This window comes from Chiloscyllium punctatum, chromosome 14 (assembly GCF_047496795.1).
Source record: "Chiloscyllium punctatum isolate Juve2018m chromosome 14, sChiPun1.3, whole genome shotgun sequence".
Classification (NCBI taxonomy): domain Eukaryota; kingdom Metazoa; phylum Chordata; class Chondrichthyes; order Orectolobiformes; family Hemiscylliidae; genus Chiloscyllium; species Chiloscyllium punctatum.
Window position 1 is genome coordinate 37,227,981 of NC_092752.1, and position 72,089 is coordinate 37,300,069.

At 41.4% G+C, this 72,089-nt stretch overlaps 1 long non-coding RNA gene across 2 annotated transcripts; it reads right to left on the reverse strand.

The window, feature by feature from the left end:
* Nucleotides 1-33,058: 33,058 nt before the first annotated feature.
* On the reverse strand, nucleotides 33,059-55,216 carry LOC140485479 (uncharacterized). 2 transcript variants are annotated; one of them, XR_011962346.1, is made up of 3 exons: nucleotides 55,110-55,216; nucleotides 54,274-54,409; nucleotides 33,059-33,878 (listed from the first exon to the last, which is right to left on the reverse strand). It is a non-coding gene; the product is annotated as an uncharacterized lncRNA (long non-coding RNA). The 2 variants fall into 2 exon arrangements; XR_011962345.1 differs by having other exon boundaries at nucleotides 54,274-54,490; nucleotides 55,110-55,212.
* Between the last annotated feature and the right edge of the window lie 16,873 nt (nucleotides 55,217-72,089).

Here is a 72,089-nt window from a genome sequence, read left to right on the forward strand (position 1 = left end):
TATTTGTGTGAGTGTGTCTGAGAGAGTATGTTTGTGCATGCGCGTGTGTGAGATTGTGTGTGTGAGACAATGAATGTGTGTGAGTGTGTCAGTGTGAGAGTGTGTGAGTGTATGTGTGTGTATCTGAGTGTGTGTGTGTATGAATGCATGTGTGTGTAACTGTGTGAGACAGTGTGACCGCGTGAGTTTGTGTGTGTTTGTTGGCGTGTATGTGAGTGTCTGTGTGTTTGTGTGTGTGCTTGTGTGAGGTTTTGTGTGTGAGTGTGTGTGTCAGAGAGTGTAAGTATATGTATGTGTGAGTTTGTGTATGTGTTTGAGTGTGGATGTATGAGAGCGTGTGTGTATGTGTGTGTGACAGAGTGTGTGCTTGTATGAAAGTGTGTGTGTGAGTGTGGGACAATGCATGTGTGAGAGTGGGTGTGTGTTTGTGGGTGAGTGTGTAAGAGTGTGCGTGTGTATGAGAATGTGAGGCAGTTTGTGTGTTTGTGTTTGTGTGAGTGTGTGACAATGTGTGTGTTTGTGTGTGTGAATGTTTGTGTGTGAGAGTGCATTGTGTGTGAGGGTGTGTGTGTGTGAGCATGTGTATGTGTGTGTGAGAGAGTGTGTGAGTGTATGTGTGCATGTGTATGTATATGTATATATGTGTGTGTGTGTGAGACAGAGTGTGTGAATGTATGTGAGTACGTGTATTAGTGTGTGAGTGTGTGTGAGTTTATGTGTATTTGTGTGTGTTTGTGTGTGAGCGTGTGAGACTATGTGTGTATGTGTGTGTGAGAGAGAGAGGGTGTATGTGTGTATGTGTGAAAGTGTGAGACAGCATGTGTGTGAGCGTATGTTTGAGAGTTTGTGAGAGAGAATGTGTGTGTGTGTAAGAGAGAGTGAGTGTACGTGTGTGAGTGTGTGAGAGTGTTGTGAATGTGAGTGAGTATGAGAGTGTGTATGCGTGAGTGTTTATGTGTGAGAGTGTGTGTGTGTGAGTGTGTATGTGTATGATTGTGTGTGTGTATGTGAGTGTGTGCGAGTGTGCATGTGTGAGACATTGTTTTTGTGTGCGTGTGAGCATTTGTGTGAGAGTGTGAGACAATGCGTGCATGTGAGTGTATGCATATGAAAGTGTGTATGTGTTTGTGTGAGATTGTGAGACAGTGTGTGTGCGTATGTGAGTGATAGTGTGGGAGGGTGTGTGAGCTTGTGTGTGTGTGTGTGTCTGTTTGTGAGTGTGTGAAAGTGTGTGTGTGAGTGTGTGTGTGTGAGAGAGTGTGTGACAGTGTATATTTGTGTTTAATTGCGCGTGCATGTGTGAGAGTGTGTAAGTATGTGGGTGCCTGAGAGAGTGTGTGTGCGCACGTGTGTATACATGTGTGTACATGTGAGAGTTTAAGACAGTATGTGTATGTGATTGTGAGTGTGTGTGAGTCTGTGTGTGTGTGTGAGTCTGTGAGAGAGTGTGTGAGTGGGTGTGTGTATGACAGACTGTCCAAGTGTGTATGTGTCTGAGAGAGAGTGTGAGTACATGTGTGTGACTGTGTGTGTATGTGTGAGTATGTGAGAGTTTGTGTGCATGTATTTGAGTGTGTGAGTGTGTGTGTATGTGAGTGCTTTTGTGTGTGTATTTGAGTTTGAGTGTATGTGCATGAGTGTTTGTGTGTATGTGAGTGTGTGATTGTGTGTGTGAGTGAGTATTTGTGTGTATGTATGTGATTGTGAGTTTGTGTGTGTATGGCTGTTGTGAGAGTGTGAGTGTTTGTGTTTGAGTGTGTGTGTATATGTGAGTTTGTGTTTGTGTGAGTGTGTCTATGTGTGTGTGAGTTTGTGTGTGTGTATGTGTGTATCTATGTGCATGTGAGACTGTGTGCGTGAGTGCGTGTGAGAAAGGGTGTGTGTGAGAGTATAAGATAGCATGTATATGTGAGTGTGTGTGAGTGTATCTGTATGTGAGTGTGTGTGAGCGAGTGTGTCTGTGTGTGAGTCAGTGTGTGAGAGTTTGTGTGTGAGAATGTGTATGATTGTGTGTGTGTGAGAGAGAGAAAGGGCATGAGTGTGGGTGTGTGGGTGTGTGAGTGTGCGTGTTTGTCTGAGTGTGAGACAGTGTGTGTTTGTGTGAGTGTGCATGTGAGTGTGTGAGAGTTTCTGTGAGAGTGTTGGACAATGTGTGTATGAGATTGTGTGTGAGTGCGTATGTGTGTGCATATGTGTTTGTGACAGTGTGTGTGTGCATTTGAGTGCGTGTTTGTGTGAGTGTGAGTGTGGGAGAGTGTGTATGTGAGAATGTGTATGTATCTATGTGTGAGTGTATGTGTGATTGTGTGTGTTTATGTGATTTTGTGTGTATTTGTATGTGAGTGCGGGTGTGTAAGTGTGTGTGAGTGAGTGTGTATGTGACAGTGTGTTTGTGTGTTTGTGCGTGTGAGAAAGGGTGTGTGTGAGTGTGTGAGAGTATAAGAAAGCATGTATGTGTGAGTGTGTGTGAGTGTATCTGTATGTGTGTGTGAGCGAGTGTCTCTGTGTGTGGGCCAGTGTGTGAGAGTTTGTATTATTGTGTGTAAGTGTGAGAGAGATAGAGAAAGAGTGTGAGTATGGGTATGTGAGTGTGTGTGTGTTTGTCTGAGTGTGAGACAGTGTGTGTTTGTCTGAGTGTGTGTGTGAGAGAGAGTGTGTGTGTAAGTGTGTGAGAGTTTGTGTGAGTGTTGGACAATGTGTGTGTGAGAGTGTGTGCGAGTGTGTATGTGTTTGCATGTGTGTGTGTGACAGTGTGTGTGCATGTGAGCGTGTGTTTGTGAGTGTGGGAGAGTGTGTGTGAGAGAGTGTGTGTGTCTATGTGTGAGTGTATGTGTGATTGCGTGTTTGTGTGAATTTGTGTGAGAGTGTGTGTGTATGAGACAGTGAGTGTGGGTGAGTGTATCAGTATGTGTGTGAGAGAGAGTATGTGTGTGAGTGTATGTGTGTGTGACTGTGTGAGAAAGTGTGAGTATGTGTCTGTGTGTTTGTGTGTGTTTAAACGTGTGTGTGAGAGACAGTGAGTTTGTGCGTATATGTCAGTGTTTGTGTGTGAGTGTATGTAAGTGTGTTAGTGTGTGTGTATGTGTGTGTGAGACTGTGTGAGACGGTGAGTGTTTTTTGTGTATGTGAGTATCTGTTTGTGTGTCAAAGAATGTGAGTATATAGAATCATAGAGTAATAGAGATGTACAGCATGGTGAGCGTGTGTGTGCTTGAGTGAGAGTATGTGTGAGAGAGTGTGTGTCCTTGTGTGAAACTGTGCGTGAGAGTGGGTGTGTGTTTGTGGATGAGCATGTAAGAGTGTGTGTGTGTGAGAATGTGAGACAGTGTGTGTGTCTGTGTTTGTGTGAGTGTGTGAGAATGTGTATGTGAGTGTGAGACAGTGTGCCTGTGCGAGAGTGTGTGTGTGTGTTTTTGTGAGTGTATGTGAGTATGTGTGTGAGGGTGTATGTGTGTGTAAGTGAATGTATGCGACTGTGTGCAAGTGTTTGTGTGTGAGAGAGTGTGTGAGAGTGTGTGAGTGTTTGTGTGTATATGTGTGAGTGTATGTGTGTGAATATGTGCGTGTGTGAGAGAGAGAATGTGTGAGTGTATGTGTATGTGAGAATATGTGTAAGAGAGAGAGTGTGTGTGAGTGTATGTGAGTGTGTGAGTGTATGTGTTGAAGTGTGTATATGTGAAAATGTGCGTGATTTTGTGTGTGTGTGTTGCGTGTGAGTGAGAGTGTGTGTGCGTGTGAGTGAGAGGGTGTGTGTGAGTGTGCGAGAGTATGCGACTGTATGTGTGTGTGTGTTTGAGAGTATGTGTTTGTATGTGAATGTGAGTGTGTGTGTTTGAGACTGGGTGTATGTTAATGTGAGTGTGTGTGTGAGTGAGTGTATGTATGTGAGTGTTTGTGCATGAGAGTGTATATGTGAGAATGTGTGCGAGTGTGTGTATGTGTGTGACAGTGTGCGTGTTAATGAGCATGTCTCAGAGTGTGAGTGTGTGCGTGTGAGTGTGACAGAATGAGACAGTGTGTGTGTGTTAGTTTGTGTGTATGAATGTGAGTGCGTTTAACTGTGTATGTGCGTATGTGAGTGTGTGAGAGTAAGTGTGTGTGTGTTTGAGAGTGCATGTGAGTGTGTGAAAATGCGTGTGTGTGTGAGAGTGTGTATGTGACTGTGAGTGTGACTCTGTGTATGTGTATGTGTCTGTGCTTGTTTTTATTTGTGTATGTGAGTGTGTGTGTGTGTATAGTGTGACTGTGTGTGTCTGTGAGAGAGTGTGTGTGAGTGCTTGTATATGTGAGACTGTGTGTGTGTGTATTTGAGTTTGTGAGTGTGTGAGCATGAGTGTTTGTGTGTATGTGAGTTTATGATTGTGCGTGTGTGATTGTGAGTTTGTCTGTGAGAGTGCAAGCGTTTGTATGTGTTTATGTGAGTGTGTGTTTGTGTGTGAATGTGTGTGTGTGTATGTCTGTGTGTGAGTGAGTGTGTGTGTATATGTCTGTGTGTGTCTGTGAGTGAGTTTGTGAGTGTGTGTGTGTATAAGTGTTGTGAGAAATAGTTTGTGTGTGTGTGTGTGTGTGTGTGTGTCTGTCTGCGTGTGTGTGTGTGTGTGTGTGTGTGTGTTAGTCCCTCAGAGCAAAGACCTTACTTGCTCACACAAACAGCTTGCATGGTGATATGACCTGGCAGTTGCACATCAGCTAGGTTGATGAGGCCGCTCTCCCACCCTTACTGACTGCAGTGGGCATTTCAGCAGGTTTTCTAGATTGATAATTAACCAGTTTACTAAGATTGAGGTGGTGTAGGGCTCCTGATTCCAGGGCACGCTCACTTTGTCCACTTTTCTCTTAGTTTATTTCCTTATTTATTCCCTTTATCTCACTTTTTTTGCTTTCTTTTCCAGTACTTAATTCTTTGGAAGAGTTTGATTGTGGTGACTAAGTGAGCCAAGCATGGACTCGAGTGTGCCCAGCAATGCAGACCAGTGGTGGTAATGTCAGAGGTGAGTTTGGGTTCCTGGTTGGCTTCAGGCATGGTGATCCTCGCTCTGACTCATGGCTACTGCGACAGAGGTGAGTTTGGGTTCCAGCAGTGTCTGCATCCAATGCAGACACACACTGAGCCAGTGGCGTAAGTGAGTTTGGGCCCAGTCTGAGACCCAGCGGCTGCTGCAGTAAGGTGGGCCCGAGGCAGACTCGTGGAGTTAACTTTGGGCTGGTGCATTACCTTCTGACTGGCCACCAGGCCTGAGACCCTTGGCTGAGCTCTTACCAAGAAATATGGTAAAGTTGAGTAATATTTCCCATTTCTTTATTTTTCTTCCTTTGTATGCTATATTTTGGTTTATTTTTGTGTTTTAAGATGGCACTGGAAAATGGCGACACTGTGCAATACTTTTTCACTGCATTTTGTAACAAAACACGCATGACAACAAATAAACCAATCAATCATTTTGTCACATTGTGATACATCTTCCTGAGCCTTCAAGTCCTGAAGTGGGACTTGAACCCAGAGTTGCTAGCCCACGATGAGGGGATGATAAGACTATGCCTTCATCACTATTATTTACATTTGCAGAGAGATTAATGACTACCTCATGCATTGGGAAAGGATATCTCTTGTGTGCCCTTACATTGTGTGGTTGGGAACAGATATTCTGCCCGCTATTTAGAATGTTAATATGTCTTAGGGATAGATATTCATTTTGTTACTGCTACAAAAACATAAAATATAACATTGTGGACTAGCCGCCATTTGACTTTCATTATCCATAGCAACAGTTTTACACCAGGACACCAAGTTGAAGATTTATCGTAGACAAGTCTGCAGTGGGTGAAATATGAAGATGTATTTTTGCAACATTTAGCAGGAAGGTCTGCAGCACATTTAGAAAGTAGGATGACAATGGCTCCATTGCAGCAAAGTTAAAGAATCTCCCATTCTCCAGCACTGCCTGCCCCACCTTGGCTTACATCCATAAACAAAGTAATTAAATGGAGAAAAGAAAATGAAATTAGCGATTTTTAATTACTCATTCAATCACAGCTGCTCTATCCTCTTAAAAAATGCAGGCTTTACATGTAAACATGAGACAATCTAAACAGAATGGTTCCATTTGTAGGAAGTCTGGTGATTGGTTGTGGTGGATCAGTGTAGTACTAACAGCTGGAAGCTGCCCCAGTGGAACATGCCTTTCCAATGACAAAGATCTATGGAACTAGACTAACATGTGTCCATCTGCCATACAAAGCTGCATTGCAGAAAAATCAATGGCAGATTGGTTGCTTAGATTTTCAGAGAACCACAAAAGGCCTTCATGACCTTTTGAAGACACATGAGACAATAAATCTGTGACCCAGAGTTCCGGAATGCTTTGGGCAAGGTCAAGATGGCAAGTTTCCCACTTCCACAATATCAGATGTTACGGTAATTCCTTTTAGCTGATGTGTAAGGACAAAGGAATTTCTTAAAACCTCATCTAGGCACTGTGGAATCTGTTGAAAATACTTGACAGCTGTGGGTTTTGGCTGCGCTGCATCTGTGAATGGATGAGACTTGGAGGTTGTTGTGATGGAATGGCTCTAAGCACGTTCCTCTCACACATTTACAAAACCCAAATCTGAATAAGAGTTATCCCTGAAACATGTCAGCTCTGTCCATGATGCTGACTGATCGGCTAAAGGTTTTCAATATTTCTGTTTTATTTCATTTACAGTTCCAAACCCTTCAGGAGTGCAACGTTTTATGTTTGCCAAAGAGCCATTGACACAGAAAAGGCTGTCTTAAATTAAATGGAATTTGAATTAAAATGGAATTTTGCGATGTGCCTTGACAATGCAGTTTCTCAGTATTAGTTTATTTATAGAATGTCATTAATTTTATTCCAATCTTCCCTTTTATCATAGTTTAACTTCCTTATATGCCTTCACTTTAAACCAAGAGAACCTGGCTTTTATGGCCCAGAATCCTGTACACTAGTTCATAGAATTTCAACAGCGTGCAAAGCAACTATTTGACCCAGCCAGTCCACACCAAGTCTCTGAGGGGTAACCCACCCAAACCTATTCCTCTACATTTAGCCCTGACTAATGCACCTAACCTACACATCCCTGAACACTCTGGACATTTTAGCATGGCCAATGCACCTGACCTGCACATCTTTGGACTGTGGGAGGAAACCGGAGCACCCGGAGGAAACCCACACAGACACGGGGAGAATGTGCAAACTCCACACAAGCAGTCGCTCAAGGCTGGGATCAAACCTGTGAGGCAGCAGTGCTAACCACTGAGCCACCCTGCCACCCCTTATCGTGACCACAGACCTGACCAGTATGGAGATCGAACCCATGACCTTGACGTTATTAGCAACACGCTATATCCATCTGAGCTAGCCGACCAACAACTTAAATTCCACATTCAGTGGTATAAGCAAAAAATTAAGGTCAAGTTCACATCACATCGTTCATGTTCAATAAGTGCTGCTGGATGTTGATATTTTTATGTCAAAATTTTTCAATAAGTTTCTGAAAAATCCAGCTGCATAGATCGTACCTAATTCAATCTTTGACAACGTCGACGAGTCAGAAAATGTACTCACAGGATATCACTATCTAGAATGCCATGAAGATGTTGAGTTAGACATTCCTTTAATTGCCAGAGCTTTAAGAATTGTCATTAAGGTAACGTAAGAAGGAAAATCTCACAAGGAAGTTTGCAGAACTCATTGAATGAATGCAATGACCTTTTAGTGGTTTATGTAAATGGCAGGTAATTCTTCCCATCTGCAATCTACCTCAGATGATATTTAATGTTCAGTTGGTAAAAATAGAAATTATATTCCCCTGAATTGTTACACTTTTCTTAAATGTTTAAAATGGAGATAATGGTTCACTCTGTGAACACTGTTCCCTTCGTTAATGCCTGAGTTCTTGTTGGTGAGCTTTATACTTTTAATGTTCTTCGGAGACAGACCTTTAATACACTCATTCTTCATTCTTCCCACTCCAACTATGACATTGCAAGATTGCACAACTGACCTCGGGGATGCTACATGTAGTCACAACCAGAGGAGATTCTGTGCAAATTTCTGCTTCCAATTGCTTTTACATATCAAAAGCCATATATTGACGGATAGGTTTACAATATGCAGTGAAATACTTCGAAAGGAACTTGCTTTATTTTTCAGAGAATTTGACATAGTTATTAATTCTCTGACTAAATACTTAATATTTACTAAAACTTCTTCCTGTAAAACCTATTAATGAAGTAAAAATGATTGAAATATGGCTATTTGTTAGTTTTTAACATTGGACTCAGGATGCTCCTCATCCAAAACTGGGCCATCTACCATTATATATCATTGAGGGTTGGATGTCAGCTTTGCTCAATAATAGCAATGTGTTCGAAGACCCCTTGTACAGAAAATGCATTCTATTTATGTAATTTCATTTTATGGCAACAAAGCACTTCTCGCTGTATCTTTCTAGTTCTATGTGACAATAAATAAACAACACATAACTTATAAAAAGGTTATGTGTTGAGGTCCCAATCCAAGAATGAGCCATATTAGCCTGGAAATCTGACAAGAATTCTGCTGATTTCTCACTGGGATATTAGTATGCAACTGGCATAATTAGCCAAATCACTAAACCAAATTATTCAGCCAGCGGTCTCATTTATGTTAAAGGGTTTTTATTGGATAGAAAGTGTGACAGTGTGACAATGCACCCCATCTAGCTATGAAGCTCTTTAGAATATCTTTTGTAAGTACAAACCCTTTCCAGCTTCAAAAATGTTATGCCTCACATGAATTTGCCTAAATTTATTAAAGATCAGCAAATCAATTTCAGAACAGTGTCATAGAGTTGACTCACAGGCAGAGGTTATGTGATGACAATTAACAGGAACTGGTAATTGAGAAGCTTCAGGTCATCAAGGAGGCTATAACTGAGGAGTCCCATCAAGAATAGAAAGACCTGTCAGAATAGGCAACTATCTGCACACAATCATGAATAGCATTTAATGTTGCTGGCAGCCTCAATCTTTACGGGCTTGCCGAGTTGGAGGGTTCGATCTGGGATGGGGGAAGGGGAGATTTGGAAAGTATTGAAGTTGACGTTGATGTTGTGTGGTTAGAGGGTCCCAAGGCAGAAGATGAGGCGTTCTTCTTCCAGTTGTCAGGTGGCTTGATAGTGGAGGAGGCCAGGACTTGCATGTCCTGAGGGAAGTGGGAAGGGGAGTGAAGTGGTTTAGTGTGTGTCCCAGAGATGTTCTCTGAAATGCTTCGTGAGTTGGCTCTCTACTTCCATCTCAAGTGACCAATTCTCATTGGACATCTTTTTCAAACCCATTGACTCCCACAACTACCTTGACTACACCTCCTCCTACCCCACCTCCTATAAAAACGTGATCCCTTACTCCCAATGATTCCACCCTATCTGGTCCCAGGAGAAACATCTCAGATGACCTCCTATTTCAAGGAAGGCAATTTCCCCTCCAACATGATCAACAATGCCTGCCAGCACATTTCTTTCACTTCCTGCACCACCACTTCTACTACAACAAGGGTAGAACCACCCTGTTCCTTCCACCCCAATAATCTCCAGATACAGCAAATCGTCCTCTGCCACCTACTGACAGACTCCACCACCAAGGATATATTTCCCTCCCCACCCCTACCAGCATTCTGTAGAGACCATTCCCTCCATGACTCCCTCATTGAGTCCACGCCCACCACCATCAACCCACTCTCCACACCCAGCATCTTCCTTTGCCACTTCTCCATCCAAGGCCCCAAAGGATCCTTCCACATCCGGCAGAGGTTTGTTTGCACATCCACCCACCTCATCTATCACATTCTTTGCTCTCAATGTGGTCTCCTACACACTGGGGAGACAGGTCGCCAACTTGCAGACCGTTCAGGGAACATCTCTGGGACACAAGCACTAAACAATCCCACCGCCCTGTGGCCAACCATTCCAACTCCCCCCCCACCCCCATTCCCTAAAGGACATACAAGTCCTGGGCCTCCTCCACTGCCAAATCCTAGCCACCGACCCCTGGAGGAAGAACACCTCAGCTTCTGCCTTAGGACCTTCCAACCATACGGCATCAATGTCGATTTCAACAGTTTTCTCATCTCCCCTCCCCGCACCTCATCCCAGATCTAACCCTCCAACACAACATCACCCTCTTGACCTGTCCTACCTGTACTTCCCACCTATCTGATCCAACATCCTCACCAACCTATCACTATTACCCCCTCTTGTATCCACTATCACTGTCCCAGCTACCTTCCCCCAGCACCACCTCCACCCCCAATTTATCTCTCAGGTCCCTTCCCCCACCATATTCCTGATGAAGGGCTTTTGCCCGAAACGTCAACTCTCCTGCTCCTTGGATGCTGACTGACCTGCTGTGTTTTTCCAGCACCACATTCTTGACTCTGATTGCCAGCATCTGCAGTCCTCACTTCTTCTAGTTGCAGAACGCCTAGTTCTGTGAAAACAAGGCATGTCCTGTCTTCCACTGACTCTCCTCTGATGGATCTTGAAACCGTGCTGTGCATTTTTGTGAAACCTGGGATTGGAAGTTCTTGAAAGAAATGTGAAACGTTTGGTCAGGAAAAGTTATGATCCAGAGACACTTCTGATTGCTGCAGTTTAGAAGATTTAGGACAATGTCAAGAAGAAATAGTGGCAATGAGAACTGAAACAAAGTTGGGACAAACCATTTCTTGCAGCAATGTTGAGTCTAGAAGGCTGTAATCAAAAGATTGGTATACTATTCCTCAAGTGAGCATTAAACATGGTTGAAATCGTGTACCACAGCAGGGTGGGAAGCTCTTCAGAGGGTTGATGGGCTGATGGCCTGCTTTCACATAGTGGGGATTCTATGATTCATGCAAACCCCTACCCCACTGACTTGACACCCACTCTTCAGCTGGTTGGTGCAAAAAGGTTTAAACCAGGTGCTGCTGCTAAATTTGGTGAGACCTCCTGGTTTCCCCCCCACCAAAGCTCCCTACCCTCCTTGCTTCTAACTCTTTCCTGGATTTGAATCATTAACAAGCCCAATGAGTTGCTCTTTGTTTACTACATGGGAATGGAACTGAACAACAACAGTGTTCTCACAGCGCCAGAGACCCGGGTTCATTTCCCGCCTCAGGCGACTGACTGTGTGGAGTTTGCACGTTCTTCCCGTGTCTGCGTGGGTTTCCTCCGGGTGCTCTGGTTTCCTCCCACAGTCCAAAGATGTGCAGGTCAGGTGAATTGGCCATGCTAAATTGCCCGTAGTGTTAGGTAAGGGGTAGATGTAGGGGTATGGGTGGGTTGCGCTTTGGCGGGGCGGTGTGGACTTGTTGGGCCGAAGGGCCTGTTTCCACACTGTAAGTAATCTAATCTAATCTAATCTAATATTACACCCCCCCCCCCCCCCCCCCCCCCGCCAACTGTATTCTTACTTCCTGCTACTGGAAGAGCTGGGATCCCCAGATGTTTCTGACTCCCAGAGTTGTGAGTGTAACGACATTCAAAACCTTTGCAGCTGGGGTGAGAAGTCATTTGAGGCAATTAAAAAGCATTTTATACTCGTCTTTCTAAATGTTACAAGGTCACATGCTATGCTGACACCTCAGTGGGCACTGCAGAACTCATTGAAACCCAGAACTGACATATATCAGTTATATACCAGAAGAAACAGATAGAATGATTATCACAGAAAGTACCCAGGAAACTAACAGGGGGATAAACTGCTATGTCTCCTTGATGCATTCTTGGATATTAAAAAAGGTTGTTACAGAGATAATAGATGCAGTAGTCATGGCAATCTTCAAGAAACCTTATATTCTGGAAAAGTGCTGCAAGGTTGGATAACTGCTTCGAATATAGCTTACACCTTTATTCAAAATGTTAAAGAGACAAAAATTGGGTAACTAGAGGCCAGCTAGCTTAACATCTATTCTTGGGAACATATTGGAGTCTTTACAAAGGATGCAATAACAGATCATTTGGAGACACATTACATAATCAGGCTGAGTCAGCATGACTTCATAAAGGTGAGATCATGCCCAACAAATTGATTAGGATTCTTTCAGTAGGTAACAAACAGGATAGATAAAAGGGAGTCAATGGATGTAACATATTTGGATTTCATGAAGGCATTTCAGAAGGTAGCCACATATTTTGCTATTTAATAAGGTAAGAGCTAATCGTGTTGAGGATAGTATTGTCGAATGGATAGAGAATTGGCTAATTAATAGAAGACAGTGAGTTGGAAGATAGTGGTCCTTTTCAAAATGGCAACCTGTAGCTCATGGAGTGCCATTGTGATCAGTATTGGATCATAATTGGATGGGGAAAGTGAATGTAACATAGCCAGTTTGCGGATGATATAAATTAGGTGAAAAATGTGGAAAATGAGTGGAAAAACATGGAAAACGACACAAATGTATGCAAAGGACATAGACAGGTTAAGTGAATGAGCAAAAAATTGCCAGATGGAATGTAATATGGGAAAATGTAAAGTTATGCATTCTGCTAGGAAGACTGGAAGCGAATCGAGTTTCTGGATATAGGGTTGCTCGCTGAGCTGGAAGGTTCTTCTCAAAACTCGCTAACGAATAGAGTTTAACTGGCAATAGACTTCAGAGGGATTTATAAATCCTCATGCATAAATTACTAGAAATCTAGCATTTAAGAATAACGGAAGACAAATGGAATATTCAACTTTCTTTTAAAGAGAATGGGATATAAGAGTAAGGAAGCCTTGTTAAAACTATACAGAGAACTAGTCAGACAAATCTGCAATGCTAAGAACACCTTTGGTCAGCTAAACAAAGGGAAGATATACTGGCACTGGAGGCAGTCCAGAGCTGTTCACTGGGTTAATTCCAGGTCTTGAGGGACTCTCTTATGAAGAGGGGATGAGCAGGCTGACCTCTACAAATTGGAATTTATAAGACTGAGAACTGACCTTATTGAAATACTAAGATATGTCGGGGATTTGACAGGGTAGATGCGAAGAGGTTGTTTCTCCTTGCGGGAAGATCTAGGACTAGAGGGTGAAAATCTCAACGTAAGGGGTCGCCCGGGTAAGACCGAGATGAAGACAATTTCTGCTCTCGGTAGGTGCTGAATCTGGAGAACTCTTTACTACGAGGGCTGCTTTTGCCAAACCAAGGTACAGATAGACATTTTTAATCAGCAAGGGAATGAAGAGTTAGAGAGAAAAGGCAGGAAAGTGGAATGGAGGATTATTGTATCTGTCAAGATTCATTAAATTGCAGACTCAATGGACTGAATGGACAACTCTTGCTCCTTTGACTTTTAATCTTGTGGACTGTGATTTCATGACAATAATTAAACTTGTATTGCTCAAATTTTAGAAACCATTTGAATTCTGAGTCAGGCAGGCAACTAGCGTCACAGGAAAACTGAGGTGAGGGTAATTGATCCAGTAGCTAAGGGACTGGCAGTGATCCTCCATAAACTGAAGCAAACTATCTGCTACAATTAGCTCACCTACTCCTACACAATCTCTCCTGATCCTCCTGCATTCTATTCTGACCCACACTGCCCCTTCCCCCACCACAATGTTTCACAGTTCCAAAATCCCCATGTTACCAGGTTCACTGGTTACAAATACATGGCCGCATTGACTTACACCTTTTCGTTTTATCTTGCAAGTCCAATTTACATAACCACAACTCTGGCGCATTGCACTGAGTTTCCCGGTTATTTGACATAAGTACCATGGGGTGAAATGAAGCCAATACACATATCACGCTGGCTGTGTGTGCATTAAGCTCGAGTTATGGCTTCATTCTGGAAAGAACTCACTGCAGTCTGGTCTCAATAAGCAAAGCCAAGTTGGCTGTGTATTATATGTGCCTTGAATGTTTCTGCGTGGCAAAGTTAGAGGAATTGTCTTTTGGTATTTTTAGTTGAAAAAGGTGATCGCCATCTGTTCAGTTCATGTTTACTTCAGCAATGGGCTTTGTCCCTACCCATCAAAAGAAAAAAAATGAAGGTCTTTCACAACACAAAATTTTTGGAAATACAGTTAACTTGGCATGTTTTTTTTAAGAATATTTAGGTATCCTGAGGACAACATCTACATTTCCTACAGTTTCCAATATGAAATGGCTGCCAAGATGCAACTAAAGCTTTCCTCTTGATTTAACTACAATAGATTAAATATGGCAGACTGCAATTGATGAGAATGTCGTGTTTTTCCTTTTTGTTTGCATCAAGAATTTATCTGGTACCATTCCAACACAAAAATTAATCACCATCAATCTAACTTAGTCCTATTTCTTTTGATTGTATTTTAAGTGCTGTGCATAGATCTCTGAAGTCTACCTTATTGGCTATCCTTCCTTTGCACAAATGGAAATGAATGGAACTCCCTTTCTAACAGCACTATGGATGTACTTACCTCCTATAAATTGCAACAGTCCAACCAACTAGCTCCCCATCATACTCTCAAGTGGAAATATGAAATGACAATGTTTGCTAGCCTAGCAAGCAAACACCCACATTCCATGAAAGAATAAAAAAACTGAAAAGGCATAGGATTTGGAAAGCTATTTATACCCACATAACTTCTACATGGAATCATAGAGTCAGAGTCATACACCATGGAAACAGACCCTTCAGTCCAACTAGTCTATGTCATACCATAATCCCAAACTAAACTAGTCCCACCTGCCTGCACTTGGCCCATAGTCCCCCCAAAATAGTTTCTTATTCATGCACTTATCGAAATGTCTTTTAAATGTTGTAACTGTATCCACCACTTTCCCTGGAAGTTCATTCCCACATGAACCACTCTGTGCAAAAAGGTTGCCCCTCATATATTTTATACATCCTTCTCCTCTCACCCTAAAATTGTGTTTTATAATCTTGAAATCCCCAACCCTAGGGAAATGTTCCAAAGAAAACACAGACAGAATTACTGTGGACCATCTTTGACTGCTCCTGCCTGCAGCTACTTTCCAAACATGTTTTGTTCTTCAGCTGAATGTGATTTTTTTGTCTTGCATCATGTTGGTAAGTGCAGCAATGGAAAAGTTTTGATTTCCGCTAATTGATGTTTCTCCAAGCGTTACAGGGAAATAATCCACAGGAGCCACAGAGATGTTCGGACGGCAAACTCAAATGAACTATCAAAGTTTAGGGTGGATTATTGTGAGCACATATCCAGCTGAATCTGATTTGGTGTTTTTATCCCACACAAAGATACTAAAAATAAAGCAAAAAATGTTTGTTATGATAATCCTTTCTATTATGTGGTCTTGTATTCTGTGTCACGCAAATAACAGATAATCTATGAGTGTGAGCTAGAGCAGGGAAAGGCATGCTTCGATGAAATGTCACTCAGGCAGTTGATGTCAATTTAACAGGCACAGAGATGCATGACATTGCTTAATCTCTCTTTCAATCGATGGTTTACTAGCCTTTAAAGAAGAATAGAGAGAAGAATTGGCATTGTTCATGTAAACTATTGGATCCAACATGATTCTCCACATTCAGTTTTTAACACATTGCGCATACAAACAGCGAAAAGTAATAAGGAATCTTTTGTCCGATTGGTAGCTCAAATATCAAATGATGGTTCATTTTGTTTACTGACCTCTCACTCTTATTTTGTTTTTTCTGTATTTAACTTCAAGACACCAGCATTGAAAACAAATGGATGATGTTTCTGCATTTGTTGATGTGATGTGGCCAAAGCCAAAGCCAGCATTTGTTGTCCATTACTCCTTGTCCTTGGGAACAATCAACCATATTGTTGTGAGTCTGGATATTGCAGATCAAGTAAAAGTGATAGATTTCCCTCTCGAGAAAACATCCGTTCTGTTTTTATCTAACAATCAATGCTATTGGTTTGACACTGTTAAAACCCTGCAGCTAGCATCTTTACTGAGGGGAATACTAATGTCCGTGTCATCCTATTTGTATCAATGCTTACGATGAGGTTGAATAATTTAGTTTGTCTACAAGTCCTGTAAAATATATTATTACTTCAAGAGTGATGGATCATCTTACAGCACATTGCATTCCACGATTCTCAGGATGCAGAGCACAGAATTGCACATTCCATGTATCTAAAGATCCAGAGCACAGAACTACACATTCCATGGATCTAAGGATTACACATTACCAATTTTCTGTGGCTTAAAGCAGAAAGGCTCCGAGTGCGTTTGGGTATCTATATATGGCTTCTGGCATTTAGCTGTCATATGGTCATAGAATCACAGAGTCATACAGCATGGAATCAGACCCTTCAGTCCAACTTGTCCATGCTGTCCACACATTCCAAACTAAACTAGTCCTCTTTGCTTGTGTTTGGCCTACATTCCTCTAAACCTTGTCTATTCATGCACCTACCCAGATGTCTTTTAAATGTTGTGATTGTTGTCTCCTCCATCACTTCCTCTGGCAGTTCATTCCAGATACCAACCACCCTCTGTGTGAAAAGGTTCCTCCAAAAGCCCCTTTCAAATCTTTCTCCTCTCACTGGAAAATTATGCCCTTAAGTTTGAACTCCTTTATTCTTGGGAAAAGATCTTTTTTATTCACCTTATCTATGCCCCTTATGATTTTATCAACTTCTATAAGGTCAACCCTCAACCTCCTATGCTCCACTGAAAAGTCTTCCAGTCAACCAGACTTTTGTTATAACTCTAACCCTCCAGTCCTGGCAACATCCTGATAAATCTTTGCTGAACTCTGTCCAATTTAATATTATTCTTCTTATAACAGGGTGACCAGAACTGTACACAATACTCCAAATGTGGCTTCACCAGCACCAGAGAACTCTGTTACCTGTTGTCTGTTTCACTTACATATATAATAACAAATGCATTCATATAGCAGCAAGATCATCTTCAGGGCATGCCAAAATATCTCACAGCTCGTGTATTACCTGGGAAATGCAGTCTACTGTTCATTGGTTAGGAAACAGAGCAGTAAGCAGCCAAGCCCATGAACAAAAAATGAGGCAAATTATCCTGATAGACTGTTCTGACACTAATGGTTGAGGAATAGAATCCTTACAGTGTGGAAACAGCCCTTCAGCCAACACCAATCCTCTGAAGAGTAACCCACTCAGACCCATTCCCCTACATTTACTTGTGACTAATGCACCTAACCTACACATATCTGTACATTATGGACAATTTAGAATGGACATCTTTGTACTGTGGGAGGAGTACCCAGGGGAAACCCACAGGGAGAATGTGCAAACTCCACACAGACAGTCACCTGAGGCTGGATTCAAAACCGGGTCGCTGCCGCTGTGAGGCAGCAGTGCTAACCACTGAGCCACCATGCCACCTCTTTAACTAACCCAGCTGAGATTCGAGACTGGGGTCTGGGAGCAGTCCCTGCAACAGACACAAGAACATGCAGCAGCAAGAAAAAATCTGCATGAGAGTCTCTGGAGAGAGAGAGCAAGAGAGAGAGAGAGAGAGACAGAGACAGTGCAAGTTCCAGCTCATTGGGCTGTGGTCTTCAATAATTAGCTGCCTCTCAGTCCAGGAGAGACAAATGTTTCTCTTGGTTTGAGTTTGCTGTGTGTAAATCCTTTCACTGTAACTCCATGTAAAAGGAATGTCCTGAGCTCGGTACAAACATTGCTCCAGGAGTTTCTAATCTGGATGTGGACAAGCTTGACCAGGTACCAGTACGCCCTCCATCCCCACCCAAAACAATTTTTATTTACACCACTTGGATAATGCTATTTAGCAACTCGATATCTCTCGGAACTTATCTCCTCTAACAGTCCCACACTGTAAACTATTTCGTTGGATTCATGGTGAAAACCAGCAACTTTTCCTCCATCCCCACCTCAAACTGATACAATTTAATACAAATCTGATGATCCACTTCTGTTTGGTTTCCAATGGCTCACCAACACAACAATTCCCTCACCATGTGCCCCCAGGGAATACAAATGTGCTGACCGTTCTGTCTTTAAAAAACCACGAAGTAAAAGGACACTGCAGTGATAAAATCAATGAAACAAGCAACTTCAGATTTGGAAGTAACTTTTAATTTCACTGACCAGAACCCCTAAAATCTATCGAACTGCCCATCGTCCTGTTAGGCTGTATCATGCACTCAATCAGGCCATGTGTTTGTGACATTAATTTACAAGTAAATGAACATGTTGTATACTGCAACTTCAAGTTAAACCAAAATGAATAATATTTATGATTCCGGCTCCAATTTTTGGTAAACTGTGCATTTTGCCTGGCTTAAACTGTGTGGATTTCTCCACAACTGTGTTTCATTCTTTCAATTTATTTTTATCTTTGTAAATATTATTGTAAGATGCTGGTTCAGATTAAATTTTGCAAGTTGTGCATTATATGTGATGGAATTATATATCAAATGTGACACTTGCTCTTTAAAAAGGACTTTTGCAATGTGAAGAAGCACAATTTGAATGTAGCTATTTTGTACACAAGCACAACGTGTTTTGAATGCATTTTAAACCATGGCAACTCAGAGACACAGAATCTTGTAAGTGCACCACGTTACACTTGGGTTGAATAGGAATTGAGTTTGCATGTAATCCTCCAGTTTTGACATCTGACAGTGGTACCAAGCAGAAAAATAGATACTATTCCACAAGGAACAACCATCATGTAGGAGCTCAATAAGGTGAAGTGTGACATTGAGCCTTAAACCAACCTACTCTGCCAGCTAGACGTTGTGCACAAAGATTATGAAAAATGAAAGAGGGGATTTCTCTTCTGAAAACTAGAATAAACTAGTCCCTTCAGGGCTTTACCCACATGGGTGTTCTTAAATTCAAAACTCTTCAGCAGATATCAGGTATCAATGAAAATATCAATGGCTGAGTTTCTTCTGCCTTTTCGTAATGGTTAAGGAAATCAAACGTGCTGTCCTCAACCCGAGTTCTAACTGAGATTTGTCAGTAACACAAGGACCAGACATTGGAGCTGTGCTGGCCGACAGGAATCGAGTCCGTTTTTTTCAAATGTGCCACGGGCAGGCTGTGCAAAAATATTTTCAAGAATCTTAACTTTAGTTAATATTGAAGCACTAAGTTAATGGGCCCAGGATGTTAGCAGGAGCCTCATTCACCAAATTGTCTTTGAGAAATTGAGATCCTATGCAGCTAGTAGTCCATGACAAGTCCCCCAACTGATAAGTGGGCCTGACCTGTATGAGGCAGATTGGTTAGATTATCCGTCATGCTTTAACTTCAGGAAGTGAACATAAACTCTTCGCCCAAATTCAATCCATTTCCAACAGATGTGATAACAAGCCATTCACAATGGCCATACCACGAATGATTGCCTGAACAAGAAGATCAGAATGGAGGTGAACTGAAAGAAACTCGTGAACAGTTTCTCAGCTCAATCACATTAAAGCTGGTGCACTTGTGTTACTCATGACTGATTAACTTAATCATTTTTCTGGCTGCGATTCTTTTCAGAAAGAAGGGGATCAACAAATGAAGGCCAGCCCCTTTCAAAACAAGCCTAACACCAAAGTAGTATTAATGAAATAAAACAAAAGTTTGGTATAAAGCAGTCTTCTGTTGCTATGTTGACCTTGCCCTGTCCTTGCTGTTTGGTCTGATTCAGTGAATTTTGCAATCAGCAACAAACATCTTGCAGTGGAAATGATTCTCATTTTTTGTGCTGAATGGATGGGCAGCTGTATACATCTGGACTTCAATGAAGACAACTGTATCTGTGCACATCTTAGACAGCATCTGTTACTTTTTAAACTTGAAAACGTAATGCGAATAATCACAATAAGAACAACAGTGTGTTCTGCCAGACTTGAATTAGTACTTTTATCATGGTAATACATTACACCAAGTGTGATGTTAGCTGAGAAATAATACGGCTGTCACAGGATGAACTCTATGTTTGGATTTAAGCAGAATTAATATTTCTACTGCCAATCATTTTTTTAAATAACAAATATGTGTGAACACAAAGTAAGATTTGCAATTCTATTGCTAAAATATACTCTTCGGTTCTCCTGCAAAGGAATCAGATCCTAGCAAATGCCAGATCAGACACTGACACTATGCATAGACTAGGTTAGAAGAGGGAATTTTCCTGTCATATGCTCCCAGGTAAAAGCATGCATGAGCTGGGTCGGGGAATCAGAAGCCATGGGTTCTAGTTCCCTCAAGAGTGAGATCAGAGACTAGAACCACTGCAGAGGATTCTAATGCAGACTTCAAGGCCAGCAAGTGACTACCAAAACTAAAAGCGGATCGACATAAACCAGGTAAGATTAGGCCAACTCAGGTCCCGTTAGCGAACGCACGTGCATTTTCCTCAGAGTATTCCTCAAGCTTTAGTTTGTGTCTGAGATTCACAGAGACCATTGCAATATGTAACAAAAAACAGTCTTGATTATAAAGTTTCTCACAAACAGGCCTGAAACTGGAAACATTGATAGTGCATAGGTGCAGGATGAATGGACAATAATCATCAGAAAATTAGGCACAGATCTGCTTGATGTGCCCATGGCAACAAATAAATAGCCATGAAGGGATTGGAACTTTTTCTCCTTAGAGAGATATCAATATAGTAGTGGGGAGCGTGCAGGTCAATGGAAGTGCAGTCTGTGGCACCTGGAATTGTGGGGTAAGGTATAATGCAGGGCTGCTTTGTATTCACTTGTCCTGGTTCACTCACAATTGTCATCCTTTGCTTGGAAGTGAGATTGTTAATCAAACAGAATTAAAAGTAACTTTTTACGATGGCTGCTTGCCATGGGGATAGAGGCTGTCAAAATGAATTTTGCAGCATTCCCTCACAGCCTTAAAATAAACAAAGTCTTAATCCCTAAATGAGATGTATTCAAATTCAGATCCCAGAAATGAAGACTCAATGTTTTTTTTTCACTGGTACAATGGACTTTCCCTGGAGCAAGTGCAGTACTTTCAATTTTACTGGCATTAAGCTTCACAGAAAGCATTGACATCAACTCCAGGCTTTTCTTATTGTTTGAAGGATGTGAAGTTTGAAATGTGTAATCTTGATCATGACATTTTATAATGCAATATAATTTTTCAAGTTACACTTAAAGACGTTCGTCATTACTAAATCCTCCCTTTAATTGAATTGAAACGCTTGTAACACTACTCTCTCAATATTCTCCACTTCCCAAAGATCTCCTATTGTGCTATGTGACACAATGAACTTGGATAGCACCAGGAAATATGAACCAAGCTCACAATATATATAGTTAATATCACATATGCATTGATTGCAATGTAGGCAGTATTACAACTTTAAGCATTGGATCATTTCCATTATCTCTGCATCATGTCGATGCTTTAGGTAGTTTTAAGATGTCTTGAACCTTTTAAGTGGGTGGAGTACTGTGGCGAGATCAAACAATGGCAGGTATGGGGGAACGGAATCTGATCTGAGACAGAGCAATGATTAACCTAGCATGAGAGTCATTGTGTGCAATGGCTTCCAGAGAATAAATATTTATCTCTCCATTGTAATGTTCTTTGGCGATGTTTCTTTGTTTATTTGAAAATGTGTTGTTTATCTAAGATCCTAATGGCCCACTGACTGTATAAGCAGAATTTCAGATCATCTTAATGAGATGTGATGAATACAGTAAAGGATCCACAAAGGAGAGAAGAGGCATATTGAATCATACACAAAGGCGACCAAGTAGAGACATGACTTGGAGATGCTGGTATTGGACTGGGGTTAAAAATCACACAACACCAGGTTATTATAGTCCAACAGGTTTAATTGGAAGCACACTAGCTTTTGGAGCACCGCTCCTTCATCAGGTGGTAGTGGAGGGCTCAATCCCAACACACAGAATTTATAGCAAAAATTTATATTGTGCTGTAACTGAAATTATACATTGAAAAATTGATTGTTAAGTCTTTCATCTGGTTGAATATCATGATAGTTTCACTTCTTTCATGTGTAAATCACAGAACCTTTTTTTAAAAGTTGCATTCTCGGGTTAGCTGTTAACAATGGTGATAGCTAGACAATATGTTGAAGGTGTTAGCCCCCTGTGTTCTCTGTCTATGACCTGATGTTTGGATTGATTCGAATCTGAAAAGTGAAATAACAGAGTTCTACATGAATACATGCAGTTTTTGAGCAAAGTACAATGCAAACCTGCAAGTACAAATTTACCCCACAAACATATATGTGTGCATGTGGGTCAGGAGAGACAGCGGAAGTGAAAGATAGATTGGAGGACAAAAAAGGAAATTACAGAGTTTGCAAATGGGAGGAATATAGCAAAGAAACAGGCATAGGAGAACAGTTTGTGTGTGTTTGTGTGCCGCTTGCATGTGTATGAGTGGGTGTCTGTCTGTCTGTGTGTATGTATTTTTGCCCATGTGTTTACATGTGTCTGTGTGAGAGAGTTTGTGAGCGTGAGTGTGTATACGTGCATGTGTCTGTGTGCGTCTCTGTGCTTGCTTGTTCTTGTGTCTGTGTGTTTGCGTGTGTATCTGTGTGCATGTGTCTGCACGTGTTTGTGTCTGTCTGTCTGTATGTCTATCTGCATGTGTACGAGGCCCATTGACAACCATGCCAAGTTTCCTGGCCTTGTGTCTGTGTGAAACAGCAAGGCAAGATAGCAGTTAAATGAGCCTGGTATCTCCACTGGTATCAAAGCGCAAATAGGCAAGGCAAAGCAATGTACAGCAGGGATGCTGGGGGCACCCTGGTAGGCTCAGAGTTAGTGAGGATTATGGCAGCGATGAAGAACCCAGAGGTATAGCCTGGTCCAGTCCATGAGCTGGGTGTTTATCTCTGAGCACACAGTGCCCTTGTTGAAACATTACAATGATAGTTCCCATAGCAATTCTCTATCAAGCACTGAAGGGCAGAATGTTCCTGTAAGAAGATGGGAGATGTGCCACAAGGATTCATAGAGGCTGGCACATGTTAGATACCAATGCCTGTGGATGTGCATGCGTGTGGGTGATGTGCATGGAATGTACCCTTAGGTTTTGATGCCTGGTTTCCAATATGGAGATTGGTCATTGCAAGGATGGTTGTGTCCTTGCATAGACAGACAGCAGTTTAAGCTGCAGACAATTCAGTAGGTTCCTGGTTGGAGTGACAAGCAGATCTCTGTGACAGGAGTGAGCCTATTGTTCTCTCTACCAGAAGCAAAGATTTACCATCTCCTTTGCCACTTTGGAGGGGTAGGAAGGAAACTCCGAGAATTTGATATCACACAATGCCCCCAACCCGCCACCAGCTCCAGAATAAGCTTGCAAGTGGATTCAGAGTCACAAGTTGGTGTCAGTACCTGACCAGCATAGGGTGGTCAGGGCCATTGTGAACCTCACTCCATCCCCAGTTGTCTGGGAGGTGGCAAAGGCCAGAATTCCAGTGTGGGCTGGGGACGATATGATGGAGGAGATGACGGAGGGTATCAGTACCCTGCCTCAAGTAATGGAGGATTGCTATGAATTTCCTGTTGTCTTCACGCGTGACTTCCTCCAGAATGTTGACAGTGGGGGATTTGGTAATGGCAATGACATTGAACATCGAAGGCGATGGTTAGCTTCTCTCTTGTTGCCTGGCACTTGTGTGACACTTGTGCATTTACCCAGGGGCTAAATAGGAGCAGCATGACTGGTACGATCATCACCCACATGTAGCAGCAGTGTCAGACGCTGGTGGCTGAAGGTATCTGGACTTCCAGTGGAGGTGAGTGGCTTTGGTGTGATCAGCTTCTCAGCCCTCGCCGTTATGTGAGAAGTAATGACAGTCAGACTAAACCCAGTACCAGTCATCTCTCTGTACTGAGAGAACAGCCAGTAGTGTTCTGCAGTTATGAAGGCTTTCACTTCCACGTTGATTGGCATGAATAGAAATGCCTCCACAGTCTCCCTTTCTCTGTTCCTTTACATCCTCCAACTGGATCTTCATTTCTGACAGGATTCTATGGTTTAGATTAGAGTGGTGCTGGAAAAGCGCAGCATCCAAGGAGCAGGAAAATCGACGTTTCAGGCAAAAGCCCTTCATCTAGACTCTGGTTTCCAGCATCTGCAGTCCTTGTTTTTACCGAGGATTCTATGGTTCTCCATCAGTTTCCATATCTTCCTCTTAGTCTGACGGGATCTCATTCTGTTGTCTTCAACAACCAGGGCAAACTGTTTTGCAGGACTAGGTTGTGTAGAGTGCAGCCTTCCACCATTATCCTGGAAACTGGTGTTGACAAACATTGAAGTGCTGCACCTGAATGATCTCAGGACCTGAATCTGATTGTTATAAGGAAAGACTGGAAGATATTGAAGTTCTTAGCAGGACCCCCAATTTCTGCCCCACCACCAAAATGGACCCCATGGGTCTTGCAGCAGACATGGAAGAAGTCATCAGACGAATAAGACTCCAGGAATTCATTCAAGGTGCCAGCAGTAATCCCAGTGATCCCACCAAGGAACCGAAACAGTCATCCCAGGGATCCACAGAGGGATGACCAACGAAGGAGTCAACTTGGACCCCACCGGAGGGCCGCGGCCCTGGGTTTGACAAACGGTCAGGAATTATATGAAGGATAAACCGGATAGGCAAGGACTTTTTCCATTGGTGTATTAGGGGTTGAGGGGTGACCTTATTGAGGTTTATAAAATCATCAGGAGCGTAGATAAGGTGACTAGCAAAGGTCATTTCCCGAGGGTGGGTGAGTTCAAAACCAGAGGGACAAATTTTTAAGGTAAGAAGAGAAAGATTTAAAAGGCACCTGAGGGGTAGCTTTCTCACAAAGAAGGTGGTTTATACATGGAATGAACCTCCAGAGGAAGTGGTGGGTGCAGGTACAGTTTAAAAGACATTTGGACAGGTAGATGAATAGGAAAGGTTTAGGTAGATATAGAACAAATGCAGGCAAGTGGGATTAGTTCAGTTCGGGAAACTTGGTTGGCATGGACAAGTAGGATTGAAGGATCTGTTTCCGTGACTCTATGACTCTGTAATGCATGATGCCTATACTACCTGGGCATTGCTGCTATAATGGGGATCTCTTCCTTTGGGAACTGAAATGACTGCACTCAGTAAGGCATACTCCAATGAGACCCTGTCAAGAGAAATAACTCCTCAAGAAGGTGATGACCCCAAGAAAATGGTCTCCCTGCTTGTTCCTTGTAATAAACTTGAAAAACGTCACTGCACAGTTGCCAAGATTCAAGATGGCAGTAGAGTAGCAGCGCTGTGTTCAAGCTCCTGATCTCATTCACTTCCATCTACTCTTCTTCCTTTCTTTCTCTTTCTTTTTAATTTTACCAGTTTTTTTTTCCTTTTCCTGAAAGACTTTTGCTTCGGCGAGACATTGGTGATGGGCCTTACCCAAACATGCTCTGGGATCTGGAGAGAAATCTGGCGAATGGAGACTGGGAGCAGGCTCTGCCCAAGTGTGTTTGGGATCCAGCGAAGGATCCAGTGATCACAGTCTGTGAGTGGACTCTGCCCAAGCGTGTTCCAGAATCCAGTGAGGGATCCAGCAATCGGACCCTGCACCAGGATATTCCGGAATTTGACAATGGTGAGTGGGCCCTGCCCTAGCATATTCTGGAATCTGGCGATTGGGGATTGCGTGCAGACCCTGCCCTAGTATATTCCAGAATCTGGTGATCAGGAATTGCGAGCAGGCCAGGCCTGAGCCTATTCCAGGATCCAATGCTCGGCGGTTGTGAACAGGCCGTGCCCGAGTCTATTCCGAGATCCAGCAATCGGAGGTTGCTAGCAGACCCTTCTCTATCATGTTCCAGGACCCGCTTGCAGCACCAGTCATTATAGAGTCGGCAGTGTAGGCAGCAGGAGGAGATCAGAGGATGTAACACCAGAAGCAGCAAGCACTCAGCCTGTCCTAAGACTCCAGGCTGTGGCTTGGCCCAGGCCCCTGCATGGAGATAAGTCTTAAATACGACTTTAATTTCTGTGCATTTCTCATTCCTTTCGGCTTTGTTTCCTTTATTTCTCTATGTTTAATTCCAATTTTAAAATCAAGATGGAGCCAGGGAATGGTGACTTTGTACACTTTCCTGTATTTTTATATTTGAGTACATGTCACAATAAAATCTAATTCTCATCCTAATTCCAGGCTCCACTGCCACCCTTTAAAAGCTGTAGAGGCTCCTCTCCCCTCCTTCCCTCTCCAATACAGAACTCAAAAATTCATTGTGGCCCATAAAATCCACTTCAATTGCCTCCTTACTCATCCAAATGACCTCTTAATTGCTTGTTTTCAAAACACGAGCAAAGTCACCACACAGCTTGCCATCTGCTGCTCGTGAAATTGTGTTCCAGCAAGACGATGTTGGGGCCCAACCTGACGCCAACTCACGGGATTTTATGGCCCTTCCAGCCTCCATTGCTGTCTGCTTTGCTCCCAGCGAACCTCTGACCTGTGTGATTTTCCAAGCTGCAGATTAAGAAAAGACCTTTAGTCGAGGTTACAATCCACTCTGACGGCTCACTGCTAACTATGGTTAAAACCGAGTGGAGAGTGGAATGCTGCAGCTTATTTCGAAAGCTGTCATGTACAGTTATTGTTGGAAGAAATGTCCTTTCAGTATGGCAACTGACTGTGTTTCTTCCAGCCAAACAGATGCCTGAACAGTGGCGTCTTTGTTGTTGAAAACTAAGTGGCACTTAAATTGTGTTCCATATGTAACTTCAGGGGTATGGCTAAGTCTTTCTCAGAATCAGTGATACAATAGGAAAAGTGTTTCCAAGTCATATCAATTAGGCCAAAATTAACATTAAATTATTTGTGTAACATTGAAGTGTCGTTACAAGGTTATAGTTCAAGAGATGTGTGTCTACAAGAGTTCAGCATTTTTGTCAGGCTCCTATGCTCCTGATCAATAATGCACATAAAATTCCTTTATCGCCACACCCAAGGTCATTGTAATGAAAATTCCAAAGGCTGTGCCAAGGGGATAGAGTTGCTCCTAATCCATCAGCAGCAAGTCATTCGATCTGTAGGCCCACCGGGATTATTGTCTGTCTGCTGAGTAGCAAAGGCACAGGAATGGAAAGGTAAAGTCACAACTGACTTCCTGCATTTCCTTCTTTCATCTGCACTCTGTCATTGTGATTGATGGCTTAACAACTTACATTCAACCAGACAAGCGTTGCACGGCAAAAAAACCAGAGGAGTCACTTGTATCCACATAAAGGATAATATGCAATAGTGTTGAAGCTAACTCACTTGCTTTGATTAGATGTTGCAACTAAGGAGCATCCTGTATAAACTCACCTTCCATTGTAGAAATGGGTCTTAATTATTGGTTTGAGAGCTTATTCACTTCATGTAATGTTTCAAGTTTGGTGTTTAAGTTATGTTTGAATAAAAATAGGTGATTAATGATTTAAAAGGAAGTAGAATGCGATAACCACCTTTCATACAATGCACAGATTTTGAATGGGTTTATTTTTCACTTTATCTCATGTTTGCAAAATTCTGTTGAACTTGCCATTTTTTCCTTTTTTTAAAGTATTAGAATATTAATTTCTTTCTTGCACGTGTTATCAGATATGTCAATGATTTCCTGTTATCAAGGTACTGCACCACAATTCAGAACTACATTACAATCCAGAATTTACTTGCTGCCAAAATATTAAAAACAATTGTACGTTAGAATAACACAATGTAAATTGACTTCTGATCAAACGCTTGAATGGTTCGTCGGTGCTGGATTGCTCATCAGTTTTATAAAGCTATTCTTTGTATACATTACCCTATAAAAGCCTGTAATATTGAGCGTTTAGAACTTGGATTACATTAAAAGAACATGGGTGGCAGTAGGATGAATTGTCGTATTTGATATCATTGGACTGTAGCTCAGACACATGAGCACACAGTCCAACCAATAGAATTAGTGCACATTCTGATCTTTTCTAGTGGTCAAGACTCAAGCCAAACAGCACCTTATTAAAGAAGGTCATTAAGTATTAAGTGAAGTGAAACTTCTTCACTCAGGGAGTTGGGAATCTTTGAGTTTCTTGAGCACAGAGAGTTCTGGAACTACTATCATTGAATATCTTTTAGGCTGTGATAGATAGAATCTTGGTCTTTCTGGGAATCAAAGATATAAGCAGTGGGTAGAAAAATAGAGTTGACACCAAAGATCAGTCATGATGATATTGAATGGTGGAGCAAGCATCATGGGCTGAATACTCCAAATCTGATCTTCTTATTCTCTAATCCATAAAGTCTGTCAAATAAAACATGGAAGATGGAAGATCTTGAAGTTATTAATAGATTCAAGGTAATTCTCGCGACAGAGTCATTGTTGAATGATTTAACTCAATGGGATAGGTACGGATACATACTTATATTCATTGTTTAAAAGATTCAAATTTTTATTAATATGGTTAAACAAATGCCCAGAAATCATTGCATACTTCAAAGATATATAGGGAAATGTTGTCCTATTTCTTTAATAAAAGTTATCCAGGGATCTCAAGATGAATACAATTGTTGTCCATGGTAGGTACAGTTCAGTAAAACGTTATAAAAGACAAGATCATGAAGCACCTGGATAGTATTATCAGTATAAAAAATAACTAAGTTAGCTCCATAACCAAAACATTAGCTAACAGTGGTACAATGTCAGTAATGACAAAGAGTTTGTCGGGGTAAGACAATGGATGTGATGCTCTTGTATTTCAGAAATATCCTCTGGAAAACCAGCTTCTGAAAATAAGGAAAGTAGGAAAAATCAAAATATTTTTAAATGGACATGTAACTGGTTGACCGGGAGAAATCAGATGGTGGTTGTACAGGGTTTCTCACCGACCTTCAAGGATGACTCAGGAGGATATACAGGGATTTGCTTTAGCATGCTTTTGATTCCATATGTGGTCTCAAGTAGAAGAGCCAGGATGTTAACAATCTCACTCAGACTAAGAAGTGGCCAGTAGAGAAATGGATTTGGTGATTTCAAAGATTATAACAGAGGTGCAGGTGTGCAAAGACAAGGTTTACTGGGGGAAACTCCACCTCCTATTATGTTCTGAAAACACAAAGACCAAGAAGAAGTAAAAAGGTGTGGTGGAGAGGTCGAGCTGCGTGCCATAAGAATACATAGAAGCTGATTCCTCACAGAAACATACAGAAAGTGTGTACTCCACAAGATCTATTACTCACTTGCAATCTGTCGCTATGCTTTGTTTTCATTTGAAAGCAATAATTGTTTTTTGACATTATTAACACCTTAAAATCAAAGTATTACCATAATATTTTGGATCATGAGTGTCAGCCTTGACATGATTGGTCAAACACCTAAATCATTAAACTGCGGGCTTCCTCAGATGATAAGCCCAGCCTTTGAGCCTCTTCCACCATTTCACTAGATCATGGCTGATCTGCATGTTAGCTCCACTGACGCTGGTCCCATATCCTTCAATAAACTTGCTTTAAAGAAAATCAGACACAAGTTTGAAACTTTCAATTGATTCAACTCAACAGCTTTTTCAGGGTGAGGGTTTCATGATTTCACTCCTTTTTCTCTGAAGGAATGCATCCTGACACGAAATCCAAATGGCCTAGTCTTTATTTTAAAGTTATCCACTTTGTTCCCACCAAAACAATTCCTCTCTACCTATGCTACACAAATCCTCCAATCATCTTAAGCACATCAATTAGATCACCTCTTAATCTCCTACATGCAAAGGAAAATAAGGCTACTTCTAATATTGTGCTCTCATAATTTAACCCTTTTTGTGTAAGTCTCAGTTCCATGGTTAAAGTTGTACTCTGTGGAATTAAGCAACAAGGAATTGATGGAATGCTGAGGATGTCAGCAGTTGGTTAAATCTTCAAATTGAGGCAAAGAATGCAGCATCAGGTGGGCATAAATACTCCTATTGCTGTATTTCAAAGTAACGTAGGGAAGTTTGCCCGAGTGCACTGAGCAATATTTAACACCCAATCAACATGACTAGAACAGGTTAGCTGTTCATGATTCTATTGCTGTTTGTGAGAACTTGTCATGCACTGATTGTCTTTTGTTATTTTTGTATTGTAAAGGACCTCTTTGTGCAGGTAATTAAGTATTAATCATATTGCTGTGGGACTGGAGTCCCATGTAGACCAAACAAAGATGTCAAATTCTACCTTTGAAGGACATAATGGATGAAGTTTTATTTTTGTGACGATTGATGGGAGCTTCATGTCACTACCACTGAGATTAGATTTAACACTCTGATTTATTGACTGAATTTAATTTCAACCAGCTGCCATGGTGGGATTTCAATTATTGTCCTCAAGTCCTGGCCCTCTCCATTACTAGTCCAACCAGATTACTACTGGGCCATTGCCTTCCCTCATCAGAAGTACATTAAGTCAAAAAGTGAAATATGGTTCGAAAGCATGCAGATTAATCAATTTAACACTGAAATTGGCAACATGATCTTTCTGAGTAAGTGTGACGTTGTTTCTGATAACTGCAAAAAAAGACAAAAGGTTATATCCCCTCGGCTTATTGCAATGATCCATTCTGAAAATGGTTTGGACATTCTCAAACTCATTGCCTATCCAGCAAGTGCCCACGACACAAATCTGCTCAAGTTCAGCTGCAGTGAGCAGCATAGCCAACACTGAATATAAACCAGCTGGGAATGCTTTAACAGGTTGGTTACCATGACTTCCTGATGATGCAATGAGACCACCCCTACTATTTGGAATGTTTCCCTCCCGAGGATGTTGCATATCATCATTCACCAGTGACATCAGTAGAGCTAGGAGCATTATTTGCAGCCCAATATCTTTGCTGCACCAAACCAGAGGGTCCAGTGGACAGCACTTCACAAACTTAGTACTAACCCTCCACAAGGTTAATGAAATGCCAAAGGGACTTTGTACCAACACTAAGGTCGGAGCATGAACTAAGTGTCAAATGCCTAAATTGACTTAGAAGGAAAAGTGCAAATTTCAGGGACACTGACTCTTCATTGCAACTTCAGGTCAAGTTTTGGCACCGTATCTATAATGTAGCTCAGTCACTGATGTGAACTGTACAGTTTAGGAAAGGTCTATTTTTCCTGAACTGTTATGTTTCTGCAGATAAGACTTCATAAGTAAAAACCACATAGATTCCTGATGCTAAAAATGTTACCAACACACTTAAGAAAAGTCACAATTTCTAATGGGTTTACATTTTAAATATTAAATTCTACTGTTCAAGAGAAGGAAATCAGACATCAGCCAACAGAAAACATTGGGCTAGTAGGAAAAGAAAACACCATTAGTCCCTGAATTGCATTAAATGTAAGATTAACTTCCTTTGTGCCGACAGCCAAGGGAAAACTTATAAAATGAACCTAACCATTTCTCATTTTTCTATCCTTGTTCAGAACACAAGATTGAAAAGAGAATTCTGCACAGCATTTGAGCATGGGCCATAACACATGTTCAGCAATTTAGATGCATCAATAAGCATTTTCTGCAAATTAAATTTTAACTGCCTGATAGCAAATTCGCATTACGTCTGGGCTGAACAAACTAAGAATACATCAATTTATAGTGAATCCATTTGAGGTATTTTGCCATCCGCCATGAAATAAATTCCTACTGCATAAGTGTTCCCAAATACAAGCATCTAGGAAAGTAACTTCTGTACTTTTAACAGTCAATTTTAAAGAGAAGTTCACAAGATGCTAACGTAACACCAAACTGAATATGAAAACCCAATCTAACCATGTGCAAAACATCTCCATTGAGTATCAAAAACATAAATTCCAGCTTTTTCAGATTTTGCTTCCAAGTTTTCTGCCTCTGCAATATCTTGTACTTTCCCACTCACCTATTCATCCAACTGCAAGGGAGATGAAATGTTCTGAGAAGGTCCTGAATTGGGACTCAAGCATAGCGGATGAAGTGAATGTCATTTGTTTGATTCTATCTTCTTGCGTTCTCCAATAGCCTGCCATAATACATTCAAACGCCAGGACTGACATTACCTTTAAATTACTCAAGCAGACACATGGAACACATGGCCTGGCATCATGGCGTCCAAATGCTGAAACATCTGATCAACCCCATAAAATATCCACAATTTAACTATAAAGGAATTTGATGTTTTAATTAAGTTTACAAACATTCGAAGGTTGAATGAGTTAATAAAGATATTTCCCCAGTATACTGTTGACGTATGGGGAAGGGAGTTAAAAGCTCCCATGAATTATTATACTGTACAGCAAGACTATTCTTGGGATGAAAATAGAGCATAGAACATTCCAGTGCAGTACAGGCCCTTCGGCCCTTGGCCTTACCCAAATGAATGAACAAAGAAATGACAACTGACTGTAATTGGATTAGGGTCTTGTTAAGAAATAAAATGTTTCAAAATATAGCACACAATCTTCCTGAAAGTGCTGAGAGTTATAGTGAGTATGGAAACTCATTGGGCAAGGTGGCCCTGGAAAGCCCCTTACCCATATCTTGCCACCTCGCAATTAAGTGTTGGGCAAAAAAGGTGCTCCCAGCAAGAAAGCAGGTTATCTAACTCAGTAACAAGGGATGGCTATCTGCCAAGTTATGAGGGACCCTCCTTTTGGCTCAATCTGAGGGTAATCAGAGGAATGGATAGGGGAACAAGATGTTGAACTTTGAAAGCTCAGCCTTGCCCTTGCCTCTGACCATGCCTCCATCCCCCTCACTGCTCCCTTTCCCATGTGAGAACCAATGCAAAAAAAAAATGATTTTGTCACCACTGGACCCCCAGAAGGGTAAACCTTGATTGCTAGGCTTTAGGATCAAGAAACTGCCAATTTATGATTATCTGGTAACTTTAGGTGAACTGATGAGTTACTGTTGCAGCCTGTAATTTAGCAAGAGACATGGCAAAACTTGGTGGTCAGCTGTCCACAAGCTGATTAGCATGTGATCCAGCAAGCTTGGACAGTCATGAGGACAGTGAATGCCTATTATCCCCTCCCCCATATCTAGTCTGAAAAAGGGAGCATTCCAGCCATTTTTCCCTAACATCAAATGCAGATGAGCATTAAGTATACCATTTATTCATCTGCAATTTAGCAGAAGGATTATACCATTTCCATTTTGATTGATTGATTTATTTCTTGTCACATGTACTGAACTACACTGAAAATCTTTGTTTACGAGCAGTTCAGTCAGATCATAGTAAGCAAGGATGTACAGATCAAAACTACTTAAACAGAGGCATAGAGATTACATTGTTTATTGAGGCTAGAGAGTCTATTCATCAGTCTAATAATAGCTGGGAAGAAGCTGTTTCTGAACCTGCTGGTGCATTTTTTCAGGCTTCTGTATCATCTTCCTGATGAAAGAAGTTGTAGGAGATCATTACTGGGGTGTGATGGGTCTTTGATAATGTTGGCAGCCATTCTGCAGTGAGCCATGTAAACGGAGTCCATTGATGAAAGGTTGGTTTCTATGATGATCTGGTCTTCTGCAGTTTCTTGTGGTCCTGGGCAGCGCAGTTGCCATACCAGGCCGGTGTGCACCCAGACAGTACGCTTTCAATGGTGTATCTGGAGAAGTTTTTCAGGGTCCTTATGGACATGCCAAATTTCCTGAACCGCCTGAGGAAGAAGATGCATTGTTGTGCCTTCTTGACTGTCACCTCCACTTGGAAAGTTCAGGACAGGTTGTCGGTTATTGTCGCTCCGAGGAACGTGACGCTCTCCACCCTCTCAACCGCAGCTCCATTGTCGTAGATGGGGGTGTGTTTTCCTCCTTTCTTTCTGAAGTCAATGATCAGTTCATCAGTTTTGTCGACATTGAGAGAGAGGTTGTGCACCATGTCACCAAGCCCTCTCTCACCCTTTTGTATTTTGACCCCTCATTGTTAGATACCCATCCTACTGTGGTGGTGTCGTTGATTATCTCAAAATCTGGTATGAAAAGATAGCAAAACATTATCAATGACATTGTCATGTCATACTGGCTTGAACTACAGGGTCTGAAACCAATTGTTTGAATAGCATATTATTCAACACTTGCCTTTTTGACAAGGGGACTATTTGAAATTTGTGGAAATGAATAGACAAAAAATATTAATTAATTATTATCTTTCTAATATTTATGGTATTTAGTTATATCCACCAAAGTGAAAATAATCAACAGGAATTGTTTATTAGTTGGGCAATGAGTCAGAACCAGAAAAACCAGGTTCTCAAGATTTGTGATGAGAATAAAAGGAACAAAGCCACTACTTTTCTCCTACTGATTCCTTTTATATTAAATTCATTCGTGGATTGGGCCAGCACACATCGACCATCCTGCGTTGCCCTTAAGAAGGTAATGGTGAGCTGCCTTTTTGAAACCTTGCAGTCCATGTGCTGGAGGTAAACCCCACAATGCTCTTAAGGAGGCAGTTCCAGGATATTGATCCAGTGACATTTAAGGAGTGGCAATGTATTTCCGAGTCAGGGTGGCAAGTGGCTCGGAGAGGAATTTGCTGGTAGTTGTGTTCTCATCTATCTGCTGCCTTTGAAAGTGGTCATGAGTTTGGAAGGCACTGTCTAAAGAACAGTAGTGAATTTTTATAGTGCATTTCATAAATGATACACACTGAGTGTCAGTGGTGGAGGGCGTGGAGGTTTTGTGGATGTGGTGCTAATTAAGTGGGCTGCTTTTTGCTGGATGGTGTCAAGCTTCATGAGTGTTGTTGGAGCTCCACCCATCCTGGCAAGAGGGGAGTGTTCCATCACACTCCTGCCTTGTGCCTTATGGGTTTTGGACAGGCTTTGAGGAGTCATGAGTTGAGTTACCCGTTGCAGTATTCCTCACCTCTGACCTGCTCTTGTAAGTGCTGTATTTATAAAGCGGAACCATTTCAGTTTCTAGTCAGTGTTAACCCTCAGGATATTGATAATGGGGAATTCAGTGATGATAATACCATTGGATGGTTAGATTGTCTAATAATGGAGATGGTCATTGCCTGACATTCATGTGGCATCAATGTTACTTGCCACCCTTCAATCCAAGCCTGGATACCATCCAGATTTAGTTTTACTTGAACATGGACTCCTTCAGTATCTGAGGAGTCATAGATGGTGCTAAATGTTGCATAATTGTCAGTGAACATCCCCATTTCTGATCTTCTGATAGAGGGAAGGTCATTGATGAAGCAGGTGAAGATGGATATTACCCTAAGGAACTCCTGTCGAAATTTCCTGGAACTGAGACAATCAACCTCTGACAATGACAACCATTTTCCTTTGTGTCATGTATAACTCCAACAGGAGAGAGTTTTCTGCCTTATTCACATTAACTCTAGATTTCCTAGGACTACTTTAGTCAAATGCTGCCATAATGTCAATGCCAATCACTCTCAGCTCACCTCTAGAATTCAGCTCTTTGGTCCTTGTTTGAGCCAAAGTTGTAATGAGGTCAGGAGTTGAGTGGAGATGGCAGAACTCAAGCCACATGCCAGTTAGCAAGTTATCACTGAACATGCATAAAACAAAGAGCTGCAGATGCTGGAGTAATGAAACAAGACAGGGTTAACATCTCAGGTTCAGTGACACTTTGGCAGTACTGAAAGAAGCTGGCCAATGGTAGTATTTTTGCTACTGACAGAGGATAGGGTTTGAATGGGAGGGGAACAAATGAGTAGAATACATGCAGATGGTATCCAGAGAAAAAGTGAAAACAGAGGAGGTAAACAAAGGGATTGTTGATGATTAGCAAAGAGGGAAATAAGTTCTCCATTAGTTGTCTGAGTATATTTTCTCCAGTGACATTTAGTGTAACTATTTCCTCATGCCTTGATTATTTAGAATTTTTAAAAGGCTATTCATGTCTTGTACTGTAAAGATGGATGCAAAATATTGATTCAACTTCTCTGATATTTTATGGCTCCACATTATTATTTCCCCGCCCTCATTCTCCATGGGAATTATGTTCATTTTGGACTCTGTCTTCCTTTTTATATGTGTTAGAAAAGCCGCTACTGTCAATTTTTATACTACTTACTGGTTTTCCATTATAGTTTATTTTCTCCCTTGCTTTGTCATCTTTGCTTTGGGTTTTAAAGCTTCCCCAATCCTCTGGCTTACCACAAATGTTTGCCACATTGTATATTTATTCTTTCAATGTGATACTATCTTTAACTTCATTGGTTAACCATGTTAGGTTTATCCTTGTCTTAGAATCCCTCTTTCTCACTGAGATGAATCTTTGTGATGAGTCATGATCTATTTTCTTAAACGTTCGCTATTGCTTATCAATCATTTGTTGGGTTAAACTTCTCTCTCAATCAACTCCTTCATAATCACTCTTATTTAAGTCTCTCATAATTGTCATCAACCCAGGTTCTTTGTTCTCAAACTGAATGATAAATTCAACCATGCCATGTTCTTCAACCTAGCTTCAACTGTTCAAACTCTTTCAACAGAATCTTCTTTCAAATCCCATCAATGTCATTGATACCAATATAGATGATGACAACTGGATCCCTCCCCTCCCAACCTAACTTCCTCTCCAGTGCTAAGGAGCCCTGACACTGAACAAGCAACACAGGCTTTGGAATTCACACTGATAACAGGTGAAAACAATTTGCAAGTTTTGAGAAGATTTGTAGCTCCGGTTGAGGTTCTGGTATTAAGTTTGCTCGCTGAGCTGGAAGGTTCTTTTTAAAAGGTTCGTCACCATACGAGGTAACATCATCAGTGAGCCTCTGGTGAAGCGCTGGTGTTATGACCCACTTTCTATTTATGAGCTTGGGTTTCCTTGGGTTGGTGATGTCATTTCCTGTGAGTCAGGTGAAAACAGTTTCTATGCCCCAATTATACTGCCCCCTACAATAACTACATTCCAATTTCCATTCCTATTTCCTCCCCTCCCCCCCCCCCCCCCCCACCCCATCCAACTTAAACAGTGACCTATAACATCATGCTGTGGTCAACTTGCTCATACTTACTGTTCTCATTGACATGGCTTTCAGAGGTTCACAACTGTCGGACAATTGTAATGGCTGAAGCTCCTTGAACATGATCCTGTGGGTATCATAACAACCTCACCTGCATACGCACTCTCTTATCCTTGATCAACAAACAAATTTAAATTGCCTAATTTGAGGTGGGGGGAAGCGACCATCTCCTGCAGTAATGTTTCCAGGTAACTTGCCCCTCTGTGATATGGTGCAATGTTTGCAGTTCAGCCACAAACTGTTCAATTCAAATGCAAAGCTGCACATATGTTTGTTCTAAACACTTTGGCATTCAGTAGCTATCACATGCTGCAGCAGCAACACATCACCTGTGCTGCCACCAATACCATATTTCACTTAATCCCAGCTACTCTACTGTTACCGTTACTCCAGACCCAGCTCTGAAATGGCAGGCGAGCCCCAGGTAGACAGAAAACATGTTTCAGAGATACCCTCAAGACTTCAGTGGAAAAGTGTGCAGCATTCCCACAGACACCTGGGAAACTCTGGCTCGAGACCGTCCAAAGTGGAGGAGGAGCATCCAGGAAGGGTTCGAGCACCTCGACACTTGCTGTCAGGGAAAAGTGGAAGACAGGCAAAAACAGCATAAGGAGCACGCTGCCACAGCAACACCCCACCCGGCCCTTCCCGTGACCACCAACAGCCCCAAACATAACCTAAACTATGGTAACCGCATCATCTGGTGGAATCACTTTGAGAGTAGAAACAGCTATCCACATCTGCGAGGGAGCACCAATGATGAATGATGATGATTTCATTTAATTCCGTAAGCAATTACTTGAACATTCCTGCTCCTTACATTTGAAGATTTCACCGCTCCGTGCATTGTATTGTAACCTTTTTTTTAACTGATTGGGCATGTATCAGACAGAATTTAGAAAAATGCGATGGTTGTCAAGTCGGAAACCTGGGAAAAACAAAAAAAATATATCTTATAATTTTAAAAAAGTGGGACATTGTCTTATAATTCCAGGTTTGTTATTCATTACTTCTTCCACTGCCCTCAACCATAGATATTGGGACCCCTTTACTGAAGTTACATCAGAATAAGATTAGCACCAAGCAAATTTGCATCCATAACAATCCAGGTCCACATCCCAATGGAGTACCATTGTTATCCCTGGATGTTACGTTTCATATAGTGAAATTTATAGCAATAATATTAAATTAGAGTCATCAAGTTATAGAGTTGTACAGCACAGAAACAGACCCTTTGGTCCAACCTGTCCATGCCGACCAGATATCCCAACCCAATCTAGTCCCACCTGCCAGCACCCAGCCTATATCCCTCCAAACCCTTCCTATTCATATACCCATCCAGATGCCTTTTAAATGTTGCAATTGTACCAGCCTCCACCACTTCCTCTGGCAGCTCATTCCATACACGTACCACCCTCTGCGTGGAAACATTGCCCCTTAGGTCTCTTTTATATCTTCCCCTCTCACCCGAAGCCTATGCCCTCTGGGTCTGGACTCCCCGACCCCAAGGAAAAGACTTTGTCTATTTACCCTATCCATTCCTCGGAGGGGGAGTTGAAATGTTGGGCCACAGGGCGGTGTGGTTGATTGGTCCGGGTGTCCAGTAGATGTTCCCTAAAGTGCTCTGCTAGGAGGCATCCAGTCTCCCCAATGTAGAGGAGACCACATCGGGAGCAACGGATACAATAAATGATATGGGTGGATGTGCAGGTAAAACTTTGATGGATGTGGAAGACTTCTTTAGGGCCTTGAATGGAGGTGAGGGAGGAGGTGTGGGCACAGGTTTTGCAATTCCTGTGGTGGCAGGGGAAGGTGCCAGGATGGGAGGGTGGGTTGTAGGGAGGCGTGGACCTGACCAGGTAGTCACAGAGGGAACAGTCTTTGCAGAAGGCGGAAAGGGGTGGGGAGGGAAATATATCCCTGGTGGTGGGGTCCGTTTGGAGGTGGCAGAAATGTCGGCGGATGATTTGGGTTATGAGAAGGTTGGTAGGGTGGAAAGTGAGCACCCGGGGGCTCTGTCCTTGGAGGGGTTGGGTCTGAGGGCGGAGGTGCGGGATGTGGATGAGATGCATTGGAGGGCATCTTTAACCACGTGGGAAGGGAAATTGCGATCTCTAAACAAGGAGGCCAATTGGTGTGTTCTGTGGTGGAACTGGTCCTCCTGGGAGCAGATACGGCCAAGGTGGAGTAATTGGGAATACGGGATGGCATTTTTGCAAGAGGTAAGGTGGGAAGAGGTGTAATCCAGGTAGCTATGGGAGTCAGTGGGTTTGTAAAAAATGTCGCGTCAAGTCAGTCGTCATTTGTAAAAAATGTTGGTGTCAAGTCGGTCGTCATAAACCTGCACTTCAAGGTCTCTTTGTTTAGCAACACTCCCTAGGACCTTACCATTAAGTGTATAAGTCCTGCTAAGATTTGCTTTCCCAAAATGCAGCATCTTGCATTTATTTAAATTAAACTCCATTTGCCACTTCTCAGCCCATTGGCCCATCTGATCACAATCCCATTGTAATCTGAGGTAACCTTTGATACTTTAATATGGATTTATCCCCAAAATGTTAGAACTCAAATCACTTGCAAAAATTATTAATACCCATCAGAACATCGATGACGGAAACCAGAATTTAGACACATATCTTCCTTTAAAACTACAGAACCTAAGCTTCTCTTTCTTTTAAGTTCTACATCCAGTTAATACCATGAATCAAGGTTTTTTTTTTCTCTGCACTATCTCCAGTATGTGTCAGACTCAATGGCTAAATATGTCATCATTATGTTTGCTCCTTTACTTGCTTCCCCACATTGTTTCGTCATCTATGTTGGTTTCTGATGATAGATGATACTCTTTTTCAATTACGATGAACCTCAACAGTGTGAAAGGACTAACATTTTCCAACGATGTCCCTCTTGGTTTCCATCAAAGTACTATGCAATATGTGAAGGGAATTTTTACGCTTATGTTTCTAAGGACAAGCCAGAACTTATTTTAAGTTTTGCATATACAAAGTAACAAGTTCATGTTAATCTGCTTTAGTTACTATTAATAATTCTGTACTTCCTTAATAATCTTTACTACCTTCATTCCTTGCTACCTAGGTGCAGTCTGTTTCAGAACATTCTCAGATTTCTCCTTGAAATCTATTCCTCTCCTTTTAGTTTAAGTGCATTCATTTTGGGGAATTATTCTATAAACTGCAGAGGTGAGGTTAAATGTCTATGTAGATAAGCCTCTGAGGTAAGCTGTGATGTAATTATGACTTCTGCAGTCATGTGCTAGTTCTCTGCTAGAAGGCTGCAACCTTTACAACATCAGAGCATGCTTCTCTAAAGAACAACAAATACATACAGACAGTTACAAAGCATTGCTTAAAAGTAACCTAAAAGTCTGGTCCAAATAAATATGAAGATCCAAAGGACCATACCACAAGAAAAGAAAACGACTTGGGGAATATTAAAAGAATATTATAAACCTGAACAAGAAACTTGGGCAATCATTGCAAATCTACACATGGACCACGACCTTTGCAGTATACAAAACAATTCACTCCAGTTGGTGATCATTCACGTTTCAGAGGTCTCAGATGTCCAAATTTAAGTTGGCAAAGTGACTCCTGAAATTTGCCTGTTGTCAACCGGACAGTTGTAGCTGCAATTACACCAAGGCCACGGGTTAACAGGTGTTCTGAAGAAAGGTCACCGGACCAGATGGTTAACTCTGTTTTCTTTGCACATATGCTGCCAGATCTGCTGAGTTTCTCCATCAATTTGTGTCTTTGTTTCCATAGGTTAACTTCACTGCTGTTCAGCAAATCTTCATAAATATATCAGTTACAGATTTCCTGATGATCCTGAACCTCCGAATATACTCATCCATGACAGATAGGTGACTCTACAGAACACCAACTCCTCAAAGCCTGGTACAGGTCAGGCACCTTTTGTTTCCACTTTGAGCCACCACTTCCTGCTCCAATGCAATATATTTACCACGAGTCACAATTTCCAACCTCACTGCTAAAGGCACTGCTCTGTGCTCATCTCGCCTTCCACTATGATGGTATTGGATCAATATCTTCTTTGGTTAAGACTGAAGTAAAATGATTATTTTAAATTTGACTCTGCAACTGAGGAACGTTCTGCAAATGTATTGCTAATGACATTTAGCTAGATATTAACATGAAAATTTGAACTATTTTTCATAACTTTTTACTAGCTCTTCTCTCCCTTTCTGAAGATCTGTGAATTCTTTGATCTGTGTTCTCCAAGCAGTATTCCTTCCTTCTCCTTAACTAATAACTCAATAGGAAACGAAAGTCAGCTTAGTGATTTGCATTTGCTTTAAATGTAATATAATGTATTAATCATGTAATATAATTAGCATCTAACCTAACCATTATTTCATTTTGATTTTCAATTCTGGCTGATAATACGAAGGTGGAACTGACTGCACCTAGTAATAAGTTGATGCTTTTACTAATTTGTTGTATCCTGTGACTACAAGCTTGAAGATAGGCAGAAGGCTCTCATTAACATTCTGCTTTTACATCCTCAGACATGCCCAGTTGGGCACATGTTGCTCCGCAACTGTCATGATCTCTAGGGTACTTGAGAAACAAATCAAGCTCGTGTGAAGAGGCGAAGGGACACAAACAGGATGGATTATGCAGGCCAGCCATCTGCGCAGCTGCAACCTCCTCGAAGAAAAAGGCCCCACTGTTCATGAATCAATTACTTCTCATTCACAATCTTTCTATATAGAGCTGTATTCAAAATGGCTCTAAGGGTAGCTGTGCCAACAGAATGGTCTGTTTCTTTGTGGATGGTCATGAGGATGTAACTATTTATCAGTGTTGTACCCTTGCCAAGGCACATTGCAATGACTCAGAGAGCTTTGGCTTCAAATGAGAAGGAGTCATGCTGCTATGAAACAGAAACTCATCCACTGTTGATTTTTTTTCATCCAAAACCTAAATAACAAACAGCAAATCCTCTTCAGCACTGTTTTGTTAACTCCCCTTTTGATGTGGTTACAGACACAATAATTTATATACTGCCAAGATTAAAAACAGCAGAGGAATGAGTTTGCCATTGGTTTTCTCTTCATTCCCAATATTTGTAAAGCAGACATTAAAAAAAAGGAGAGGATCCTTGGGTTACGAACTCAACATCGGTGCTGTTACTTTTCAATGCGCTTGCCTCAGTCAAGCCGACAGAATCAATCAAAACCAGTTATTAATTTGATACATTCGTGGTTCAAGATCATTTATTTACCATTATCTCTGCATCTACAGAATAAACAAATGTTGTAAGATGGAGAGACTGCCAATAACACCAAAATAAGGGAGGGATACAATTGGAAGACAAGCTACAGACACAGAAGGAAGCTTTTGACCTTTTATTCCCATTGTTTATATCTCTGCAAAAGGGACTGTTCCAGATAATGTACCACATTTGCAGTGTGTTGCAAGATAGGTAAAACATGTTCGGGGCTAACTTTGACTTATAACTGGTCAAACTGACACCCGTTTGTTGGCATACTCTGTGAATCACAATTCACATAGCTCCATCTGCTAAGCATTACAGTAGGTTTAACTCAGCTAGTCTGTTTGGTTCACTGCTGCTGTCTTTTGCCAAGCCCATAATTACCCGAAAATTATTTCATCCTACACTGGTTTGTGTCGGGGAACAATGTTATACATAGTTACTGCAAACAGACATCATCTGACTTTGAGGGTTGAGTGAATATCTTTAATCATAGCAAGAGGTTTTTTAGTAAATGAATATAAGTTGCTGCACATCCAGCTTTCAGTTTGAAAGCATCATGACAATGCTGAGGATTATGTAATTTTAGCTTTTTATCCAATCTCTTTACACAGCTTTCACTAACACTTTTAATTTTATTAATCTTACAACTTGCACACAGCAAGGTATCTTTCATAAACAGTTGAAGACGTTATTACAAATCACACTAAATACCTGCTTCTGTTAATGTTTTCTTTTAAAGCTGTCCCTGAAATTTTTTTGTTAGAAGCTGTCAGGTGACTGAAGACAATGCCATCCTGACCACCAGGGTATTTATGCAGGGCAAGCTGAGACACAGGACTTGCAGGCAAGAGTGTATAAACCAATAGAAAGGCAGAGACTGGAGACTGCAGGACAAAGCCACAGATGTGATGGCTATCCCAGCCACTTCCTTCAACATTCACCATCTACCAATGGTGCACAGTAACAGCAGCGCGAAACTTCTACAACATGCAATTCTGCAACTCCCCGACAACCCACAGCTCCTGCCACTGATAAGGACAAAGCTTCAATTGTTTGGGAGTTCCCACACGAGCACGCTTTACTCAACGATGCATGATATCCTGATCTAATGAAGAACATTTGTACCATCACTGTGGAACACTTCAGCATTTTCCACACACGACTCAGGATGCTACCACTCCAGATAGACTAGACGTTGAATCATCTTGACCTCCACAACAGCTCCAATGGAGTCTACCAAAAGTTGGGATGGTTCAGGACATCCACACCCTTTTGGTGGAGTAGTACCTTTTCTGAACCATCTGAATGACGATCCTATTTTCCATTGCGGAACATGCACGGCCACAGTCTTCACACTGAGACCATCACTGATAGATGGACCACTGGCTGCAATCTGCACTGTCACCAGTAAGAACTTGCTGCTCCTTATTAACTAAAATAAAATGGCAGATCATCACTTCTATTACAGAGTATGTAGTTTACTTACAACACGTGATAATGTAACTACTTACAGAGTGATAGTAAATTTCACAACAGAGAACCCTTTAGTGATTGAAGCAACATGGTGCACTGTGTTTTTGAATGCTCCTATGTAATGGTCCTGGTGTTGTCTTGGGGAGGTGGTAGCAGCATGTTCACCTTTCTGCCTGCACATTGAGGCACATGGTGGCCAGCTCTCATTGTTGCTTAAAACTGTTGGGGACTTACCTGAGTCTGCAGGCTGTGCACTTCTCATATCATTGGGAATGGATGGTACCAAAATGGATGGTTCTGTTGGAGGGGTTGGGCATGGTAGTGGGAGATGAGGCTGCTGACCCCTCATGCCCTCACCCACCTCAATAGAGCTAGATTGGATTACACAAGTGAAATTTTGGTCTAGTGAAATAGGTGGCTCTTCTAGACACCATTGCATCACCATTGCATCGTAGACATCCTGTTACGGGGACCTAGATTCTCATGTACTCTGTGGAAATGAAACTTTGAATAGCCTGAACAGCATCCCCTGAGTGATATCTTTGCAGGTCTGCACTATGATGCTGCATGCACCTCTTGTTAAACTTCACTAGGGCAGCACAATGAAAATCAAGCTCCACTCTTGCCATCACAAAAATTCACAACTTTATTAAAGTACACAAATTTCCAAGTTTACCTCTCACACAGACTCACATTAACAGAAGACGTGGACCAGGTTTCAGCAAGGTAACAAGAACTACCATTGTTACAAATAAATAGATTCGAGCCAGAAATAAACAAATTATAAATACTCAACTCTTAACACTACTAGGTAAAATTCTAACCCCCTTCAAAACTCCTACACACACACACACACACACACACACACACACACACACACACAAACACACACCCACCCAGAGAAACAAAGAAAGACAATAAAACATCGGTGTTGTGGATGGAGGAGAAAATATTTGGGGAAACAGTTCAATTGCACAAAAATGCAATGGAGGTGTTCCTTTTGTTTCCCAAGTCCTTCAGGTTTCTGAGCTTTTCTTTCAGGTTCTTTCACTTCTCTACAACAGGCACAGAGTAATTGGTTTGCAAATTATAAAGTCTCTGACTTATTAGTAAACACAACATTTGAAACTGGTGGGAGGAAACAGATGGCTTTCTTTCACTTGCAGGTATTTTTATTGCAGAGACACACCACCTTCTCTTCCAGAGGTCCAAAGGTTTCCTCCTGCAATATTACATTCACAAGCTGCTCTGCTACCCAGGAATCAAGCAGAGAGTTGCCATCAGGCTGATTACCTTTGGCATCCATGGTAGACCACAACTGGGCAAACCATGCAGATACATTTTGCAACTCAATTGTCACTTTGTATATATACCCCCAAGGACCTGCTATTTCCACTTTACCCCATTGTTTCAAAGCAATTGTATGAACACAACTCAAAGTTAGTTTCAGTAACGTGCTTTTTAAAAGTACAACAATCCTTTCCTCAGTTCCTTTCTCCACAATCAAAAATAACATGAAAATATGGAGTCCTTATACACTTCATGAGATCGCACATTCTGTTATGAATTGAGCCCAGGTGATTGAGCTGCTGCAACAGGTCATGCTCCTGCAATGACAGTGTGTTGCTGTGAGGATAATAGATCATTCAAATTTGGTTATCCACACCTTGATAAGTGGATGGTGTCAATGTCACCAGGTAAGTCCACTCTGTGGTCAATGAACTATAGATTAATATACTACTGATTGATATAAAGCAATAGATAATGCGTTCCCTCTTCTTAATTTGTAATTATTCAAGTTAAAATAAATGAGCAGTCAAGCTCTTATTGAAACAGGTTATGAGTTAAATTATCATGTAATTACTGTAGGTTCCTTAATGCTAAAAAGATAATGCTTGGAACAAGAAATTGCAGCTACCAAGATTAAAAGCAGTTAAATGAAAATAATACACTCAGAAGAGCCCCAGTAAAGTTCTGTGGCCATTGCTTGTGTTGCCCACAAAGAAACAAGAACTTAAAAGTCTGATCCTTGGTGTTTTCTGTTAAAGTACACCAGCAAACCAGTAGATATTGAGAGAGAGAGACAAGGCAGCTATGATGTTGTGGGTATCACAGAGACAGGGCTGCAAAGGGATAAGGGCTGAGAACTAAATATCCAGGAATATGTTTCCTATCGAGGGAGCAGGATTGCCTTGTTAGTAAGAATGAAATTAAATCAATAGCAAGAAGTGATATAGATTCAAAAGGCATAGAATTTGTGAGGGTAGGGTTGAGGAATTGCAAAGAATCTGGGAGTTGTGGGCAAGCCTCCAAGCAGTAGTCAAGATATGGGGAAGGAAATACATCAAGAGATAGAAAAGGTGTGTCAGAATTGCATTATTAAAATAATCATGGGGGACTTCAATATGCAGGTGGACTTGGTCAGCCAGGTTGATAACAGAACCCAAGATTTGTGTCAAGTCAATGAGCTGGTCCTTTAGAGCAGCTTGTGGTAAGGTCTATTAGAGAACTGACAATTCTGGATTTGGTGATGTGTAACGAGGCAGACTTGATTAGAAGGCTTAAGGGAAAGAACCCCCAAGGGCAATGACAAAAATATGAGAGAATTCACCCTGCAGTTTGTGTGGGGGATACTTGAATCAGGTGTAACAGTATTAGATCTGAGGAAAGATTTGAATTGAGTAAAGGTAGCTACAAAGACATGGAGAAAGATCTGACCAGAGGTACTTGGAATGGGAGCCTAGCAAGGAAGATGGTGGAGCAACAATACCAGGAATTTCTATGGATAATTCAGGACACACAGTAGAAATGCATCCCAAGGAAGAAAAAGCGCATTAAGGGAAAGATGAGCCAACCATGGCTGACAAGGGAAGTCAGGGACAGCATAAAAGTAAAAGAAAAAACAGACAATGTGGTGAAGATTAGTAGGATGCCAGAGGAGTGAGAAGCCTTTAAAAAATAGCAGAGGATAACCAAAAGAAAGCAATAAGAGGGCAGAAGATGAAATGAGAGTAGGCTAGCTAGTACTATCAAAGAAGATTGTAAGAGTTATTTTTAAGATATCTAAAATGTAAGGGAGAACATTGGACCACTGGAAAATGAGTCTGGAGACGTAGTAATGGGGAATAAGGAAATGGTGGAGGAACTGAATAGATACTTTGCATCAGTTTTCCTAGTGGAAGACACCAGCAGCATACTAGAACTTCAAGACAGCCAGGGGACAGAGGTGTGAGCATTGGCAATCACTAAGGAGAAGGTGCTGGGGAAGCTGAAAGGTCTCAAGGTAGATAAATTACCTGGACCAGATGGATTACATTCCAGAGTTCTCAAGGAGATAGTTGAGGAGATTGTAGAGGTGTTGATTGAAATCTTTCAGGAATCACTGGAGTCAGAGACAGTCTCAGAGGACTGGAAAATGGCAAATGTAACACCCTTGTTTAAGGAGGGAGGGAGGGAGGCAGAAAACTATAGGCTGGTTGGCCTGATCTTAATCGTTGGTAAGATTTTAGTCAGCATTTAGGACAAGAGTGCAGGATATTTGGAAGTATGTAGTAAAATAGGGCAGAATCAGCATGACCTTGTCAAGGGGAGGTCATGCCTGACAAATCTGTTTGAGTTCTTTGAGGAAGTAACAAGTAAGCGAGACAAAGGAGAGCCAGTTAACAGTATCTATTTGGATTTTCAGACAGCCTTTGATAAGATGCTACACAGGAGGCTGCTAAATATAATAAGAGGCCATGGTGTTAGGGGCAAGGTACTGGCATGGATAGAGAATTGGAAAACTGGCAAAAGGCAGAGAGTAGAAATAAAAGGGATTTTCAGGATGGCAATCAGAGACTGGTGGAGTTCTGCAAGGATCAGTGTTATGACCACAACTATTCATGTTATACATTAACAATCTGCATGAAAAAATTGCTGCTAGGTTTTCAGAAGACAAAATGATAGGAGGAGCGACAGGCAGGGGGAGGACTGGACATGCTGGATAAGTGGGCAAAGAAATGACAGATGGAATACAATGTGACAAAATGAGAGGAAGGATAGAGTCAGAGTTTATTTTCTAAACAGGGAGAGGCTTCAGAAATCTGAGGGACAAATGGACTTAGGAATCCTAGTTCAGGAAATTGTTAAGGTTAACATCCAGGTTCAGTTGGCAGTTAGGAAGGCAAATGTAATGTTAGCATTCATTTCAAAGGGGCTAGAATACAAGAGCAGAAATATGCTGCTGAGGCAGTGTAAGGAGCTGGTCAGACCACATTTGGAATTATGCGAGCAATTTTGAGCCCCGTATCTAAGAAAAGATATGCTGGCATTATAGGGGATCCAGAGGAGGTTTACAATTGATCCTCAGAATGAAGGTATTGTCATATGAGGAGCGGTGAAGGACTCTGGGTCCATATGCAGAGTTTAGAAGAATGAGAGGAATCTGATTAAAATCTTCAGGATACTAAGATAGAATGGATATAGAGAAGATATTGCTACGAGTCAGCGAGACTAAGATCTGGAGGCATAGCCTCAGGGTGAAGGGAAGACACTTCAGAACTGAAATGAGAAGGAATCTCTTCCTCTAGAGGATGGTGAGTCTGTGGAGCTCATTGCTGTAGAGGGCGGTGGAGGCCAAGTCATTGAGTGCATTTAAGATAAAGATAGATAGGTTCTTGATTAGTAAGGGGTTCAAGGATTATGGGGAGAAGGCAGGGGAATGAGGTTGAAAAACCTATCAGCCATGATCGAATGGCAGAACAGACTCAACTGCTGAATGACCTCATCTGATTCTATAAGTTATAGTTTTAATGTCTAATTGTCTCCTTCTTCTGTGGTTTTGGTTCTTTTACACTTCCTACCTTTCCTTCAACAGAACACTATTAGGTTCCTGTATATCTTTTTCTCTTTGTCCACCTCTGATCTCAACTCTCTTCTGAGAATGATTCTCAAAGTCATCATATTAGAGTTCTGCACACTGTGCCTTTCTTAGTCAATATTCAGTACAAAGTTCAAAAGGTCAAAATTGAATTGCTGATTTTGTAAATTAAATGTCCCACAAAGCAAATAAGTCAATTATGTTGCGTCCTTTTGAAGCTCTTCCTCCCATTGGCTGCTTTTCTCCAAAGCTGGGACTCTCACATCTCCACTGTCTCTTGCAAATCCTTGAAATTTCAAGAGTCTTGTTAAAATCCACTTAGACATTGTAGCTGTATAGCCAGGTGACTTTTGCAGCCACTTCATTTTAGTCTGTTCTGCTGGTGAGGGTCAGATTTTTTTAAAAAAAGATGTCTTATGCCATTATCCTCTGTTCATGACAGATAGTGAAAGGAGAATATGAAAGGCAAAGGTCCTGCTTGGAGTAGCTAATCATCAGACCTTGAGGCATATGATAATCTCACTTACTGTAGTATGCCTGGACCTGATGATGCTGCCGAGGTGCAGCCTTTGCATGGCTGAACCTCGGAAAGTGTTGCTAGCATTAAGTTATAACTGTGCGGTCCTTCATTAAACCAAGTCAATAGGCAGCATTAAACATGACAGTTTCCTTTAGCAGGACCCTGGAGGGCCATCCTCTCCAGGGGAACTAACAGCAAGAATGATTCTCAACCACCTAATTGCTAACAGATGTCTCATCCCATAAACCTGCAATACTCGACCAACTTCCTCCCTCACAGCGGGAACAGTGTTTTGGGCAGTCCTTTATCTTGGGTCTGGGGGAGATCAATCCTCCCCATCAGGGACTACTTCTAATCTACTTCCAAGATTGACAAACCCAATTCAATGTGCTCCCACTTCTCCCCAATATGTTCACAAGAGCTGAAATGGCATGTAACAGGATGAATTCTACCAAGAAGGAAAAACCAAACCTTGGGAATTATACATCCTCGTCCAACTCTTCTCGTATCTTTTAAATGGAGCTTCTGTACAGCCAATCTATTCATTTCCAAGTATTCCTGATAACTTTTCCTGTTTGTTCTCTCTGGATACCAAGTTCTTCAAGTCAGGGAAACTTCCCAACTTGAGCTACTCGTCCTGGTAGTGAAAATTGTCTTTTGACGAATGCACTGTAACTTCATTGCTAGGGAAATGGAAATAGGTTGAAACAAGGACAAAGACAGAGGTATGAGATGATCCAGGTGGTTCAGCACAGAAAGGCCTGGAGCTTTGTGGTATAGCTGGAAAGAAGACCAAGGTAGCTGAATCCAAGAGCAGATCTGAGACAATGTGTAAAACAATAGCTACAGAGTAAAGCTGATGTCAGAATGGAATTGATGGTGAAAATTGCATGAAGGATAGGAGTTGGAATATGGCCAGAAGAGGTTTAGATTTTTGATGGGCTGTGTCACTGGAAATTATGTTATATATTGAAGTAGATTACTTTGTGAATCTGTGAGATCTATCCTTGTTTGAAATGTAATTTATAGATTATATTATCTGCAATTTGCATGTCAACTCATGTTTAATAAGTGTTGATTCTGGTTTGATTTTTAAATTACCAGTTATAAAACGTGGACATTTTTCCAATTGTTTTCTCATTGGGGTTGTTCCGTAAATTCAGTTATTTTAGTTTATTGGTCTCCATGGCAATTACAACATGACTGTAAACTGACTACCAAACATCCTGGCAAGCACAAAGAGTGAAATAGTTTTATTGTTCTCGTAAATATTGACAATGTGCTGTTTATTGTTGTTTGTTTCTCTCTGTAGTTTTTTTCACAGGATCAAGGCAATGCTTGTGACCAAGGACACCAGCGATTTTTGACTATTCTGGTACAATCAGACTTTTGAGGCAGACATGGGCCTGAGTTCAGAGCTTCTGAATTCCAGGAAGTTGCATTGCCACACTATGGAAATCCTAGTCAGATAACCCTGTGACTTTTGAGTGCTGGCATTTGTGGGAGCTGGCTGTAAAACCTAAATATGCATTGCAGGGATGTGTCCGATTGTGTGGTGGGTCCTATGTATAGGTGATCAGAAGAAGCGTTCACATCAAATATACAGCCCAGAAAGAGACCATTCTGCCTCATGCTGCCAATCTATTCCAGCATTTTTGCTCCACTCAAGATTCCATACATTTGGCTAAATCTACGATGTTAACCCTTTGTTCCATTCACCCTTGCATGTTTGTCTAGGTTCCCTTCAAATGCATCCATATTATCGTAAAGACCACATTTTAAAATTTTCTTTAACTTTTTTTTAAATGTGGATTAATACTGCCTTAAAATAAGGAGACTGTGCAAAGTGATCCATGCCACTATAAAAGCCATAGGCCAAGTTAACCAAGGGGTGGCAATCACACGCACAGATTGCCACACGACTCCTTTCTTATCCAACAAAAGAGCTTCACATTCCTGACAGGAAATTTCAATCATTCCTTCAGAAATGTGGAGCGGTACCTTCATTCTGATAGTTTCCTCAGTGCACATTCTCATCAAACCCAGGTCCCCTTTTCACAGCAGGCATTTCCCTTTCTCTGGCATTTTAAGGTGCAGCATCACCAACAACGACTTTGCCAGCTCCTGTGAAAGGATAAGGGTGCAAGCTAAGTATGAGGTTAGGCTGCCAGGAGGCTGTGGTGCCAGTTGGGTAAGGAACAAAGTGCTTGTTAAATAGGGTACCAGGTGGATGCGGATAGGACACCAGGTAGGTAATGTGCCAGGTGGGACAGAGTGCCAGGTAAATTGGGTGCCAGCTATTTAGTGTGCCAGGCAGGTAGGATGACTAAAGGATACAGTTCCAGGAGAGGTAGGGCATTGGGGGGGTGCACGGTGCCAGCTGGGCAGGAGGTAAGATGTGTGCTCAGTGAGTAGGGTTCCATGTAGGCAGAGAATAAGGTGCCAGGAGTAGGGTAATAGTAGTTGTCAGGTGAATATAGTGCCAGGGCACAAGGCAGCAAAGAGGCCATTGTAAGTATTGGAGTGTTTAAAGTATGTCAGGCTAGGTGGGTAATGTCAGATCTGATGGAGTGGAAGGAAGGTTGTGTCTGGTCATGATAGGGGTTGGGTCTGGGTCTGGGGTGGACATGCAGTGTTGGGTGCAAGAGGAGTGGAACAAGGCGTATCATCAGACCTGGCAGCAGTAAAGTGGGGTGTCAGGTGCCAAGGAGTGACAGGAGATGCCTGCTCCAGAGTGACAGGGTGTGAAGGGTTGGGTGTGAGGCACTAGTGTTGGCTCCGACTTCAGGAACAGGTTGTTTAGTCCCAAGGAAAGAGAGGAAGGTGTCGGGTCAGAGTCTTAGGAGTGTAACGAGTCTGGGACAGGTGTGGTTGAAGATGTGTGATCAAAGTTGGGGTCAGTTGAATAGCTCCTCAAGACAAGGTATTTAATAGTTCAACTTTCCCTGGTAATGTTTACATAAACAAGCACTTTGTTTGAAGGGATACTTTCAGAGACATAAGGGAATTGCCCAGCAGAATCTTCAATACACTGAGGATATGCGAGGTTCCCATGCGGAACTCCAAGCTAGGCTTCAGAAGCCTTTGGACAATTCCGGTTTCACATTTATTGGAGCACATGTTGTGCACAATGTTGTGTATTTTTTTGGAATGGTGATAACAAAAGCAGATGCCACAGAGCTGATGGATTGTGAACTTGACAATAATGTTTTAATTGGCTTCTGACCAGGTGACCTTGGCTTGTGGGGAGCTATTGCTGTTGAGAACCACGTAACCTGCAAAGAGAAAGCATCACAAAAATCTTTCTCCCTCTTCATCTTTCTATCCCTCTCTCTCTCTCTCTCTCTCTGTCTCTTTCTCCCTCTCACTCTGCATTTCCATCTCTTTCTGTTGCGCTCTCTGTGGATCTGTCAGGAAGTCTCCAGTAACAGCTAGCTGCCTTCCACTCACATTCCTCTGCAAATATCCATTGAATGGGGAATAAAGCACCTGAAAAGACAGTGAAATAACTAATAAAGTGAATAGTAAAGAGAATCAGATGCAAACAACCTTGTACCCATGCCAAAGGTGTAGAAAGGATTGAAAGGAAGATATTGAAAATTACTCATTAAATCTTGTGGTCTAGATCAATGCTATTGAATCGTGGTTCTCTGATCTTTTTCCTTTTCTAACCTTAATGACCATGCCTTATCTGTCTTTGTATGTTTGTTTGTGTGGGGGAAGGGGAATTGAGAATTTAAAACAGGCAGTGTTTAAGTTATAGAATTATAAATTACCAGTTCATATTTCCTTATTGCTGTTAGTTAAAGACAATTTGTTCATGATAAACAGTTATATAATTGTTAAACACAGAAACTGGTGAGAATTTTCTTTAAATTTGAGTTCATCAGTCAGGTAAATTGGGGACTTTGGATAGTTTCACAAATTCTTTTCACATTAGTGATAACTCCAGGCACAATGGGCTTGATTTCCAGTGCAGTATCTCTGTGAATCATGCAACTTTTCACTTCATTTATTCTCTATGAAATTATGTTCCACATCTTTGGATGAAGAAATGTATTCTGAATTCTCAATCGGATTTCTTGTTGAATATTTTATATTAATGGGCTCCAGGCATGCTGTTCCCCACATGTGGAAACATTATTCCCATATCCATTCTATCAAAATTCTAACATAATTTTAACACACTCTACTTGGTCACTCTGTGATCCTGTCTTCCCAAGAGAGAATAAGCATAGCCTGTACCTATACCCACTTATCTCTAGGACGATATTTTAAACCCACTCTACATCATCAACACTGCCTTTATACTCATTATATAATTTAGCGATCAGAAATGTGCACACTACTTGAAATGTGGTCGAACCAAGGTTCAATATGAGCTTGCCATAATTTTCCTACTTTTCCCCAGTATCCCCTCTTGAAATAAAACCTTGTGCTTTATTTGTTTTTTTAAATGGCCTCGTGTGTAGTGAAACTTCTAACGATTCGAGATGATTACCCCATGTTACCCCTCAGAAGATATTTTCCATGAATCTCTCATAAAGCCTGAAGTGATGTGGTCAAAGTATCCACTTTAGATCCAGCGACCTCTCTGTCAGTGAGTAACCAAACCCTCAGGCTAGTGTTGAACTGTTTTGAGTTCTCTCAATGTTCCTCAGATTCTCTTTATTGCATGTGATGCTTACTGTGGTTTACAGAGCAGAATAATTGCAAGGTAAGTCCGCAGGTTTTGTCACCAGACATCTACTTCAGTCGGGTCTCCAATCCCCCATTGTCTGATGGCAATTTTAAATTCAGACTTTAGAGTTAGATTATTTACAGTGTGGAAACAGGCCCTTCGGCCCAACAAGTCCACACCGACCCACCGAAGCACAACCCAGCCAGACCCATTCCCCTACATTTACCCCTTCACCTAACACAACGGGCAATTTTTTTTTAAGCATGGTCAATTCACCTGACCTGCACATTTTTTGACTGTGGGAGGAAACCGGAGCACCCGGAGGAAACCCACGCAGACACGGGGAGAATGTGCAAACTCCACACAGTCAGTCGCCTGAGGCGGGAATTGAACCCGGTCTCTGGCGCTGTGAGGCAGCAGTGTGAACCACTGTGCCACCGTGCCGCCCACTTCTGTGGTGTTATGAGGGTAATGAATGAAGGAATGAAGATAGTTCAATAAAATGGCTACAATTTCCAGACTTGTATCTTTCCCTTTCCAGAATGAGATGCAATACTTACCCGGTCTCCAGACTTCTGGCACAATACCAGTTTCCAAAGATTTATGGAAAGTTATGGTCATTCTTTAAACTTCTTCTGTCATTTTGGCATTTCTTTGCGTCCAGGAGAAAGTGAAGCTCTTTCTAATCCGGATATCCTATGGCAACAGATGTTGTGATTAAAATTCCTCTATTTTGTCACACTTGCATGTCACTCCCAGCAGGCTCTGTGAAATAATCTACAAAAAGAGAAAACCATAGCCCAAGGATTCTACCAACATCTGCTTTCAACGTAGCAAATCTGAAAAACTAACACCTTGTATGCAGCTAGGTACTCAACTATAACTAAGAGGATCAGAACATGGGCAGCCGACCTCAAAAATTAGCACTTGCTGTAATTGCTCTTGGAATCTCCCCTCTAACCCTTTACATATGCACAACTCCATTTGTTCCATCAGTTTCTGCACTTATCATGTAAACAATCTCCGAACATAGAAGGAATGTGAAAGTGATTCAGCTGTAATGGGCCGTGTCAACAAATTTAACACCGGAATAAATAACTTCTGTACTGATTATTCTGGATTTTTGTTTAATTGTGAATCACTGCTGCTCTGTAACAAATCCAGGTTTAATGGTGCACTTTCAACAGGGTGTGAATCACCATCTTGATAAGGCTAGAGAGAGTTTAACAATGAGCTTCTAATACTTGTTTCTCCTGCACTGAGGCTTTCAGCTATCCATAATATTACCTGCTTTTGCTCTATCAGTGCAGGCTGTTATCTGCATGTTCAAATATCCAGTTACTCACAGGGGTCATCAAAACAACAACGCGACAGAACAGTTACATGTCCGTAGTACCTCCAATTCTCTTTCTCTTTCTCCCAGTGTTTGTTCTGACTTCATGATTGATGCTCTTCTATGGAGTCTTAGGATCCTACAGCTGATTCAAGCTAAAAATGGAAGGAAACTGGCGCCAATGAGCTGTCATTAGACTGTCAGACAAACAAACACACAGAAAACAGACAGCCAAAGAATAAATGAGGCCCTGTGTCTAGAGACAGCACTTCCTGTTGCAAATTCTATCAGATAGCAGTTCATAGTGCAACCTTTTAAATGCAACAGAGTAGGAGTTGCAATCACCTTCTGGGACAAAATGTTTTATTTGTGGAGTAGACAAATCTTTATTATTGGACTAACTCAAAGAGAATCTAAACATTTTGGGTGATAGATCTGTTCATGGCGTGTCCATCTCATTCATACTCACCTCTTTTATCAACTAGCTGCTACCTTTTCTGAAGTTACTGCTATTTTCACTGTATCCCCATCCCAATCCAGGCTGCTAACTACCACAATGTCCTTCACATTGTTACACACCAATGTTTTTCGGAACACCAATATTTTTAGGAACACCTCAATTGGCAATGTAGCTTTTTTTAAACTTAAACCAAGTTCACATGGAAACTGTCCTTGTCTAATATTTCTGACTATTTATTTCCATATTGTGCTAGATGGCACTGTGCCAATATACGTGTTGTGTAGTGTGACAATGGAGGTGGGATGAGTGTTTTAGATTACCTACAGTGTGGAAACTGGCCCTTCGGCCCAACAAGTCCACACCAACCCTCCAAAGACGAAACCCACCCAGACCTATTTCCCTCTGACTAAAGCACCAAGCACTATAGGCAATTTAACATGGCCAATTCACCTGACCTGCACATCTTTTGGACTGTGGGAGGAAAGCGGAGCACCCGGAGGAAACCCACGCAGACACGGGGAGAACGTGCAAACTCTACACAGAGAGTCACCTAAGGTTGGAATTGAACCTGGGGCCCTGGTGCTGTGAGGCAGCGGTGCTAACCACTGAGCCACTGTGCCGCTTTCTCTTTCTACAGACACATTCATCCACTGGTCATAATACATATGTGAGAAAATGGTTTACCAGCTATCAATATGACCAATAATCAGTTTCAGAATACAAATTTTAGAATTGCTATGGAGAGGCATAAAACTGGTCCACCGGTTCAAGTTCTAAAGTGAGGAAAGGTGAATTTTGATGGAATTAAACAGGAGCTTGCAGGGGTTGATTGGAGTAGTTTGTTTTCAGGCAAAGGGGCCTCCAGCAAGTGGGAGGCCTTTAAAAGTCAGATAGCCATAGCTCAAGATCTATATGTTCCTGTGAGGGTGAAAGGCAAGGCTGACAGGAATAGGGAACCCTGAGTGACAAGAAGACCAGAAAAAAGGAGGTATGGCTCAGGCACAGGCAGCTGGGATCAAGGGAATCCCTGAAGGTGTACAAGAAATGCAGGAGTTTACTGAAGAAGGAAATTAGGATGGTGAAAGGTGGCACAAGCTAGCCATGGCTGAGAAGATTAGGGTAAATCCAAAGAGGCTCTTTCAGTATGTTAAGGTAAAAGAATAGCTAGAGAGACAATACAAACCCACCAGAACCAAAGTGGACATGTATGTGTAGAACCACAGGAGATGGGTGAGGTACTCAATGAATATTTCTCCTCTGTGTTTACCGTGGAGAAAGACGTGAAGACTTGGGAATTTGGGGAAATTAGTGGTCGTATCTTGGGGGCAGTCCATATCACAGAAGAGGAAGTGTTATATATATTAGAATGTATGAAGTTGGATAAATCTCCTGGTCCTGACCAGATATATCCAAGAACACTGCAAGAGGCTAGCGAAGAAACTACAGGGGTCCTGGCTGATACTTTTGCACCATCCTTCACCATGGGTGAGGTCCAGGGAGACTGGAGGGTAGTGGATGTTGTGCCCTTATTCAAGAAGGGCTGCAAAGAAAAACGTGGGAACTATAGACCAGTAATCTTAACATCTGTGGTAGGAAAGTTACTTGAGAAAATCCTAAGGGATAAGAAATGCATGCATTTGGAAAGACAGGGTTTGATTAGTAGACCTTGTGTGTGGGAGATCATGCCTCACAAATTTGTTAGAGTTCTTTGATGAAGTGACCAGGAAGTTTGATGAGGGCAGGGCAGCAGATGTAGTCTATTTGGATTTCATTAAGGCCTTTGATAAGGTAGGCTGCTCTGGAAGGAAAGATCACATGAAATACATGAGGAGTTGGCAAATTGGATACACAATTGGCTTGATGGTAAGAAGCAGAGGGCACTAGTGGAAGGATGCTTGTTAGACTGGAGGCCTGTGACTAGTGGGGTGCCTCAGGAGGTCAGTGCTGGGCCCATTGCCATTTGTTATCTATATCAATAATTTGGATGAGAATGTACAAGGCATGAATAGTAAGTTTGCAGGTGACACTAAAATAGAAGGCCTCAGGAACAGTGAGGAACATTATTAGAAATTGCAGCAGGACCTTGGTCATCTGGGGAAGTGGGCCAAGAAATATAGATAGAGAGGTCTTGCATTTTGGAAAGTCAAATCAAGGTAGGAGTTTCATAGTGAATGGTAGGGCCTTAAGGAGTATAGTGGAACGGATGGACCTTGGAGTTCAGGTGCATGGTTCTCTGAAAGTGGAGTCACAGGGAGACAGGTCAGTGAAGAATGCTTTTGGCACACTGACCTTCATCAATCAAAGCATTGAGTATGAAAGTTGAGAAGCTATGTTGCAGTTGTGCAGGACATTGGTGAGGCCGCACTTGGAGTATTGTGTTCAGTTTTTGTCACCTTGCTATAGGAAGGATGTTATTAAACTGGAAACAGTGCGGAAGAAATTTACATGGATGTTGCCAGGACTCAAGGGTCTGAATTATAGGGAGAGGTTGGACAAGCTAGGACTTTTTCTTTAGAGCGTAGGAGACTGAGAGGGAAACTTATAGAAATGTATAAGATCATGAGGAGCATAGATAGGGTGAATGCACACAGTCTTTTTCTGAGGTTTGGGGGACTAGAGGGCATCAGTTTAAGGTTAAAAGGGAAAGAATAAAAGAGAACCCGAGGGGCAATTTTTTTACACAGAGGGTGATACGCATATGGAATGAGCGGCCAGTGGAAGTGGCAGGTACATCAACAACATTTAAAAGGCATTTGAACAAATACATGGATTTAGAAGGAAAGGTTTCGAAGGGCATGGGCCAAGTGCAGGGAAATAGGGTTAGCGTTGATGAACATTTTGGTCAGCATGGATCAGTTTGAGCCAAAGGGCCTGTCTCTGTGTTATGGAAGAAATAAAGGAAAAATGATAAAGGAAAAAAGAAAAAGGGGGAAAAAAAGAAAAAAGAAAGAAAAAAGTTCTGTCCACCAGGTTTATTTGATAAACAACAAATCAAATTTTTCAATAAAGGTTAATATTATAATATAGAGCTTGAAATATGACATCAAAAAATCATATAATTATATATTAAATACCTTAGCACCTATGTGCAGTCTCAGTAAATAAAACAAAAGAAACATTTTGCAACTTTAGGAGAAAAGACACTGGCTTAATAATTATTTTTTTCTTGAAGGAGTAAACGATAAGATAAAATGTTCCAGATGGTTTTCAGTCAGATATCCTGGCACGTGTGAATAGATCACTAGACACATGCAGTTGTCACTGAGATCTTTCCAGCAGCAGTTTTTTCAGGGAATGTTGAGAGAAAGTCTTCTGAAAACTTCCCAGGAGAATGACTGTATCAGTCTCTTTGCCAGTTCACATGCAGGGTACCGAAAGGGTTTTATCAGTAAGATGGCAAAGAGCTGAACTGAGTGGCTTCTCTCAGAAGGCTTCACACCAAAGATCAGGACTAGTAATCCACCAATCTGGAATTATTGCTCTAAGGTTTGAATCCTACCATGGGAAAAATTTTAATTCAATTAAAACCTGGAATAAAAAGCTAATCCAATGGTGACAATGTAACCACTGTCAATTCTCACAACAATCCATCTGGTTCAGAAAGGAAATCTAACACCCTTACCTGGCCTGGCCAACATGAAGCTTCAGACCCACAGCAATATTGTTAACCATTAATCATGCCAGAGGGTGGTGGTGGAGGGTTGCTTTTCAGGCTGGAGGCCTGTGATCAGTGGTGTGCCACAAGGGTCGGTGTCGGGTCCACTGCTTCTTGTCATTTACATAAATTATTTAGATGTATAGTTAGTAAGTTGCAGATGAGACCAAAATTGGATATGTAGTGGACCGCAAAGAAGGCTACCTCAGACTACAATGGGATCTTGATCAGATGGGCCAATGGGCTGAGAAGTGGCTGATGGAGTTTCATTTAGATAAAAGCGAGGTGCTGCATTTTGGGAAAGCAAATCTTAGCAGGACTTATACACTTAATGGAGTTTAATTTAGATCAACACGAGGTGCTGCATGTTAGAAAAGCAAATTAGGACTGGACTTATACATTTAATGGTAAGGCCCTGGGAGGTGTTGCTGAACAAAGAGACCTTGGAGTGCAGGTTCACAGTCCCTTGAAAGTAGAGTCACAGGTAGATAGGATAGTGAAGAAAGCATTTGCTATGCTTTCTTTTATTGGTCAGAACATTGAGTATAGGAGTTGGGAGGTCATGTTGTGGCTTTACAGAATGTTGGTTAGGCCACTTTTGGAATACGATGTGCAATTCTGGTGTCCTTCCAATCGGAAGGATGTTGTGAAACTTGAAAGGATTCAGAAAAGATTTAGAACAAAGAACATAGAACATTACGGCATAGTACAGGCCCTTCAGCCCTCAATGTTGCACCAACCTGTGAAACCAATCAGAAGCCAATCTAGCCTACACTATTCCATTTTCATCCATATGTTTATCCAATGACCATTTAAATGCCCTTAAAGTTGGTGAGTCTACTACTGTTGCAGGCAGGGCATTCCATGCCCTTACTACTTTCAAATAAAGAAACTACCTCTGACATCTGTCCTAACTCTCTCACCCCTCAGTTTAAAGCTATATCCTCTCATGCTAGCCATCACCATCTGAGGAAAAAGGCTGTCACTGTCCACCCTATCTAACCCTCTGATTATCTTATATGTCTCAATTAAGTCACCTCTCAACCTTCTTCTCGCTAAGCCTCAGCCTTTCCTCGGAAGATCTTCCCTCCAGACCAGGCAACATCCTGGTAAATCTCCTCTGAACCCTTTCCAAAACTTCCACATCCTTCCTATAATGCAGTGACCAGAACTGTGTACAATACTCCAAAGGTGGCTGCACCAGAGTTTTGTACAGCTGCAGCATGATGTCATTGTTCCGAAACTCAATCCTTCTACCAATAAAAGCCAACACACCATATGTCTTCATAACAACCCTATCAACCTGGATGGCAACTTTCAGGAATCTATGTACCTGGACACCAAGATCTCTCTGCTCATCTACCAAGAATCTTACCATTAGTCCAGTACTCTGTATTCCTGTTACCCCTTCCACAGTGAATCACCTCATACTTTTCCATATTAAACTCCATTTGCCACCTCTCAGCCCAGCCCAGCTCTGCAGCTTATCGATGTCTCTCTGTGACCTACAACATCCTTCATCACTCCAGCGACCTTAGCGTCAACCACAAATTTACTAACCTATCCTTCTATGCCTTTATCCAAGTCATTTATAAAAATGACAAATAGCAGTGGACCCAAAACAGATCCTTGCAGTACACCCCTAGTAACTGAACTCCAGGATACGTATTTCCCATCAACAACTACCCTCTGTTTTCTTTCAGCTAGCCAATTTCTGATCCAAACTCTAAATTACCCTCAACTCCATGCCTCTGTATTTTGTCTACCATGGGGAACCTTATCAAATGCTTTACTGAAATCTATATACACCACATCAACTGCTTTACCCTCATCCACCTGTTTGGGCACCTTCTCAAAGAACTCAGTAGGGTTTGTGAGGGATGATCTACCCTTCACAAAACCATGTTGGCTACCTCTAATCAACTTATTCCATTCTAGTTGTTTATAAATCCTATATCCTATAATCTGTTCCAACAACGAAGTAAGGCTCACATGTCTATAATTTCTAGGCTTGTCTTTCCTCCCCTTCTTGAACAAGGGAACAACATTTGCTATCCTCCAGTCTTCTGACATTATTCCTATAAACAATGACGACATAAAGATCAAAGCCAAAGGCTCGGCTATTTTCCTCCCTGGCTTCCCAGAGAATCCTAGGATAATTCCCATCTGGCCCAGGGGACTTATCTATTTTCAAACTTTCCAGAATTGCTAACACTGTACCTCAATCCCATCTAGTCTAGTAGCCTGTATCTCAGTATTCTCCTCGATAGCATTGTCTTTTTCTAGTGTGAATACTGACAAAACTTATTCATTTAGCATTTCCTCTATCTCCTCTGACTCTATACACAACTTCCCACTACTATCCTTGATTGGCCCTAATCTTACTCTAGTCATTCTTTTATTCCTGAAATACCTATAGAAAGCCTTACAGTTTTCCTTGATCCTATCCTATTCATGTCCCCTGCTCGGATTTCAAAGAATGTTGCCAGGGTTGGAGGATTTGAGCTATAGGGAGAGGTTGAATAGGCTAGGGCTGTTTTCCCTGGAGCGTCGGAGGCTGAGGGGTGACCTTAGAGAGGTTTATGAAATTATGAGGGGCATAGATAGGATAAATAGGCAAAGTCTTTTCCCTGGGGTGGGGGAGTCTAGAACTCGAGGACATAGGTTAAGGGTGAGAGGGGAAAGGGATAAAAGGAACCAAAGGGGCAACTTTTTCACGCAGAGGGTGGTGCGTGAATGAAATGAACTGCCAGAGGAAGTGGTGGAGGCTGGTACAATTACAACATTTAAAAGGCATCTGGATGGGCATATGAATAGGAAGGGTTTGGAGGGATAAGGGCCGGGCACTGGCAGGTGGTTCTAGATTGGTTTGGGATATTTGGTCAACCTCTCCCTATAGCTCAAATCCTCCAATCCTGGCAACATCCTTGTAAATCTTTTCTGAACCCTTGCAAGTTTCACAACATCCTTCCAAAAAGAAGGAGATTAGAATTGCACGTAATATTCCAACAGTGGCCCAACCAATGTCCTGTACATCCTCAACATGACCTCCCAACTACTGTACTCAATACTCTGATCAATAAAGGAGAGCATACCAAATGCCTCCTTCACTATCCTATCTACCTACGCTTCTACTATCAAGGAGCTCTGAACCTGCACTCCAAGGTCTCTTTGTTCAGCAACACTGCCTGGGACCTTACCAGTAAGTGTATAAGTCCTGCTAAGATCTGCTTTCCCAAAGTGCAGCACTTCACATTTATCGAAATAAAACTCCATTTGCCACTTCTCAGTCCATTGGTCCATCTGATCAAGATCCCGTTGTAATCTGCTCTTCTTCAAAATGTCCTGTACATCCTCAACATCCTTGTGGGTGGCACGGTGGCACAGTGGTTAGCACTGCTGCCTCACAGCGCCAGAGACCCGGGTTCAATTCCCACCTCAGGCGACTCTCTGTGTGGAGTTTGCACATTCTCCCCGTGTCTGCGTGGGTTTCCTCCGGGTGCTCTGGTTTCCTCCCACACTCCAAAGATGTGCAGGTTCAGGTGAATTGGCCATGCTAAATTGCCCATAGTGTTAGGTAAGGGGTAGATGTAGGGGTATGGGTGGGTTGCGCTTCGGCGGGGCGGTGTGGACTTGTTGGACCGAAGGGCCTGTTTCCACACTGTAAGTAATCTAATCTAATCTAATCTAAAATAGTGCTATGGGATCATTTGCATTACTAGTGCAGACATAAGGTTTATTATTTCATTCAAATAGAATGTTTAAAATGTCATCCAAAAGACAGCCCCTCCAATGTTTCTGCAAAAGAAAAGTCTACTTTGAGAAAGTTCAGAAATGCTTGCTACTGCAATGGACACTGACATTGAAATTCTTGGAAGTGCTTTCCCTCGAAATATGCAACAAGGCAACAATACACCTTCATAGGGAAATAACATGATGCTACTTCTCTGTTCATGTATGCATTTATTATTTATGCATGAGCATATTTAGTATGCTTCTATTTGTTTCAGGATGGATGCATGACGATGCTTTGAGAAGAGTTTTCCAATAATATTATTATTCATTTTCTTTCTGGGGAAGTTATCCCTTTGCAGAGTTTGGTGAAGTCGCTTTAAGAGACGGAAGCAGGAGTATGTTATTCGACACCCCTCCCCCCCTCCAACCTGCTCCACTACCCAACATGACCACAGCTGATCATCAATCCTGCCCTCCCCCATTTTCCCAATGTCTTTAGGTACAAGAGCCAAATCTATCTCCTTGAAAATGTATGGCCGCAACCACTTTCTGTGGTAATGAATTCCACAGGCTCACCACTCTCCAGGTGAAAGATTTCTCCCCAGCACGGTCCTAAAAGGTTTATCCCTTATTCTTAAACTATGACCCCTGGGTCTGGACTCCCCCACCATCAGGAACATCTTTCCTGCACGCCCTGGCTAGTCCTGTTGGAATTTTGAGTTTCTATGAGATCCCCCACATTCTTTTCAACCTCAGTGAATATTGTCCTAACTAATCCTGTCTCTCTTCATAGGTCACTTTGTCAAACCAGAAATCAGGCTGGTAAACCTTTGTTGCACACCCTCCATAGCTAGAAAAACCTCTCTCAAATAAGTAGACATAACTGCACATATTACTCCAGGCATGGCCTCACCAATGTCCTGTATAATTGCAGCAAGACATCCTTGTTCCTATACTCAAATTCTCTCGACAACATTCAGTTTGATTTCTTTTTTGCCGACTGCACCTGGAAAATTACTTCCAGTGAGTGATGCACAAGACACTCAGGTCTTGTTGAACATTTCTCTCTCTCAATTTACAGCCATTCTAGTGATAATCTGCCCTCTTATTTTTGCTACCAAATTGCTTAACCTCTCATTTATCCATGTTATACAGCGTTTCTTTACCCACTCACTCAGCTTGTCCAGCTCACACTGCAACATATCTGCATCCTCATCACAGCAGCTTTATATCACCTACAAATTTTGAAATCTTATGTTTAGTCCCCTCATCTAAATAGTTGGGGTCCAAGTACTGATCCCTGCGATACTCCACTAGTCAGTGCCTGCCATTCAGAAAGAGAGACATTTATTCCTACTCTTTGTTTCCTGTCTGCGAACTGATTTTCTATCCATCTCAAAGTACTAGCCTAATCCCATGTGCCTTAATTTAACTAATTAATCTCTTATGTGGGACTTTGTTGAAAGCATTCTGAAAGTCCAAATAAACCACATCCACTGACTCCCCCAGTAGTCACACTATAATAGTTACATCCTTGAAAAACATCATAGATTTGTCAAGCACGATTTCACTTTTGTGAAATCGATGTTGGATCTGCCTGATTCTACCAATGTTTACCAAGTGCTCAGCTATAAAATTCTTGATAATGGACTCTAACCTCTTCCCCACTGCTGACAGCAGATTCACTGGACTATAATTCCTATTTTCACTCTACCTTCCTTTCATAAATAGTGAGGCTACATTAACTACCCTCCAATCTGTGTTTCTTTTTTTTGCCAGCTATTCATACCCTAAAAGGGTTATAGCACTGTGAAACCAGCAATGTGTCACATGTACACAATATTATGATAAATGATAGTGAATGCTACTTGGCTGTCCTTTTCCCAAAGCATCAATAACCCTTAGTTAAATATAAAGTAGCACAAGACGAATGATTGGGTGGCACAGTGTCCTTTCACCTCAGTGAGCTAGATTCAAGCCGAATGCAAACTGTTGGGATGGAAATCCCATCCTTTGAAAGTGGAGAGATGTTGCTCTAAGGAGAACTTGCATAGGTTAGCCTTGAACCCATTGGAGCAGTGCATGTTCAATGTTGCTAATTCAATTTGGACCCAAACTGCAAAACCCAACCACGTGCAACATTTAGAGATGCTACAATGACGACCGGCATTGAGAAAAATCAGATTGATCAGAAAATGTCTCTCTCTGTCTAAATAAAGCACTTTGGATGCTCAATTCTACACTAATTGTTTGATACATCTGATTAAAATTCACAAACATTAGAGACCTTTTGTTCCCTCACTTCAATTTGCAAAAAAAGTCACCTTCCTGGTTTTAATCAAGCTATTGAACTTGATAAAACTGTTTCTTTTAATACAACTTCTCACGTGACGAAAGTTTCAACTGAAAACTAACAATAAATGTATTCCTTGTGCTTTCAAAGCCTCACTCTCTGTTATTTACCAATTCAAATACATCTTGCTTTGCAAATATAAAATAGGTTGTGACAAATGCCAAACATAGTTGCAATGGATAAAGTAAAGAAACTAAAATTTCCAAGTGAGGTGTCGATCGCTGGTTAGCAGTTGACTCAATGAAAAGAAATAAAGAAATTGATGGAGAAACAAGTCACTAACTAAATTCAAAATGGAAGCGGGGGTATATCTTAAAATTAGTTAACTCTGTATTGAGTCCAGAAGGCTGCAGAGAGCTGTGTCAAAAGATGAGGAAAAATGGTGTTAACTCAAGCCTGTATTACATTTCATTGAAACTCTAACAGGCCATGTTATTCACTAATCTATTCACATGGACCACTCTTATTTCATTTCTCAATTCTTAATTATGCTTTTTCCATTCACCTTTGCCCTCCAGTGAATTCAGAAGCTTCATTTTATCATAAGACATAAGGGGAAGGTAGACCATTCAGACCATGGAGTGTACTCTGCCATTCACCATGCCGTGAAAGAAGAAACCTATCCTCATCTATTTTTAATGGGAGCCCCTTACTCTGAAATGATCCCTTTTGGTTCTGGACTCTCCCACAAGTGGAAACAGCCTCACCACATTTACCCTGTGAAGCATGCTCAGAGTCCTCTCTGGTTCTTCTAAATTCCAATGGGTTCAAGGCCAACGTATGCAAGTTCTCCTCAGAGCAACATCTCTCCACTTTCAAAAGCAACCTAGTGAATCATGGTTGGCCTTCTTACAACATCAGAATATTTTTCCTTGGATAAGGGGTCCAAAACTATTCATAGTCTGACAAGTGCGATGTACAGTTTTAGTACGACTTCCTGATTTTTACACTCAATGCCCTTTGAAAAAAGGCCATTTGTTTTCTCTATTATGGGCTGAATTTGTTTTTGTTTTATCTCCTCCATTTTTCTGATGATCTGGAACCTCTCCAGAATCAAAGGATTCTTGGGAAGATTACACTACCTCTATAGTTATTACTTCTAACATTCTAGGATGCAACTCATCTGGTTTAGGGTAGTTACTGCTTTTTAGTCACATTTATTATTATTATACTTTTTCACTAGTGATTGTTATGGCCTTTATTTCACCCCCTTCTTTACCCCTTAATTATTTAGCATTTTTAAAATAGTATTAGTGTCTTTACTATTAAATCAGTTCAACTTATTTTCTCACATTCCTACATTTATTTTGACCTCTCTCTTGCTCTTTATAAATGAAAAGAAGCTCTTACTGTATGTTTTTGTTATTTACTATTTGCCCTCAGTTTATTTCTCCCTCTTTAATTTTTGTTGGTCAATTTTATTTGACTTTTAAAACATCCTGAATCTTTTGGTTTCCCATTAATATTTTCCACATTGTTTTTTCTTTAAATTTGATACTATCCTTAACTTCATTGGTCAACCATGATCAATTGATCAATGGATCATTCTTTTTCACCATGATATATCTTTGCTTAAACATATGCAATTGTTCCTCCACCTCCTCTTTTCTGCTAACCATTTTGTTTTCCAGTCAACTTCAGCCAAATCTGCTCTCATCACTTCATAATTATCCTTAGCATGGTTGTTTCTGACTCAAGATTTTCATTCACAAACTGAATTCTAAATTCTATCATGTTATATTTTACTGTTCCGCAGGAGACCTTTTAATCTGAATTAGTTTATTAAACCTGCCTCTCTACACATTACCAGATCTAAAATAATCTGGTCCCTGTTTTGACCCACAACATATTACTCTAGGAAACTGTCCTGAACACACTCTATGATTTCTTCCTTGAGGCAAACTTTGCCAATTTGATTTTTTTCAATTTACATGAAGGTTAAAGTCACCCATGATCCATGTACTAGCACTTTATATGCCCTCAGTATCCTGATTTATTCTCTGTCCTACAGAACAGCTACTGTTAGGGGGCCTAAAGACAACCCCCAGTGTCGTCTTGCCTCTATTATTTCTTAGCTCCATCGATATGTATTCAACGCCAACTGATCCAAGATCATTTCTTGCAATTGTATTTATACATTTAATATTAACATAGCGACACAACCATCTTACCCCTCCTGCTTATCCTTTTCAAAAATTTGATACCCGTGAATATTCAGTCACCGACTTAGATCATACCCATTAGCCTGCATTTGTGGTACTAATTCATTTATGTTTCAAACACTCCATAATCTAAGTCACTAAATTTTTGCCTTTTTTTCCTGATTTTTTCTTCCCTTTTGACCTTACTTGCTACATGTTTAACTGTTTGTACATGCTGTCTCTTCCTGTCCCACTCTGGTTGTCATCATCAAACTAGTTGCCCTGCAGTGCCACCATATCTTTTTGTTTTGTAAACCTAAGTATCTGCCCTCCTAAACCTTCTCCCCCAGTAATTAGTTTAAAGCCTTCTCACCAGCCCTGGGTAATACAGAATCATAGAATTTTACAGTCCAGATGAAGGCCATTCAACCCATCATGTCTGTACCAGCTCCCAAAAGAGCTACTCTGCTAGTGTCACTCTCTAGCCCCATACCTGTAGCACTCAAACTTCACTTTCAAATATATATCCAGCTTTGAAACCTATGGAAACTACCTCCACCACTTTCCCAGGCAACATATTCCAAATCCTAAACAACTCTCAGTTGTCAGAAGTTTCTCCTCATCTTACTCCTTGCTCTCTTGCTCACAATCTTGCAATTGTGACTCCCTCATTGCTGACATATTCAATTAACCAGCACACTGTTGCCAACAAAATTCAAACAAAACCTGTCGCACTAGAACAGCTCTCTTCTTTCCCAGTACTGCTACCTTTGCCGTATAAAGTAAAACCCATTCCTACCACAGGACTCTTTAACCAGGGCGTTTAATTCATTGACTTTATTTACCCTGTGACAGTTTGCTCAGGTTCAGGTAGTAATCCTGAGTTTCTTACATTTGAAGTTCTATGCTTTCCTTTAGCTTCTAAACAAACAAAATCTTTCAGCAGCACCACCTTTTCAATCCTACTAATGTCATTAATGCCAATATGTTGGCAATAGCTAGGCTTTGGGGCAGCAGGCTGGCATAGTGGTTAGCACTGCTGCCTCACAGCACCAGAAACCTGGGTTCAATTCCCGCCTCGGCAACTGTCTGTGTGGAGTTTGCACATTCTCCCCGTGTCTGCGTGGTTTTCTTCTGGATGCTCTGGTCTTCTCTCCCACAGGTTAGGTGAATTGGCCACGCTAAATTGCCTATAGTGTTAGATGTAAGGGAATGGGTCTGGGTGGGTTGCTCTGCGGAGGGTCGGTGTGGACTTGTTGGGCCGAAGGACCTGTTTCCACACTGTAAGTAATCTAATCTTGTTCTTTTATCAAAGTTGAACTGCATTGGTTCAAGCAGGAAGTTCACCACCACCATCTGAAGAGTAACTAGCCATGTGCAATCAGTGCTGGCTAGCCAGCGATGCCCACATCCCATAAATGAATAACAATAAAGTTCTTCTCCAGTCTTGAGGAGACATCCTTAATCTGATATAAGACAGGCAACATAGTTTTTGGGGCTCACACTCACAGCTACAAACAACAGTACCTATCCCAGTAATTATTCCTGTCATCTACTACTGCTAAATTCCTATTTCCTCCACCTACTTGAATGGTTCCCAATATCATACTGCAATGGCCAGTTCACTCATCTTCCCAGCAGTCCCTATTCGCATCCATACTTTTTGCAAGACCCTCGAAACTGCTGGATAATTGCGGTTTCTTGAGAGCTGCCCTCCCGAATCCCCATATCGGCCTCAGTTACCACCACTCCCTCCTGTCCTTGATAACAGACTAAATTTAAATTCCCTAATCAAAAAGCATGACTACCTCTGGAGCAAAGTGTCCAGGAGGTGTTCCCCTTCCCTGATGTGGCACAATCTCCACGGTTTGAGTTCCAGTTCTTCAACTTGGATTCAAAGTTGCTCGAGCTTAAAAACACTTACCACAGTTGTGCTCGTTGTGGATGACTTTAATGTGCAGCAGCTCCCACGTGCTGGAAAACATCACATTCCCTGTCAACTGTATCATTTCTTATTTAATTTATTCATAAAATCATCTTTTATCCTTGTTTTTTTTCACTCGTGTACTCTCAAAGAATTCACGCACTAAATAGCTTGTATAGCTTCCTTTTTACATATTAGTATAAATCACTTACCTAACAAAGAACTGGTTAGCTCAGTTGGCTAGATGACTGGTTTGTAGTGCAGGTGATGCCAACAGTGTGAGACAATTCCCACACCAACTGACGTTACCATGAAAGACTATCCTTCGCAACTACTCTCCTCACCCAAGACATGGTGACCTTCAAGTTAAACCACAATCAGTTGTCTCTCTCTAATGGCCAATGATCTGGTAAGATTATGATGACTTTATCTTACTTAACAAGCTGTTTTTATTAAAACTAGAAATACTCACCAACTAGCTGCTGTGTTTAGACAAAAGCAACCAAACACCACTCTCATGCCTCCACTGAAGTTCTTGAATTGCTTAACTCTGTTGCCCTATTATAAGTCATGTTCATATGCTAAGTCTCACTAACTTGGCTATTGACATACACTCCCAACAGAAAGAGCCTAGATCAATCAGTTGAATGTCCAGTTTCTGTCAATTTTTAATTATGCTGCTCTTTCAACATACCTTTCGAAAATAAATCTGCATAAATCCCATAATATACAGAATTTTAAACTAGAGATTTCATTCTAATGGCAATTACAAGTTACAATCTAAATAAAGCTAAATTAGGTTTGCAAGATTTAAGATCTGAAAAATTATTACCGAGCCAACTCATCCATGAGGACCAGATATCCCAAACCAATTTAGTCCCATTTGTCAGCACATGGCCTATATCCCTTCAAACCCTTCCTATTCATATATCCATCCATATGCCTTTTAAATGTTGTAATTGTACCAATCTCCACCACTTCCTCTGGCAGCTCATTCCATACACACACCACCCTCTGTATAAAAAAGTAGCCCCTGAGGTCGCTTTTATATCATTCCCCTCTCACCCTAATCCTATGCCCTCTAGTTCTGCACTCCCCTATCCCAGGGAAATGACCTGGTCTATTTATCCTACTCTTACCCCTCATGCTCTATCAGGTCACCCCTCAGCCTCTGACACTCCAGGGAAAACAGCCCCAGTTATGACTCTATGACGGTGAATGCACTCACTTAGACCAAGGCAAAATTGAAATTGCTCACTGAATTTATATGCTTCCAAAACAATGGGCCTATCTCCCTCATTTAATTTGGATCCAGTTTTAGCCAGTTCTTAAGTAGATTGCTGTTGTAATACACTACTTAGAAAATAAACCTGCTCAAAGCCTCCAACTACAGAATTTTAAACTACAGATTTTTACTTTAATCCCAAATGCAAATTACAAACTAAATTAGGCTGAAGTAAATTTGTAAAAATTAAAGATTTAGACATGTTCTTAAACAACAAATTCACACGCTGAATTGAATTATCACTTCCCATTTTAATCTATGTATCATTTTGTAACATTAGTCTAAATACAATGGTATTATGTTCATTGCTCTACATATCCTGTTTGACTGAAATATGTTCCGTTTGCTCCATTTCATTCCTTGGAACTGGATCCTGCACATTTTCATTTCATCTCTGTTTAGAAATATTGTATACCGATCAAACAAAAATTCTCTTGGATGCATTTCAGGAATTCCTTGACGTCATTGTCCTTTACAATGTCACCATCCATAAGCACTACATTTTTAATATCTGTCTCCTCTATCTCCTTCACACTACTTGTTGACTTCTATCCAGCAGCATAATATATCCTTTATGAAAGGTCACCGCTTGGAATGATGGGAGGCAATTAATGGAGCTGGTTGGAATAGAGAGTGACTAGGGTAGATATGGTGGGGTGAGGGGGAATGCTATCGAATCCCTTGAGATGTGCTGTGTCAAAAGCCCAGTGCTTGTGAAAGTGGTGAAGAGACTTTCAGGCAGCAATTCTGCAGAGAATTGCTGAAAAACCAGTTGAACTGCTTAATGGGGCAATTATGCCATATCTGAAACTCAAAATGTTTATTTATTTACATGTTATTAACCTATTTTTTTCTAAGCAACTTGTTCAGGGATACTATCATGCACCTCTGAAGCAAAGTTAAAAATCACACAACACCGGCTTATAGTCCAACAGGTTTAATTGGAAGCACTAGCTTTCGGAGCAACACTCCTTCATCAGGTGGTTGTGGAGGACACAATTGTAAGAGACAGAATTTATAGCAAAAGTTTACAGTGCGATGTAACTGAAATTATATATTGAAAAATACCTTGACTGTTAAGTCACTCATCTGTTAGAATGACCATGTTAGTTTCACTACTTTCATATGTAAATTACAAAACTTCTTTTTAAAAGTTACATTCTCAGGGTAACTTTAACAGTTGGTGTCAGCCCAGATAATGTGTTGAAGGTGTTAGCCCCCTGTGTGGTGCTGTCTGTGCCATAATGTTTAGACTGATTCTAATATCAAACATGAGTTAACAGAATCTTATATGGATTCATGCAGTTTTTGAGCAAAGTGCAATGTAACTCTGCAAGTACAAATTCACCCCCACTAAACCTGTTGGACTATAACCTGGTGTTGTGTGATTTTTAACTTTGTACACCCTGGTCCAACACCGGCATCTCCAAATCATGACCTCTGGAGCAGGTGGACTTGAACTTGAGCCTGGATTAGAGTGGTGCTGGAAA